This window comes from Nicotiana tabacum, chromosome 19 (genome assembly GCF_000715075.1).
Source record: "Nicotiana tabacum cultivar K326 chromosome 19, ASM71507v2, whole genome shotgun sequence".
NCBI lineage: Eukaryota > Viridiplantae > Streptophyta > Magnoliopsida > Solanales > Solanaceae > Nicotiana > Nicotiana tabacum.
In genome coordinates, this window is record NC_134098.1 from 38,508,443 (window position 1) to 38,578,271 (window position 69,829).

The 69,829-nt window shown below is 38.4% G+C and overlaps 3 protein-coding genes across 5 annotated transcripts; 2 read left to right on the forward strand and 1 right to left on the reverse strand.

The window, feature by feature from the left end:
• Nucleotides 1-17,347: 17,347 nt before the first annotated feature.
• On the forward strand, nucleotides 17,348-22,202 carry LOC107775406 (poly(A)-specific ribonuclease PARN-like). Of its 2 annotated transcripts, none has more exons than XM_016595132.2 (8): nucleotides 17,348-17,804; nucleotides 18,822-18,952; nucleotides 19,165-19,353; nucleotides 19,432-19,544; nucleotides 19,797-19,910; nucleotides 19,993-20,107; nucleotides 20,199-20,414; nucleotides 20,935-22,202. In XM_016595132.2, the coding sequence occupies exons 1-8, from the start codon at nucleotides 17,470-17,472 to the stop codon at nucleotides 21,582-21,584; spliced, it is 1,863 nt and encodes a 620-aa protein (XP_016450618.1). In that variant the 5' UTR covers nucleotides 17,348-17,469; the 3' UTR covers nucleotides 21,585-22,202. The 2 variants fall into 2 exon arrangements, with proteins under 2 accessions (XP_016450618.1, XP_016450617.1); XM_016595131.2 differs by having other exon boundaries at nucleotides 17,349-17,804; nucleotides 20,932-22,202.
• Nucleotides 22,203-22,535: 333 nt separating this feature from the next.
• On the forward strand, nucleotides 22,536-30,914 carry LOC107775405 (uncharacterized). Of its 2 annotated transcripts, none has more exons than XM_016595130.2 (9): nucleotides 22,536-23,283; nucleotides 24,239-24,388; nucleotides 25,850-26,064; nucleotides 26,209-26,279; nucleotides 26,360-26,522; nucleotides 28,328-28,517; nucleotides 29,915-30,073; nucleotides 30,179-30,301; nucleotides 30,434-30,914. In XM_016595130.2, exons 1-9 carry the CDS (start codon nucleotides 22,932-22,934, stop codon nucleotides 30,448-30,450), a joined length of 1,440 nt encoding a protein of 479 aa, XP_016450616.1. In that variant the 5' UTR covers nucleotides 22,536-22,931; the 3' UTR covers nucleotides 30,451-30,914. The 2 variants fall into 2 exon arrangements, with proteins under 2 accessions (XP_016450616.1, XP_016450615.1); XM_016595129.2 differs by having other exon boundaries at nucleotides 30,179-30,267.
• Nucleotides 30,915-31,331: 417 nt separating this feature from the next.
• LOC107775404 (linoleate 9S-lipoxygenase 5-like) lies at nucleotides 31,332-40,330 on the reverse strand. The gene is made up of 9 exons (XM_016595128.2): nucleotides 40,028-40,330; nucleotides 39,657-39,943; nucleotides 39,345-39,579; nucleotides 38,919-39,248; nucleotides 38,749-38,834; nucleotides 33,840-33,929; nucleotides 33,385-33,683; nucleotides 33,045-33,308; nucleotides 31,332-32,277 (listed from the first exon to the last, which is right to left on the reverse strand). Exons 1-9 carry the CDS (start codon nucleotides 40,212-40,214, stop codon nucleotides 31,509-31,511), a joined length of 2,547 nt encoding a protein of 848 aa, XP_016450614.2. The 5' UTR covers nucleotides 40,215-40,330; the 3' UTR covers nucleotides 31,332-31,508.
• Nucleotides 40,331-69,829: the final 29,499 nt, after the last annotated feature.

Consider the following 69,829-nt stretch of genomic DNA (forward strand, 5'->3'; position numbering starts at 1 on the left):
TTTGGGCGGGTGTTTAAAAATCAACGAAAAATCAGAGATTAAATGTGAGTCGTTGATCAGATGGATCAACGGTTCAGATGCATGTGTGTTTGTTTTGTGAGTGATAAAGGAGGGTGACGTGGCACGATCTCATTGGTTCGCAAGGAGTGGTATGGATTGCCAACTTGGAATGAGATGGGGTATTTGGACTGGGTCAAATCCGAATTAGGCCTGGTATTGGGCTGGAATTGATTTAGGGAATAGCCACTTTCTATTTAATTGAAGAATTGCAAATGTAGCCCATTAATTAAATAATCTTAGCAATTTCAATAAAATGTGGTAAAATTATAATTATTATATATGTTACTAATTAATTATCTATAAATAATGCATATTTCGAATTATAGCACTAATTTCAAAATATTAGCATAGTAACCTAATTCACTAGAAATTAAGGAGTAAATTTGCCAAATTAATTATAAAACATATGTAATGTATATACAAAAATCATTTTAATAATCATAAGATGGTAAATACATTTGTAATTACATAATATTAATACTACGTCATTAATTTAAGACTAGTACTTAATTAATTTGTATAAAATAGATATTCTTTAATAGAATTTACTTTTAAAGTAGTTATTGTAAGTTATTAAGTATGAATAAATTAGTTTTAAAAGGGAGGGTAAAAATTGGCCGTCAACAGCTGCCCCTCTTTGACCGGAGATGATGAAAGAGTTTTCGGGCAAAGAAATTGAAACAAAGCCAATTTTTTCCCGACTTTAGGCAGGTATTGCAAGAAATGGAGATGGTGAATTTGAGTTGGAGAATTTAGCTGAGGAAGAATCTAGGAAAGATTTGGGGATATTTAACCGAATTCTGGCTTTGAATTGCTTACATACCTCGGGCTTAACGAGGATCAGGTCTCATGTAGTTCTGGAGTATGGATTTTGGGGAACCGACACTCGCAGGAATTGCCCCAGTATCGTATTGTGACGATACAGTGAGACGGAAGATTGGTCACTCATGGTATCTTGAATTTTGCGGCCTGATTCGAATGATTCTAAATTTAGAGGTCGTTAATCATCTTGAGATGGGATCATGGGCCTGTTACTGGGTTGGTTGTCCCCACAACGTTATAGTTCGGTCTGCTGCTAAGAAAAGGTTCCACGCTACGGTGTTTGTTCCTGTAAAACAAATGAAATACATGTATACCAATATATTATATTGCATGATATATTAAGATGCGATGTAAATGATGCAGGAAAGATAATGCATGGTTGTCGGTGATCCGTTATTTGGGATTGAAATGATGGGATACTTGATCCTGACTCGATTTGTTAGCCGGGCTGTGTACCGTTTCGCAGCTGTCGGAGCATTTGAAAATTATCCCCGCTTGTTGGGAGAGCTTGATTGTAAAAGTGCGTCTCCTCTTGTTGGGAGAGCTTTGCACTGAGAAATGTCTCCGCTTGTTGGGAGAGCTTGATTTATAAAGTGTGTCTCCGCTTGTTGGGAGAGCTTTGCACTGAAATGTAAAGTATTCTTCTTTCGTGAGTGATTGATTAAAATCGTAATCATGCCTAAAGCTGCACGAACAAAACATTAAAACATTCAAAGTAATAGCGAAATGAAATATAAGCATGCTCAAGAGGTACTCTTGACTGTGAAGCTAGGTGCAGCCATCGATTGGCCGGGCGTTAGTGACGAGGTTTACAATTGTCTATCCTGGTGTCCGTGGTTGATGGAGCGGTGTTGTGGATTGCTTTTTATTGGTGAAGTTTGCAGTTTGTTATGTACAAGGCTCTAGTTGGAGAAGCCGACGTTCGATTTGTACAAGGCGCTTTGTTTAATTGAGCACGCGGTTTGCTATATACAGGACTTCGATTGGGAAAGCCGATGTTGGATTTGTACGGGGTGCTCTGATTGATTGAGCAAGCGGTCTGCTATATGCAGGGCTTCGATTGGTGAAGCCGGCGTTCGTTTTGTACAAGATGCTCCGATTGATTGAGCCGGCGATTTTCTATTTACAAATTTCTGTATCAGGTGTCTGATTCCGAGGCACCTGCAGAGAATTCAAGAGTTAGTTTTAGTTGTGCTTGAAAATGTTAAGTAAAAGGGAGGAGAGATAATCTTAGGTAAGTGGCGGGTCTGTCATTTGCCCCAGTGTTGTCCCAGCGATTCTTTACTCCCTGTTGACTGTGCACTCAAAGAAAACTTCTTAGTAGGGGGGAGTTGGTTTGCATCGACCATGATATTGATTTTCCCCAGCCTTTGACATGATTGCGCCACGAAGTTCGGTAGATGGAAAAAATTACTTTATATATAATTTTTGAATTTTTTTGAAAATACTTGTTTCTTTTAAGGAAAACACCGTCGTCCCGGATTATGACATGTTACGAAAGGTTCCCCACATGCGAACGTATCCCTTCAAGAAATTTCGTCCCTTTGTTGTCGATCTTCCGTGACATCTTTGACAACGTGGTTACTTGATGTTGCGATTGCGTCCTATTTAAGGCTAATGCATTACAGAGGTTTCCAAAGGTTATGACTGAACCCTTTCAGGTTGCCTACGTATCCAAAATGAAATCAGGTCTGAACATAGTTCGTGGGATGATGATGAAATATGATGAAACAACCGAGCCTGACTCGGGCAGCCTACGTATCCAAAATGGAATCAAGTCGGAGCGTAGTTCAATTACAACAGATGCAAAATTATGATATTAAGAAATAAAAATGGTCGAGTCTGACTATGACAGCTTGCATATCCAAGTGGAATCAGGCTAGAACGTAGTTCAATTACAAAAGACGACTAAATCCGATGAGGATTGCCTACGTATTCCTTTCTGAGGAAATCAAGTCAGCGTAGTTCCCGAACAACATACAAAAATGATATCTGGTTTTTCTATTACAAGAGAAAGGGGGAGAGAAATCGAACCCTATATGGGTTGCCTACGTATCCCTCCGTGGGAAGTCAGGTTGAACGTAGTTCTATTACATCAAAAACCCTAACTCTACTTGTCTTTAGGCATAATATCTCTTGAATGCGTCCAAGTTGATTAACTTCATGCTCACTCTTCCATCTATTTCTGCTAAGATTAGAGCTCCACCGAACATTGCTTTGTGGACCACGTAAGGACCTTGACAGTTTGGTGCAAACTTCCCTTTAGCTTCTTCTTGATGGGGAAAGATTTTCTTTAAAACCAACTGCCCCGAATTAATTGGCGAGGCTTCACTCTTTTGTTAAATGCACTAGCCATCCTGTTCTGGTTAGCTGGCCATGACATACGACATCCATTCCTTTCTCATCAATGAGCATAAGTTATTCTTGCATAACCCGTATCCACTCTGCATTGTCCAATTTTGCTTCTTGAATAACTCTTAAAGACGGTATCTCGACCTCTGCGCGTATCACTGCTTCGGTGCCGTATACCAACATGTATGATGTTTCCCCGGTAGATGTTCTCATGGTGGTTCGATAACCTAATAAAGTGAAAAGTAACTTCTCGTGCCATTGTCTGTGATTGTCCACTATCTTTCGTAGAATCCTCTTGATATTCTTGTTAGCTGCCTCGACTGCCCTATTAATTTGTGGTCTGTAGGTTGTGGAATTTCATCTAACATGATCATGTTAGCTCCCTGATTTCAATGATTTGGCAATGGGTTGTGATTCACATTAGGTAGTGTCGGAGTGCACTGAATGGATTCACTCTTGATCAGGGTTTCGATTTCATTTTTCAACTTGAAACAGTCTCCAGTTTCATGCCCCGGTATATTAGAATGATACACGCATATCTTAGTGGCATCAAAATATTGGAGGGATGTTCAGGAACCCTTCCCTCGATTAGGTTTATCAATCATACTCTTCTTAACCTTTCAAACAATTGGGCCAGAGGCTTGGCAATCGGGGTATAAGTTTCGGGACCCCTTTCTTCAAAGTTGGGACGAGGGCGTGGTGCAAACATAGGTCGGTTTTGGTGAGTAGTGGTTTGGACAGGAGCATATGGTCATTGTGGGTTTTGAATGTTGTTGGCTTGAGAAGGGTTGTATTGTGGTTGAGGCTGGTAGTATGGTTGTGTATTATAGACTGGAGGTAGGTGAGTGGTAGTGAGTGGTTGTTCGAGGAATAAGAGGTGCTTCCATGAGATGGGTTAGTTTGATAGTAGGGGACGACTGCTGAGACTTCTTCTTTATTTTTCTTTCTGCTACCGATCAATCCTGACCAGATAGCCTTGCTGGCCGCTTGCAGTGCTACCATAGATTGCACCTTACCATATTTTATGCCCTCTTATAATAAATCTCCCATCTTAACCAGCTCGGGGAACTTTTGACCCATCATTCCCATCATCTTTCAAAGTATATTCCCTCCTGGGCTCGGATGAAGTACTTGGTTAGTTCGGTGTCGTCCAGCGGCAGTTGGGCCCTGGCAGCTTCCATCCTCCATCATCGTGCATATTCTTGAAATAACTCAGATGGTTATTTCTGCAGGTTCACCAGCGCGAATCAATCAGGAGTGATCTCTGTATTGAATCGAAAATGGTTCATGAAGTCCTCTGACATATCTTGTCAAGTTCTCCAATTTCACGGGTCCTGTCGGGTATACCAGGTATGTGCTTCTCCTGTTAGACTCCTTATAAACAACTTCATCCTTAGTTTCTCATTCCTTCCTACTCCGACCAACTTGTCACAATAAGCCCTTAAATGTGCGTGAGGGTCCCCTGTCCCATCAAAGACATCGAACTTTGGCGATTTGTACCCTACTGGCATATACACATCTGGGTGAATACACAGGTCCTCATAGTCCAGGATTTCACTTTCTCGGGCAACTTGGAGACTCTTCATTTACCTTCTCAACATTTGCATCTGCTCAAATACCGACTCTTCTTCCTTACGCCTGGCCTCGAGCTCCAGCTCGGCGTACTGATCAATCTCATATGGCACCCTAACCATGACAGGTATTGTAAAGGTAGGTTCGGTAATGGCATAAATAGAGGGAATGTACCGCTCGTGAATAGCGGCATGTGCCACAGGTATGTGTTGGTTGGTGGTGAAAGTGACTCCGTCACAAGGAGGGTTTGTCGCATTAGTGGTAAGAGGCGGGTTCTATGATGTCTGAGGGTATTGTGGTACATTGGGAGTGTGAATAAGGGGATTTGGTGGGTTAGCGTGGGTTACTGGAGGTATGACTTGAGTGGTGGGGTTGAGGTTGGAGTTTGTTGTTTTGGCACGATGTTGAAGGAAAATAATCTGGAAGTGAATCCAAAGAAGGGAATCTGGGTGGTTAAGGAAGTGTTGTCACGGCCAGGTGCGCCAATTCTCTGATATGTTGTACCTCCTCTCTTAAGGACTCCATTTCCTGGGCCATCCTGGCCACGCGTTCATCATTCCTAGTTCTTTCCTTTTCCCCCGATCGCCCCAGGATGTCGGCTATGACCAGAGCATGTTCAGTTGGGTCTTCTGCAGCTGATATCTTTCCCGTAGACCTTAGATTGTATGGTGGATCTGCCAGTTTTAGTCGATGCAAACCAACTTTATTTTCTTTTTGGGGGGTAATAATAAAGCAAAAGAAAATAAGAAGAAAGAAAATAAAAAGAGCAAGAGTCAGTCTATTCATTTTTATACGGGCAGAAAAATCACATAAAGCAGGCAATTCGTGCATTACAAACTAGCGTGTTCCTAAAATTCGTAGGGACCTCTCATTGCCGGAGGCCTAATTCGTGGATGTTTGACGGACATTTAGACTTGACACATTTAGATCCGAAACAATTTTGTTTTCATCGATAATTTGGACTAATACAAGTGGGAACAAGGATTACATCATAGAGTTGCATGGGCTTAGACAATTTGCCCTTTTTGGAAAGTAAAGAAGAAAACTAAGGGCAAAAGCACAAAATAGGGAAAGGAGGGGAAATCAACCAATTCTAATAACCATCCCCTGAGTCGCTTCTTGCACCCTTCTCTTCTTCTGGCTTCTCTTCTGGATCCTCCTCTGGGTCTTCCTCAAACTCTTCCTCATCATCATTGAATTCAGACTCTTCCTCTGGATCTTCTTCTGGTTCTATGCTTGACTCTATCTGGATGCATTCCACTACCCGATCATCCTCTTCAGCCGGTGGCAACATATGGTCAATGGATCCCGGGACCACTTGACAATGCATTAATGTGGTCACAAGATAATGTAGCATGATATCATGGTAAATCTACAAAGCAACCACCAAGTCCTCTAACCAGGATATACCCTCTATGCTTGGGCGGGCTAGTTCTTCTTCTTTGTTAATCCAGACGTAGTACTCGGGGGTGCACCATGAATTTTGACCCATATGCATTGTTAACAGGTCATTCCACTCTTCTTGCAGTTTCCTTATCCCGGGGATTGGAATTTGGTCATTGTAGTCATCCTCGTATAGCGTCGTCCTTGTCCACAGAGGCACATCTTGGATCATCCCAAATTGTCTTAGGACCTGCAGAGGTGAGTATGCTTGAATGCCTTCTAATCCGATCAACTTAATGAAGTACTTTTGGGAGTCCTCAAGATTGCCCTTCTACCTAACCAAGAGAGTTTCCAGTTGATCCATTCTCCTGTCAGATTGGTTGGTGTTTCCCTCCATTCTTCTTGCCTATGTGGGGAGATCTAGTGTCTCATCCTTTCATTATAGTTGCGGATCATATTGTCGACACCCACGAAGTAGCCGATAGTGGCCTCCTGCTGGAAGAAGTGTTTGGTAGCCCAAATCCGAAGCAGCAAGTTGCATCCTTTAAAGAAATCGTATCCTCATACACAAGCGGATAAAGCTCTCAATATCTCGATTAACACCATCGACACCAAAGTAGCTTGAAGATTGCCGCAGAAGGTTGTTAGGACCACTGGTAATAGGTTGATGTTGATAGGGTCCCTTCGTTTTGGGAAGACCAATAATCCCAACAGTGCCATTGCAAAAGTGATAGGCCTGAGGCCCTCCAACATTGCCTGGTCACATTGAAACTCCCCTGTATAACATTCGTAGCTTTCACAGTGCCCAAACCTGTCGAACATCTGGTCGAGGCTCACACATCCGTCCTCGATACTTCTGAGACTTCTGCTAATTGTAAGACTTAGAGCATCCAAGAACCGATAACCAGGCATAGTAACTGGCAGCACTGGCTTTCTTCCATTGAATGTCAGCTCCATAAAACTTGTGACTTCTTCCAATGTCGGTACCAGCTCACAGTCAGCAAATTTTAACACCATTTTAGCTGGATCCCAAAATTTTATCAACAGGAGAGTGAGCACCGTGTTTGCTCGAATGTTCATCAATGCAATTAATGCCTCTAGGTGCGTCCAAAATTCATCTCAATGTTCCCAACGAATATTCTTCCACCACTATTTCGGCTTATGCGGTGCTCCCATTACCATGCTAATTTCAGGGATGTTCTGGTTGATTTCCATTTTCTGAGGTGGGTAGAAGAAAAATATTTGGTTAAGTGTTTGCTTCAGATCCGTAAGTGTCTTGTCATGTTTGTTTGTCTTTCCACAGAAATTATGCGTTGGGTACATGACTCGTTGACATCAGGGCGGCTTTCGTAATTGTGTCTTGGTGCCAAGGACCAACTCACCTAAGGTTTATGCAGTATGACCTATTTTACTAGAGTAGAGTGTTTCCTACTTTTGAATTGGACTGAGAACTTCGAGAAGTTATGTCAGTTGACCTGACAAAGCCATTCTCTGAAACTAGAGAGTTTTGGAAAGAAGGTTCAGAGAGGTATAAAAGACAACCCTCGCGTGCCATTGTGTGTGATAGTGTACGGCCAAGACTTGATTGGAAGAGATGTGTTGATAGTGTATATAAAGCAGTAACAAACAAGGGTGTAGCAGCAATAAGCAAGGTGATCATAGAGAGCAGATAATTGTCAAGAGCAAATAAGGCATGTAAGCATGTAATTGCAATTTCGATTATAATCAAAGCGAAGTACAAACAAATCCAGAAGCCAAATTAGTCTAAATCTGCTAAGGTCAAAACCTAAGTGTGTATCCCGAGCAGAGTCGCCATGTTGTTGCACCCTATTTTGCACTAGTCAAGACATGATTCAACATGTGGGTTCTCTGTTGTTGATGAAAGAGAGTCACCACCTAATATTTAAAGGTATACTAGGGTACCTATTTAATTACTAAGCCATGTTATTTATTGGTCTGCTAACCGGTGAGATTATGGGTAAGGGTTCTTGTTATTTTAAGGGGAAGGTGTTAGGCACCCCTTAAAATCTACCTGAGGTAGCTCTATAGGACTTAGACTAAGTTTGGGATCAATTGTTTATAAAATGCTTTGATTAGTAGTACTGCTTACTGTATACCTAAGGGGAGAGTATGATATTGATAAAAGTAATGTGAGACCCTAAAGGGATATGAGTTTATGAAGAAGTTCAAAAGATATATTGAGAGAATTTTGAAATTGGTATATGAGTGGTCTAGATTTTACAAGCTTATAAAAGAGATTGAATTATGAAAATACTTTGATTTGGGGGATGATTATTTATATAATTCTAAAGGGTGTTTTGTAAGAAATAGAGCCTAAAATTACCTTAGATTCTAAGGGTTTTCAAAGAAGAGGTTATTTGCCGAAAATTCCTTAAGGGCGATAGTACTTGAAGTTCTTATTTTCCTTTTGAAAATGAAGCTGAGATCTCACTTCCCTTTTGAAATAGAGCTATTGTTTTACTAAGGTCTATTGTTTTAGAAAATCTTTAAAGGAAAAGAAAGGTGAGCGAAAACATAATAAGTTGTGAGCAAATTATAATTAGCGAATTAAGGATCTACTACTAACTAATTTTCGTTTTAAATCCTATATTGTTTAAGGCTTGCCTAAGTTTATATGATATTAAAACATAAAAGAAAAGCATGTGATCTAATATATGAGTGTTATATACATGAGAGACGAAACAACAACAAAGGCATAACAAATGCAACCAACAATTAACTAAACTAGTAGAAGCAGTAAACTAAATTAACAAGACAGTAAATAATAATAAAGAAGTTGAGGGAAAGAGGACTGGACTCTGGTGATTGAACCTCAAGAAGGTAGGCCCAGCAGTAAAGAGACACGAGTACGGCTAATTTTGGGCTCCTCGACGAAATGCAACAAGGCTGGAACTGGGCCTGAGTTCAGCAGGAACTCGGCGGCCCAAACAGATGTACATGTCAAAAGAATAAGAAAGTCATTAGATACATATTCAACATATACTCAGCATACTCTAACAACATATCACACTCTGATGCATATGACAGGTACACAAACAGATAATTGAAACAAGAATAAAATTAATACTATAAGGGAAAATTATATATTAATGTGGTGGTTTTACTTAGCTTCATATTGGAAATCTTTCGTTGTAATTAAACATTAAACCCTTAAAGAACCGAATGTGTCAATGAATTAAGAGCTAAGGAGGGAACCCCACTCGAGGTCGATGCTCCCTTTGGATCCCCCGACACTTCAAAATTCCCAAGGGACTCAAGTGTAACACCCCAGAAAATTTCGAAGTACTTAAGTGGTAAGCCCTGTAAATTTTGCAAAGAAAATAATATTTCATGGTGTCGAACTAGGCTTATATGTTTGAGGATTGTAGAAATTCTTCGCGGCGAACTTGCGAGCCGCGGTTCAGACTTTTTGGGTTGAACAATGCATCGGAAAGTAAAGAAAAAATTTTGGCAGAAAAATGCATTTCTGCGGTCCATTATGCGACCGCAGAATAACTCTGCAGACCGTATAATGGCCGCAGAGTGAGGTAGTTAATTGGGCCAATTGGAAGAAATTATGCGGTCGACTATGCGACCACATAATTGTTATGCGGTGTATTATGCGACCGCATAATAGTTATACGGACCGCATAGTGACCACATACACAGACAGTTCTTTTGGCTATTTTGTAACCAACTATGCGACCGATATGCGGTCCGCATATCGGTTATGTGATCGCATATGGGATCGCATACCTTGTTCCGGAGCTCTATTTTTGGGTTTTTAAAACCCGACCCTATTTCGTTAAATACACTCTTTAGGTCATTTTTGAGCTATTATCTGACATTTTAGAGGGAGAGAGGGTGTCCTAGAGTGAGAAGGTATTCTCCAATATTTGTTCTTCAATTCTTGCTCAAGTTTTGGAAGATTAAGAAGGCAAGCTCACTAGATCTTCATCCTAGAGGTAAGATTCTACACCCTAAACCCTAATTTCGAAATCATCTGAACATGGGTAATTAGCAAGACAATGTTTGGGCATGAGAGTTGATTATTTTACATGCATGTGATATCAAGGGGTGTAGGAAGATTGTTGAACTAAGCATGGTAAAGATTGGGTTGTGGGATGATGGAATCCTCCATAAAAGGGACCTTGAAACCTTATGCACACCTTGTGTTTGATAAAATGCTCAAATGAGCTAGAAACATGATCATCTTCCTAATTGTGGTTCAATTTATTATATTTATAAAATAGATTGAAGTTGCTAAGAATTCTGGAATGTTTTAGTGTTTAAGGAAGCTCAATTGATGTATATTGGTTAAACTCTTCTTTAAGAGTTGGAATTCTCATTATTCTTGTAAGTTCTGAGATGTTGATTATAAACCGAGTATTCCGATAAGTTTTGTGATAAAGATATATGTTCAATTCGTATTTCAATGCTCTTATCATAATGCATTATAAATTGAGGATGTGTCCCAAACTATGGATTATGTATCCACATGTTATAATTTCTAGTCATGCTTTATGTAAAAGGTATTATGCCAAGTTGTGTAGAGATTGTGATTGTTATATGGTATAGAGATTGTGATTGTGATACACCTCCACCCGCATATATATATTGGGGTGAGGCGGCATGACCGCTTTGTGTAGGGATTATGATATTGTGGGACTGCACCTCCACCCGCTTACATTGGGGTGAGGCGGTACGACCGCTTTGTATATGGTTTTGGTATTGTTGTGGCACCACCACCCGTATACATTGGGGTGAGGCGGCATAGCCGCTTTGTGTTGGTATTAGTATCGTTGATGCATTTCCACCCGCATACATTGGGGTGAGGCGGCATAGCCGCTTTGTGTAGGTTCTTGGTACTGTGGTTATACATCCACCCGCATACATTAAGGTGAGGCAGCAGGGCCGCTTGATTAGAGTTGTGGTATTGTACGTACACCTCCACCTGCATACATCGGGTGAGGCGGCGGGGCCGCTTTGTGTGAAGATGGTTATATAAGATCTCATCTTAAATCCTATAAATGTTGTTGATAGCTTTTAATAAGATTGCTATGGTCGAGACAGTTATCTATATTCTCTTTATTCATGAATGAGTTTGGGTAAAAGAAATCTAATAGGCTTGCTCGGTCGGGTTCACTCGGTTGAGCGCCGGTCGCGCTCCACGATTTTGGGGCGTGACATCAAGGCCCAAGGAAATACTTGTGCCAAAGAGGGTAGCCCAACCTAGAGTCGAACTTCGCTCCCAAATACCCTTAAACACAAACAACATGTTTTCCCTATGAGTTTAAGTGCCAATGAGGCCCTTCCAATGTAAACTAAATACTAAAGTATTACTTACCACAAAATATATACTTTTCCTCTTAATAGAATAATATAGATTACTTTGATACTAAATAAGAAACACATATCAAGTAAACCTAAGAGGGGGTGACTTTAGAACACAGATAGATGAAAAATAGAAGTTTCATATCATACTGTTGCAGGAGTAAGTCATTAAGGAACAACATATTAAAACATGTATTAATAACACAACTTAACACCTTAAAAATCATCAATGCAGATTCAAACAAACAGTCATGGTAAACCACTATTACAGAGAGGTTATCAAGGTCATCAGGAATGGGATTAAACTCTCATCATGACTACAAATTCACAGATTCAAACATGGGATCCCTAAGGTCTCAACATGGTCATGCTTCTAACAGTATTAACAAGTCATCATGTTCAGATAAAATCAGTAAAAGACTTCATAAGGCTTGAGAGTAAGGTTCAGTTTTAGATTAATAATAAAGAGAAGAACTGGACATAATTTAAAACAAAAACATGGTGATGTAGAGTCAAACAGTGATACTTGCAATATTTAATCAACTACACATAGGCATGGTAAGTAAGGTAGTGACCTCATATAAGCAGGGGAACTTTGCACATTATAGAACCAATTACAGAATCAAATCAACATGTTAGTGAAGAGAGGAAATGGAAACATTGTATCAAAAACAAATTCAACTCAAACATAAGCTTAACTTAGTATATAAGTATGAAGTGATCATGTTTCAGCTCCTAAATTAATTATAATAGAATGTCTGAGTCCTACTTTCATGAAAGATAAGTTGATGATAGATGCATGCAAGCTTTACAAAATCAACAGTGGCTCAAAGAGATTGAGAACAAAGATGTACTGCACAAGTTTTGAATTACACATGTATATGAAGATCTCAACTAATCATGGGACAAACAAATATAGTTATGCAATAATTACCAGTTGGCTTTATCCTAACAAGATCATGACTTACACTATGAAGAGGAAGATAGCTTAACCTCAACAGAATATATACAACAAAAGTTCATGAAAAGAAGATAGTTTAACTCAAGCAAGATAGTTTCCTACAAATGTATACAACAGTCGAGTATGATCATGAGAAGGTTATAGTGATAGCTCAGAGATCACCCTCAGAGTTAGTAGATACAGATGCAGAGAAGGAAAGTATCTAATCACTTAGATTCTTTCACCTTAGTTTAGTGATATGGACACATTGAACTTTCAGATATATCTCAACTAGGATCATCAAATAATGAACTCAACAATAAGGCAAATAAGATGCAAAGAACAATATGAAGATCACAACAGAATCATTAGTGGAGGGAAAAACATGAAGTTTAGGTACGCATGATTGGTTTAACAATAGTGGCTAAACAAAGTAAAAGACTGTAGTAGTAACTCAGAAAAACAGTTAGACAAATGCAAGCAGAGACACTTCAAGTTTAGGCTCAAGGTTAAAGGCAAGGGGATATAAGTCATCTTAGTTATATTATCAGGTATTAAACTCAATTTCAAAGCTCACAAAAAATTACAGAGGTGTAACAAGACAGAGATGAGCTTACTGCAAGTTAATGAGAATTATGAAGTTCATATTGAACATAAACACATAAGAACTTAGGCATGTAGACTGTAGGAAAGCTCGGAACAAAGATTAATAATTATCAATGACTTAATCGATTATCACTTAAAGAATCATAACAGAACAAGCTGACCACAAAAGGTCAACAAACTAACAAAGCATAAATATCAAACATGTCAAACACATATAGAATAATTATAATCTATAGAACCTATCTCAGTATACTCTTGTCATTCAAGGAGACGAACAAATGAGAAAAGTGAGAGAGAGAGAGAGGTGCTGACCTTTTCGAGGGAAGCAGACCAAACGAACTCTCTTTGTTGCTCAAAATTCCCAGAACCTCGAGGTTAAACCAGCGATAGAACTCAGCAAAAGAGAGAGAAAACAGTAAGAAATCTAAGAAGGGAAACCCTAAATAACTCAGTGTCTTTGTGTGCTTATTGCGTGTTCGTATCTGTGTGTTAGGTGAGAGCATTGAAGACCCCTTTTATAGTGTCATTTAAGGCTTTAGGGTTTCAAATTTCAAACTAATATAGTGGAGAGCGATGATGAATTGATGATGTAAGCATAGTCGGGTAAAATCATAAAGAATAGAGGGGAAATCAGTGTCGATTTTACCTGAGTATGAGAGATATGAGAGACTGAACGTTGAAGCATAAGAGGCCATCGGTCAGAACCCTAATACCCATAGGTCATTGCATTTGACCTCTAGGTGTTGAATATAAATTATGAAGCCAGCTAACATCTCATGCTTGCTTCGATTTGAAAGGACGAAAGAAGAAATCCGGCGAGTTGAAGTTTCATCTTTTTTGTCTGACTTCTTCGATTAGGGCTTTTGAAATCGAATGGTGAAAATTGAAAAAATGATGAGATCAGGAGTACAGGAACAAAATGAATGACCATGCATGCCATGGATTTGAAAGGTCAATGGCGATTTGAGGTTTCATCTCTGGGGGTTAGGGTTCGGATTTGGGGGAATTTGAATTTTGATGGTAAAACAGGAAAAGATTCAGCGAGAATCGTGGATATGAGAGACGAATGAGATGATTTGAAGTTAATTTTAAGACATTGCACTAATTTGTGCAAGGTCTGTTGATTGATGGAGCTGGGGCAGAAGAGAGATGAAGGGGAAAGAAGGGCGGCTGGGCAGGTGACAAATGATTTAGGGTTTTTGGGGTATTAGGGGGCCATCTCTAAGGTTAAAGATAGGAGATAGGATCTGGTCCGTTGGATCTGGTGATCAACGGCCCTGAAATTTCAAGCATTTAAGGGTTTTTAAAAATGAATTTTAATGGCCATTGGATCATAATATTTGGACGGTGGAGATGGGATCTTTGGGCGGATGTTTAAAAATTAAAGGAAAATTAGAGATTAAATGTGAGTCGTTGATTAGATGGATCAACGGGTTAGATGCATGTGTGTTTGTTTTGTGTGTGATAAATGAGGGTGACGTGGCACGATCTCATTGGTTCAATGAGAATGACATGGATTGCCAAGTTGAAAGGGGATGGGGTATTTGGACTGGGTCAATTCCGAATTGGGCCTGGTATTGAGCTGGAATTGATTTAGGGAATAGCCACTTTGTATTTAATTGAAGAATTGCAAATGTAGCCTTTTAGTTTTTAACCCTTTTAAAATTAATTTAAATAAGCTTAACAATTACAATAAAATGTGATAAAATTATAATTATTATATATGTTACTAATTAATTATCTATAAATAACGCATATTTCGAATTATAGCACTAATTTCAAAATATTAACATAGTAACCTAATTCACTAGAAATTAAGGAGTAAATTTGTCAAATTAATTATAAAACCTATGTAATGTATATACAAAAATTATTTTAATAATCTTAAGATAGTAAATACATTTGTAATTATATAATATTAATACTACGTGATTAATTTAAGACTAGTACTTAATTAATTTGTAAAAAATAGATATTCATTAATAGAAAATACTTTTAAAGTGTTCATTGTAAATTATTAAGTTTGAATAAATTAGTTTTAAAAGGGAGGGTTAAAATTGGCTGTCAACACGACCCAACCCAAGCCTACACTGACTTCGCAAAATGCGAATGGGGAAGTCGCATTTGCGACATCTGACCTCCCCTGCCCACTTCGGAATTGCGAGGCTGGTGCTAGTAATTGCGACATCAGAGCACCAGCACACTAGCAAATCTTGTTTTTAGTCCAAACCATTCCGAGACGCGTCAGAAACTCATCCGAGCCCTCGGGGCTCCAAACCAAACAACCACACTAGTCTAAAAACATCATACGAACTCGCTCGCGCTATCAAAACACAAAAATAACATCTAGAACTATGAATCGGAAATCAAAACGAATGAATTTCAAAGAAAAGTTCAAGAACCTCTAGAATTGCAACCAAGCGTTCGAATCCTATCAAATCAACTCCAAACGACACCAAATTTTGTAGATAAGTTCTAAATAGCATAACGGACCTATTCCAAGTCCCAAAATCAAATTTCGAACCCGATAACCAAAAGTCAACCTATGGTCAAACTTGGAAAAAATCTTCTAAAACTCAAATTTCCATCTTTCTGCAAAACAACACAAATCAATCTACGGACCTCCGAATTCGATTTCGGGCATACGCCCAATTTCAAAATCACGATACGAACCTATCGGAGCCATCAAAATACCGTTCCGGGGTCGCTTTTACAAAAGTCAAAGTTTGGTCAACACTTTCAACTTAGACTTCTTAGTCATGAACCAAAGGGTCCAAATCAACCAGAAACCTTCCCGTAACGAGACTAACCAACCTCGCAAGTCATAAAACCACAAATGCACATGTGTGAAGCATCAAAAGGAAAAACGGGGTGCAAATACATAAAACGACATGTCGGATCGTTGCAGGGGAGGGGCTTAGGAATTAGAGCTATCATACCTTCTAATTAGTTATTGCAAAATTTGAGGAATCTCATTGTTGCTACTGTTTTTGTGCTATTGCAGACGACTATGAAGCCAAGTCTAGAATAGCCATGGTTACAAGAGCCATGCATTCAAATCACTAGAATACGATTAACCACTAAGTTCAACTTTAAACCCACAATCAACGTGCAATATTTCTAGGTTTATTTACATTTTCTCAATGAAAAGAAGAGTATCGTTATTGGGGCAAATATTAAATGCACCATATCGCTTTCCAAATTCCAATTAACTTATTGGGCGTGGCAATTCACTTGTTTATTCAGTAAAATCAAAAATTGTATGAAAACATCATTCACATCCAGTAATAATCGACAACTTAAAAAACTGGATGGAAGGACATTGTAGTGTAAAAAATAATATTAATCTAACTTAAAAAGAAGATAATTTTGAACAAAATAAACTTGGATTTTATTTGGCAAACACATATTTGACCATAGATTTTACCTACATTTTGGCAAAATCCCAAATTCCAATGGCCAAAATATCACTATTATATTTTTAAAAAATTGCCCCAAACTTTTTTATTTTATAAAAGAGCCCACAATTTATTATTTTGTAACGATGTTGCTTCGTCTTCTCGGTCATCTGATAGTGTATCATGTAGTTCATTATAAAAATAATAATTTTGTATCAAATTTATTTATGTTCAGGACTATAGTTTGCAATAATACAATGAATGTTATTGATAATAGTACTGTTGGGTATTTGTGATAGTTTTTAGAACTTGTGGGTATAAGTCATATTTCAAGTTTTTCCAAACCAAACTTCACCCAAAACAGATGTCCAAACACATTTTCATCTTTAAACTAAACTTTACACAAATCAGATTTTTCAGAATAAATTTGGGAATCTATGGCCAAACGCTAGCTAACTCGTTGCTACCGGGAAGCATTGAATTTTTATTTTATATGTATGGGTAGTTAAGTTTTTAAGAAGGGTATATTAGTAATTTAATTTTTAAGTTAAAGATAATATATATATATATATATCATGATTACCCAAACAGAGCCTAAAAGTTGGATATAATATGTCGATTTTGTTGACGGTCTTATAAGTAATAACTAACATTTAAACAAAATCTAAAAGGTGATTCCCTGAATATAAGAGGACTAATTGTTGTTTTCTAAACTTAAGAGCAAGTTTTAGCATAAGACTTCCATTCCCAAGGCCTATCACTATCAGCCAATCGGGTGCGTACATTACCAAAATTTCAAACCTCAAGGATCTATTTGTAACTTTTCCAAACTTCAGGTGCTCCAAATGAATATAATCACTTTATAAGAACAAGACTATAACTAGCTCTGGTGGTGCTCAACTGTCGTATCCGTCGCGCCGTTCCCGGAAAGGTAATCGGAGTACATCAGAACGATAAACACTGGACAGCGAAAAGTAGAAACTAAGGCTTTTTCGTCTTTCAATGTTACAGAGGCGCTTGTTTTGCACGAGGATTTCGAAAACCATTTTCCAATCAAACCCCGGACATAACCAGAGCAAATGGAGTGTAAAGCAAGTTTCAAAGTCCAATTTCTCAGCGGCATTAGAAGAGATAAGTACTTTCATCTCCGACTCTGATTTCATCGCCGTCTCATTGAAGAATACTGGGGCCTACTCTGCACCCTGGCAGCGTATTCTGCCAATTGACACCGCACACACCGCCTATCTCAAAGCCAAATACGCCGCTGAACGGTTTCAGGTCCTTCAGTTCGCCGTTTGCCCTTTCTCCATTAGAGGTTCCAAGCTCATCGTTCACCCGTGCGTTACTTTTAACTCACTCATCTCTCTCTCTCTCTCTCTCTCTCTCTCTCTCTCTCTCTCTCTCTCTCTCTCTCTCTCTCTCTGTTTTAATTTTTAAATTTCAAATCGCAAGATTGTGCTTTTAATTAATTTTCTGTTCAATCAGTAGTAATGTGTCTTTAATTAATTTTCGCTTGCGTGTGTGAATTATCTACTGAAGAGGTTACAGTTAAATGTTGGGGCACATTGGAAGAAGCATGTTTTTTTCGCATGTGCCAGCTGGTCGTGCATAGAAAAAGAAGATGAGGAAAGGGTATTGTGTAGATGCAGTAGTATATGCAGTTTTCTTCATCAGATTTGCATCATTATTTTGAACTTTCAAACCCCAGAAAATCTCACATTTGCTATTGATTCCGGGGATTTAAAAGGAGAAAGAAATGTGGCTGAAGGTATCTTACCGGAAGAAATAGGATAAATGGTACTTTTTGGTTTAGAACTACAGATGGTATAGTGCTGAGATTTCGTAATGTTGCTTTCTTTGTAGCCTAATAAACACCATTGGTACTTCTCATTGCTTGAGAACATAATTTTGAGTGTTAATAGTCTTTGTCTGCTCTTTACAGTTTGGATTTCTTTTTCCCAAACCCTTCAAAATCTTTTTGGCAATTTTGATGGTGGCACAGTGATATATCTACATAGGCATCAGATGTCCGTGATGGTGGCATCAGTAGTTGTTTTATGGTGGCTCATAGAAACAACTTCACCCAGTTTTATGAATGTTTTTCTTCTTCTTTCCTTTCATTTTAACTCTGGTTGACGATTATGCTCAACTTTTTTTCAACAAAAAAAAAAATGATAATGAAGAAAATGTTGTGTTCGCTCTTTCTTGTGTTAGTTAGGTGCTGGTGTAATTGAACTATTTTAGATGAAAGATTAGTGGCTACACTTATAATTTCTAAGTTGAAGAATGATGATTTTGTCTGGAAAAAAAAAACATGAAACGTGAATAACAAATGTTTTGTGCTTTTGGTGCAGATACAACTTTCATTTGTTCCCTCGTGATGAGTTAAAAATAGGGATGCCTTCTTATAGTTTCTCTTGTCAATCATCATATTTGACCTCTATGGCTCGAGAAGGTTTTGATTTCAATGCCTGCATATATGATGGTAAGCTGAGCTAGACCGGTTTGAAATGTAATGCATCACTGACATGTTTCCGTTAAGTATTCATTTTGACTTTGAATCTTAATTGCTTTCATTGTACTCTTTTTTAATAATAGTTGTTACTGTTTTCTCCTGCATACCTTTTGCTGCCAGAGTAGCTTTTGACTGAAAGCTGGAATTAACCTTCCTGTCCCCTACCTTTCTTGATCTGACAGGCATATCATATTTATCCAGATCGCAAGAATCAGCTGCAATAGATAGAATTGGAAATGCATCACATATTACCTGTACAGTGCAATCTCCATCAGGGCATACAGTTGCTGATTCCGTATTTGCAGAGAGGATCAAATCTCGACTTAAGCGTTGGATAAGTGCTTGCAGAGACACCAACAAGAAGCCTGAAGGTGAGCAAAATGGTATTGATTATTTTTGTCAATCCAACTCTTCTCTGCTCTCTCATTTATACTCGTGACATCTTCCAGATGCTTTAATCAGTTCCTTGAGAAAAATTGTCTCGGGAGATGAAGTATATGGATCCAGACCATGCTTGAGCATAGATGTATGCAGTGAACGTCAAGTGCACCTTGTGTTGGAGGTTTCTATCTTGTCTCTTTTACCTTTTGAATTATTCTCTTGAATTTTGAACCCCCCCCCCCCCCAAAAAAAAAAGAAGCTAGAGATGCTGTTTATGGTAGGTTACAATAATCCAAATTTGATTATGTCTGAACAAGGATGTTTTATTCTTTCAATTGTTGTCAATCTTGAAGGTCCTGCATATTCCATTATATTGAATCAAAAATCACTTGAAGTTTAAACTGATATTTGTTGAACTTTTATATTGGGTCAGACACTGAAGGATTTTGTTGATGTCATACCTTTACTAACCCCAGCAAAGGGAGGGACGACAATGTCTGTTCGAGTTGTTTTGACAAGTTCAGAAGAAGACAAGATTCTTTTACAGGTAATTAACTAGCTTACAGTCTTTGTTTGTAATGCTTGTTAATGACTCATTTCCTCCTCTGGATATTGCTTTATACTCACAGAAGGAACTTCAAAATGAGGAGAAGGAGCATAATAAGCGCATTCGTGGCTTTCGAGAGGTGATCGATTTGATTTCCGCTTCTCAGAAACCCGTTGTTGCCCACAACTCTCTTAATGGTCAATCTCTAAGTGGAAAATTTTGCTCATGTTAGAATTTGTGGCTCCCATACCTTTGTGATATTTACACATGTTGTATTTTCTTCGGCAGATTTTACCTTTGTCCATTCCAAGTTCTTAGCTCCATTGCCATCAACGCTGGATGAATTCAAAAGTTCATTATGTGAGGTCCTCCCAAATGTACTTGATGTCAACCATCTTATGAAGGAAATCAGCCCTCTGAAAAAAGTGAACAATTTGCCTGCAAGTATCTCATATTTGAAACAAAGATTTTTTGCCCCTATTGATATGGAGATATCTAACCAAGGCAAGTACCCCCAACATCATGAGTCGCGAGTTAGAACAATCGTATTTCCACCTTTCTTTATAACAGGGAGATCGGTTTTATGGCCCATTACAAGTGTTATTTGAGTTATATAGCCCTTTTCACGGGAGATCGATAGAAATTAATACAGGAGATTAGTAAATAAAATATATGTAGGATCATTTTTCTGCAATTCAAATTGTAACTGGTTATAGGAGATCATTTCCTCCTTTATAACGTGGTTATGCTTATAAACACTTGCAGCATGTAGCCAGCGGGAAATGGCAATATTCCTGTGAAGGAAGTTTTCCTTCTTGCTAATTTATTACAACATTTTTATGTTTAAAAACCTACCTATTCTAGATTCTCTCTCATCTCCCTCCACCCCTTCCCCAAATTTTTCTCTTTTAGTTATGTTGCTAATTGGACTCCACTATTTCTGGTTTTGCATGTAAAATTGCCATTTGGTTTCTTTTTCAACTGTTTAGTTCAATTCTAATCAATGTTAAATTACTTACAGCAGCTGAGGCCACGGAAGTGAAGACTCTTGGACATGATGTTTTGAAGATAAGCGAATTGTTTGCGAAGCTGTACTCCATACTAAGAATTGCACCAAAAGCTCCTGAAGCTGCTGAGGGCCATTTGCCTGATGCAATTGAATGCTACTTAAACTTGTTCAACCCTTGCTTTGCCAGTTCTCATGGTCTTGCTGATGAAGGTGTTAGTGTGTGGACTGATAGTACTAGAAAAATTAGTATTAAGAATCTAGTTTTCCTATGGGGATTCAGGGGTGGGACATCTGCAGGACAGCTGAAAAGCCTCCTACATGGTTCACATGAAGTTCTCCATAATGAATTTGATGTTAGGCTAGTGGATAAAAGTTGTGCTGTAGTTGTTTTTGGGAACCCTGGCTTTTCGGAAGTCCTGTTGCAGCTAATGGATTCTGGAGGTATCTGTACTAGTATCCTGAAGGAGATGCTGGCAGACGGCCTGACAGCCGCAGGTTATGAGGCGTACCAAAAAGTCTGTGAGTTAGGTCTATGGGAAGCAGATTTGGCCAGTTCATTCGAAAGGGCTTTGGAAGAAAATGATAGCTTCTCAGAAGCTCACTCACAGGAGCTTCCAGGGATATGTTGGAATAATGATGAAATGATTAACCTGGATGACCTTTAAGACAGCTCCTTAAATCTGATTCATATCTAACATTACAAGAGCCAAGAGAGGCTGCTTTCTGGTCAGTGGCGAGTTGATATACTATGATCCTATAGATTTTGTTGGTGGCCTTTTATTGCCATTGGAGATGTATGCAGGAATCAAATTGATAATTGATGCATCAAATGGAGTGAGTAGCTGCTGACATGGAACATTCAGCCATTGAATTTAAGTAAACAGGTATCCTAAGATTGATGGCATTTGCTTCTTTCAGGGTGGTCATGTATTTTTTGGACGATGAGATCTTAGGATAGCTGAATGTTGGAGGATAATTCAGTAGAGTGGCATTATTTGGTGTAGCAAAGAATCTGTTTATTGGGTCGTCGTTTTCCTTTTCCCCCTTGAAGTTCTTGCCAAGTTTCTAATCAGGTGGTGTATGTTTGAAGTTTTAGAGTTTGCAAACATTGAGTGTTTGCATGTGAAGCAAAAGTGTAATGAGATTACTTCCATAATGTCTTTTTCTCAGTTGATGTCTAAAAGCCTATCCAACGCTCTTTTTGAGCATTAGACCATTGTTAAACAAAACATAAATAATTCAAGCTATCAAATATATGAAACTATGCTGATTATGATACTTTTTATCCTTTGTGTCTCTGTGCTTTAATGTTCAATTATACTTCCAGGGATGCCTACGCTACTTTTTTACGCATGAAAAGCCAGATGGGATTTTTAGTTTCAGTTCTCAAATATCAAACTAATCAAAAAATGTTCTCCAAATATGGAATGCAAGTGCATTCTACATACTGCCATAGTTTTTCTTGAAACTCTTCATAAGATATACACCTCTCTTTATCTTGATATCTAGTTTCCAAACTTAGTGAAGTCCCCATACCCGGTAACCCAGCCTCAATTTTTCAATTTATGAGCATTGTACACTTATATTTATCTTGAAATAAAGCAAAAACAGAAGACGGATAAGACGAACATATTGATAAGCAGATTAAAGGTGTCCTCACATCGCATACACACTTAAGAGATAAATTTACACCAATTTTTACTTTTAGGGGGATGATTTTGATTATTTTATTAGGTAATCTTCTTTAACGTTGAGACCTGAAAATTGCAAATCTGGAAGACGGATTATGTTCAAATTTTAATACTCCATTAGACTTTATGGCACGTTTTACAATATTTTATTGCAAGTTGAATCCAGAAATGCCAGAAGTGGAAGCAGATCTCGCAGCAAACAGCTAGCTTTGCTGCACCTGCTCTTCTTAGTTAGCTAAAGCTAAAACTGTTGAACATTTGCACGCTGACACGAAAAGCAAACTCAAAAAAGAGTAGCTCTGCAGCAGAAAATCGAAAAAAATGGCAGCGATGGCCTTGAAAATTACAATAAACTCTAATCCCAATACCAACGGTGTACTTGCGCCTCCTCCGAACAAGCTACAGGCTCATCTTTTACCCTCAAATCAAAAGATTTTTGGCCGAAGAGTCCTCGGGAGTACACCTCTCTCATTGAAACGAAGTAAAAGGAATTGGCATGTGCCACTTCGAGTTTCGAGTTCGAGTCAATCTTCCGCGTCAAACCCCTTTGATGTTGTCATAATTGGTGCCGGAATCATTGGGTTGACCATCGCCCGCCACTTGCTCCTTTCCTCTGATCTCTCCGTCGCCCTAGTTGATGCTGCTGTTCCTTGCTCGGGCGCAACTGGAGCAGGTAAAAATTTATCGATACTTTGACGACCAGACCCCAAATTATTGGATATTGGAATGAAATGAGTCCAAATAGAGCGGAATGGATAGTGAGGATTTATATGCCGACCCAACTAGCTTGGAATGGAGTAGTAGTAGTAGTTATTGTTGTTGTATAGTTGACCCCAACTAGTTAGGAATCAATGTCTAGTAGTAGTTTTGTTGTTATGGTTGTATTATATTCTTATCAGAGGCGGACTACTCAGGATTTGAACTTTATTAGTTCCACTTCAAAATCGTACCGTAGTTCATTTAATTTACTGCGTTCCAAATCTATCATTTATACTAAGTGGGATTTTTAACACATACAGGATCTGAGCTTTCGGATGAACCCATATCTGTTCGCCCCCGATTCTTATGCGTGCCGTCTTGGCTAAATGCTGTATATATCTTTAGTTGCACATGCCTCTAATCACGAAACTGATATGATCTAATATGCACAATGTACAGTTTTCCACAAAGGGTACAATATCAGAGTGGGTGAATCAAGTTTAAAGTCTTTGACTCTTTTAATCCACATGCTTAATACAACGAGAATTAACTCAAGTTTATTCAAATTCACGAGCTATGCCAGTGTATTGATTGTAGTTAGATTACCCACAAATATCAACTGAATAAGTATGGCAATGGTAAGTCTTTACACCTCTTACATTAGAAGAAGTTAATTTGTTTTTTATAATAACTATTTAAAGTGTTAACATTTAGCGTTTCAAATTTCTTCATAAACTTCTCTAAGGTAGTTGAACACGTTATAAGCTCTTATTCTCTCACCCTAGAAATTTGGAGAACATCATCTGCTGGCATGTCATTTTAAGGAGGAACTTATCGAATGATATTCTATTCCTACTGTTTCCGGTGTCTTGACTGATTAATTGTGGATTTTTCTTTACATTTTCGTTGGCATTTGAGCCTGGTTCTAGGTCAAGGATACATATGGAAGGCACACAAATTGCCAGGTACTGATAAGTGGAAATTAATGATGAGAAGCCATCAATTATGGGAGAGCCTAGCCAAGAGCATTCAACTTCAAAGCATGGATCCTTTAGAGGTACTTGGCTGGAAGAAGACAGGTGACTTAATATCCTCTATGTATCTGCCTTTCAGTTATTCTACTTGCCGCTGTTTAGTCAAGGGGCTTTAAGCGCAAAACGCAACTAAAGTGTGGGCTTAAATAAAAAAGGCACATTGAACTGAAAAAATAAAAAAATATATTTAATTTGGGAAAAAAGTAACAAATTCATTCATAATATTTTCCTTAACAGCTAATATACCTATTATATTTGTTGTTTAGTGCCGGTTGATTAAAGACAGAACTCATAGGCAACAAGGTGCACGCCTTAGTGTCTTGTCTCATATTGAAGTGCAACTTAAGCAAGGTGAAGTGGCCTCCTTGAGCTTTTCTCAGCTTCGGGGCTTAAGCGGCCTTAAATGAGCCTTTGACAACACAGAGTCAACTTACATTAACTCTGTACTATTTAAGACTTTAGCAATGAATCTGGAAATTTATCATGTTATATGTCTTGCTATTCTGACCAATGTGTTTCTGAGTGCTACTTAAGCAGCCCAAGGGGTTAGAATATGATCGAAGAATCGTGAAATATCACATCATTTTCCTGTCTTTTAGAAGACATTTTCAGTACTGAGGAGGTCTGTTCCTCCTTAATGGTACACATGCTCAATTGTAATTCTTTTTCCTTTTTCTAGAACGCTCATTTACAAATGACAAAAGGTGGTATATTCTAGGACATCAGTCTGGAAGATTTTTCAGGTCTGAGACAATTCTGGTAAATGCAAAAGTTAAAGTCACTTCATATTTGTCTAGTCCTTCTCTGTTTAATAGACTTTCTGCAACAGAGAGCCCAACATTCTTTCAGTCTGTTCAAAATTGCTAGATTGGCGCTCATTCTTTGCAACTCCGCACCTCGTGAGCTAACTTTTGGGGTTGAGTTAGCCCAAGGTCCACTTTCTTAACATGATATCACAGCCACATCCATTTTGTTCTTGGTTTACCCAATATTAGACCCCCATGTCATGTCATTCATGCTCCAATTGGCAGGGTTGGTGTGCAAGGGGGGAGGGTGTTAGATTGTCCCATATTGGTTGAGGGAACATGTTGTTGTCTCCTTGTATGGTCTTGGGCAATCCTCATGACTCGAGTTGAGTTAGGCCTAAGGACCATTTTCTTAACAAATATAATGTGGATTTTGCTTTATACTGTTCATTTGAAGGCATGCTGACCAATTTATTTGGGACTGAGGCGTAGTTGTTGTTCATTTGAAGGCATCTTTCACCTTTTTTTTTCCTCCAGTATACATCCTTTTTTTGTAAACACAATTTAGAAAGCAATTCTAGTTGATATCTCATGTAAAGGGATGGTATGGAGTTTGCTCTTCTCCTGCCCTTCCCTTATACCTATCTCACGTGCACAGGCTAAACAAAACCTTTCTTCTGTAATAACCGTTACTATCTCAGTCCTATCATATTAAAGAGTGTAGGGGAAACCACTGAGTGAAGTTCTTATTATCTGGCAGGAAGCCTTTTAGTTAGTAAAACAGCAGATGAGTCAGCAATGTTAAGAAGGAGGGTAGAGGAGCTATCACAGGAGGGGCTGAGAGCAGAGTTCTTGTCCACCAATGACTTGCTATCAGAAGAACCAGAACTTGTGCTTGAGAAGGAAGGTGGAGCAGCTTTTTTCCCTGATGACTGCCAATTGGACGCTCACCGTACTGTTGCATTTATTGAGAAGGTCTGTTCCCTTGCCTTCTTTCTCTCATTCTTCCTTCTCTTCCACTTTGGTTCCTTCTTCAGGAATAATCTTTAGTGTTCTTCTCTCCGGGTTATCTTACAATTCTTATATATGAAATTATTTAAGTCGTTGATCATTGTCCAGGGTAACAGGCGTTTTGCTGTTGAAGGGAGATATGCTGAATTTTATCATGACCCAGCTATTGGATTAGTTAGGTTTGGCAGTTTCCATTTTTATTGATGTTTGAACTATTACTTGTCCATGTAATCACTATATTAATAAATTTCAAATTCAGACCTGAAAATAGCTGCGAGGTTGGAGCTGTTCAAACTTCCAAGACTACATTGCATAGTAAGAAGGCTGTTGTAATTGCAGCAGGTTGTTGGACTGGGTCTTTGATGCATGACCTGATTAAGCAACCAGATATCGAGCTCGATCTTCCAATAAAGCCTCGAAAGGTTTTGGATAAGATGTAACATGCCCATTGCGTTGTTTTTTTTGTCCCATTTGTTTTTTCGTCTTATTATCTTTCTTTTTTTTTTGTTTGTTTGCTAACGCACCCGTAGTGGGTGTGTTTGTCATCTTATTGAAGAAAGAATAAAGGAGTAAAAGAAAAAGAGATTTAAATATTTGGTTTAAGAGAAACCATTATTTGTTGATCTTTTGTGGATCAACAAATAGACCCTTGTGGTCCGGCCTTTCCCCTGACCCCGCGCATAGCGGGAGTTCAGTGCACCGGGCTGGCCTTTTTTTTTTTGTGGATGCACAATTTTTAGTCATCTGTCTCATTGCTACAACCAAATGGCACATAAAGTGGAAGAAGGGGATGCATGGAAGTGACTACACTCATTCACATGCCGATGCTCATATACCAGCTCGGACCAGACCATTACTGATATCTCTTATTTCACTCTCGTGGCTCCATTTGCCATTGTTTACATCATTGTCACTATATTATAAACTTCATTTTCTTCTCCTTGGGGGGGGGGGAGGTTCAATTGGGAGAGTTATATCTGATTCATGGTTCTTCACATGCATATGCTAGTTTGTAAGCCACCATTTCTTACCCTTGCCCTCTCTGTTAGTTCAGAGCATTTCTTTAAATTCAGCTGATTCCTTGTTTTGCCTTAATAAGTTTTCAGAGCCTGCAATGTAAGCAACATAAATCCATACAATACTTTAAAGTAAACATGTGATGTTTTGTGGATATGTAACTCGATGCTCACCTGATAATAGTACGAACTATACTTTCGTTTGATCCCCTGCCTCCCCCCTCGAGTGAACCGCTTTATTGTTAATTCATATTTCCGTTACTTCTATGGAGGGATTGCTAGATAACCCAATTGGGAGAGTTATATCTGATTCATGGTTCTTCACATGCATATGCTAGTTTGTAAGCCACCATTTCTTAACCTTGCCCTCTCTGTGAGTTCAGAGCATTTCTTTAAGTTCAGCTGATTCCTTGTTTTGCCTTAATAAGTTTTCAGATCCTGCAATGTAAGCAACATAAATCCATACAATACTTTAAAGTAAACATGTGATGTTTTGTGGATATGTAACTCGATGCTCACCTGATAATAGTACGAACTATACTTTCGTTTGATCCCCTGCCTCCCCCCTCGAGTGGACCGCTTTATTGTTAATTCATATTTCCGTTACTTCTATGGAGGGATTGCTAGATAACCCAAGTTACAAGCTTATTCGGAAAAAAGAGAGAGAGCATAAAACGAGAAAGAAGAGAAATGAAATCAAAAGTTGCTCCATGACTTCTTATATCAGCATATGGCATCTGTATTGATCCACTTCCTTTATCGCTTTAACTGGTTATTAACTTTAAATAAGATATCGTTTTACAAGCTCAAGCTACAAACTCTCAGAAGTTAGAAGAATTCGAATCTCATAATGGGCTGTCTGTGCGTCATTCTAAATCGGGCCTTAAACGAATCCAAGATTGTCAATGAGTGTCCTTACAGTACTGTCTATAGTTCCTAAGCCTATCCAGCTCAAATAGGGAGATCAGTAAGTGAATATCAATATAAAAAAAGGTGAAGACAGTGGACATAGAGAGAAGTATGTAATGTGTAATGGCAATTCCATTACACATTCTATATATGGATCTACCTCCTTTTTTTTGGATCAGTAGGATCTTCCTCCTAGTCATAAGTTTTTCTCATGAGACCTTGTTCCTACTTGTCAATAGACTCAACCTTTAAATATTTTATATTCATATATTTGTGAAGCTAAATTTTGCCTCTATAAGCAGGGTCACCTGCTTGTGATAGAGAATTTCAAGTCGTTCAAGCTGAATCATGGAATTATGGAGGCAGGGTATGTCAACCATCAGTCAGCAACTCTCAAAGCTACTGCATCTGATTTAGGACCTGTCTATAATGCACAAGATTTGTCTGTTTCAATGACAGCAACCATGGATGCATCAGGCAGTCTTGTCCTTGGTAAACTATATCCCATTGTTGAATTGTTTGTCCCTCCTTTCTTTCACCCACAACCAATATGTCTAACGCAATTAAGCTAGATATGGATAGCTCCAAGCTCCATTGCACCCCCTTCTTCCGTTTATAATGCAAAGGATTAATTGCTTCTTGTTTCTAGTTTTTCTCTCTCTAAGGGGTCGTTTGGTTGGGAAACAAGTTATCCAGGATTAATTATCCCGGGATTGTTATCTCACCCTCCCATAGGGATAAAAATAACACTACAATCCCGGGATTAGTAGGGATTGTTATACCGCGATTTTATCCCAATCAAACGTGGGATAAACTCATCTCAAATTTTATCCCTGGATTAATTATCCTTTATCCCTCGTACCAAATGAGCCCTAAGTTCATTAATTATTCACTGCAATTAAAGTTTTTCTTTAAATTAGTAATTAAGCTTATTTCCCTATCGATAAAAGACTGTTGATAGCCAGATCGATGCACTATCTTTTAGGAAGCTGGTCAGCATGCAGGAAAGAATGTCTACCTACTGCAGATGCTCCTTATGTAGAAGTCTCTTGTTTAAATTGCCTCATCTTAATTTTTAAAATTTAAACTATTAAATAGGGGACACTATCTTTTTTTGGGCCAAGCATGTGGAAATATGCTATTACAGAGTGATACTGAGAATTGAAATTAAGATCAGTTAAATTGTATAAAACTGTATTATCTAAAAGCTTAAGTTGCTAAAGAGGTGACACTTTTAGTTATTTATATAGGTCTACCACATGTTATGTAACATAGAGCTTTGCCTAATTTCTGATGTACTTCTTTGAAAGTATGGACAATCCAGCTAGGATATATCATTCGCTTTATGTCTTTTCTAACTTTGCTATTTCATGATATCTAGAGCCGTTTGGACAACTTCTGGAAAAAGTTGTTCCAAAACATATTTTGGTGAAAAAGTTAGTGCAAGAAAAATGTGTTTGAATTGTCGTAGTTCTTTGAAGATTTGTGGTCTTTGTTGAGTGGAAGAAAGAGCTTTTAAATTGAAAAACACCCTCAAAGCTTCTCCCAATTGAAAAAGCTTTTCTGTAATAACTTTTCGCAAAATCTCCTTTTAAAAGTCAACAAATATATTTTTCAAAAAAGTTTCAGAAATTTCAGAAACGATCAACGTCTCATGCTGTGTAACTATGATAGCTGGAGGCACTTGTCCCATCTTTATGGTATCTGGTAGTCCAATTATATTGAATAAAATCGTAATGGAAGAAGGAAATATCCATTTTGTGCTATCTTTTATGTCATCTTATTATCTTTCTGTCCATCTTTTTTGTCTTATAATCCAAACCCTTTAAGGTAAGTGTGGTTTCTATAAATGTGCACTCATGGCTATTCACCAAGATCTTTTCTTACAGGGAGTAGCCGACAGCTTGTTGGGTTTAACACAGAGGTTGATGAATCTGTCATCAATCACATATGGCAGCGGGTTGGGGAGTTCTTACCTGCTTTAAGAAAAGAGTCGCTTGAGGATTTGCGTCAAAGCGGAGAAATTAGAGTAGGATTGAGACCTTACAGTAAGTGAAAACCAGAATCTTTTGACTTGTTACTTCATGACTGAACTACTAAAATAATGCCGAAGTTGTAAGCATGCTCATGGGCTTGGCTTTATTTTGATTTAGTTCCGGACGGAAAGCCTGTCATTGGGCTTGTTCCTGGATTTTCAAATGTGTTTCTTGCTGCCGGGCATGAAGGAGAAGGACTGTCGCTGGTACTTTTCTCTAATCTCTTTCTGAAGATGAACTGTAAGACATTTTTTATTAGAAACATACTAGTTTTCATTTTAATATGAGTCCGCTTTTCATACTGTCTTTTCGAGTTCTTATATGCTTCTAAGTTGAACTGTAATAATCATAGTCAATGCTTCTTCTTACCAGGCTCTAGGAACAGCTGAAATGATTGCTGATATGGTATTGACCAATCCTTGTAAAGTTGATCCAGCACCTTTTGCGCTGCTAGGCCGGTGCTTCCACTGAGCAGTGAGCCCAATGCAAAGGTTGAACACTTATGAAGCCTAAATTTAAAAGCTTAACAGTCTCAAGGTTATATCACATCCTTATGTAACTGCTCATGATGTTGCATTTTGATTATAGCTTTTTGTCTATCATTTCTGTGCAATAACTGAATAGTGAGAAATTACTACAGTTTTTACTGGATGTGGATTTCTCAAAAGATAATGTAGCAAGGATAAGTTGATGAGTTGTCTTTGGGATGCAGTTCTTAGGTTCTGAATGAACTGATGATGTAGCTTCTATTGATAGAGACATGCTGGAACCATCCCAGCAGAAGACTCATCTTCCCGGCTCTCCAATCCTATGGCTCTTATGTAAAAATAAAAAAGCAAAATGCTTTTGATGTGATTGATCTCCGTATGGATTTAGTGCTTGCAATGCTTCATCTCGAGCTCTATCTGTTATAGCTCATGCATTGTGCATTTAGGGTCATTTGTTCCAGCTAGGAGTATTTGGGGTTGGGCTAAAGTTGGGCAGTTTTGTTGGCCCAGATTAACCCAAGCTATTAGATGGGTTAATATGGGCACAAGGCCTGCTCAACCACCCATCAATGAATATGTTTTTAGCCCAACCGCTTAAGTCCAGGGGTTGAGCAGGTTACACTTTTTTGGGATAATTTTGTCCCTAGTTTTACCTAAAGTTCCTTTAACTCTATTCTGTATAAAGGAAATAGTAAAGTGTTCTTCACGTGGTTGTGCTTCTTATAGATAAAACGCTCTGAATGTCGTAATTTGAGTTATGATATGTTTTAGCTCTCCCTGTGTTTATTTGGAGTTGAATTTTCTTTTTCTCATTAATTTGTCCAAACCTGTGTGAGCTTTAAGTACTAGATACATGGTTAAGGCTTTTCCATCGGTCCTTTTCTTTAAGTAAGTATTTTACACTCACTGATACAAGAGACTTGATGAGACACACTTCGACAGATATTTTATAATTGTGATTACATGGATATGCTATTAGGTATCCCTGTTGCTGTGATACCCTGGCCTGATTTAACATTGGAGACTGTAGGGTCCAGAAGCTTGTACGGGATATTGGACGGCCCCTGTCTGTTCTTAAGTTTGGAATCTGCATTTCTCTCCACTATCCTTTTATGCACTTCGTTAAGTTCCTCGGCAAATTGCTCTAACCTTTGCTTTACCCATACGTCATCTATCCAGTTTGGAGATTGTCGTTGACCCAAGTATACTTCATCAGATGTATGCGCTGACAGTACCTCTAATAGCGCCAAATATAGGGTAATCTCAGACCTGTTGGGTAACATGTTGAGAAAGAACTTGTCTGGGTCATGGAGAAACTCTGCGTACTCTCTTGTCCCTTCCATCGCGATGAAATTCCGACATTTGGTTGGGCGATTTAGTGGATGACCCGCATATTCATATTGTCCCAAGTTAACTGAAGCATGAAGACCTGAGGAAATCCATATAAGGGTTGTGAGAGCCTCTACTAGGTCAGAGACGGTAGTCATTGAGCTCCACCATGTTTCGTTACACTTGTCTCCATGACCAATTTTCCTAATCTCTGACCACCATTCTTGGATCTCATGGTCAGATCTCAGGGAATTATCATCCTTGTAGAAATATCGACAAAAGTCTGTTACCCATCTCTTGGTTGCTACCCAGATTTCTAGTCCATCTGCACCATATGGATAGTCTTCAAAGAGAAGCTGAACCCCAGCCAGGCATTCTGGGTTCTGGAAAGCCAAACCTCTGCAAGTTTCGATTAATGTGTTATTTTGTGGTATTTAGTAGTTTTAGCTATAATGTACATCAGCAGATTTAGTGGTGATGGAGGAAAATGTTTTCAGATATTTACTTTATCTAAAATAAATGGTGGAAAATGTCTAAATGTTTTACTTCAGGAAATCATTCTGGGATCATTTTCCATGTTTGTTCTAATGTAAAATTAGGTGAAATATGGTAGTAATATACAAGGTGGAAGATAGCATATGAAAACAAATGGTGTTTTAGCGATAATATTTTAGTATGAAGATTTAGAGTCCGTTTGGATTGGCTTAAAAAAGGTGGCTTTTCAACCGAAATAGCTTTTAAGCCAAAAAGCGATAAGTTGGTGTTGCCCGGCTTATTGCTTTTAGCTTGTTTTAAGCAGTTTTTGACTTTGCCAAACACTGAAAAAAGCTAAAAAGAGTTTGAAAGCTGATTTCACCAGCTTAAAAGCCAATCCAAACACCCTCTTAGTAATAATGTCTAATTGTTGGTCTCAAGATATGGAGCAAGAATTGGGATATCTCTAAAAGTTGACGACTTCAATAAGAGTTTGGATATCATTAACACAATGGTTTTCACCAATAAGTGAAGAAAGTAGTTTTCTTTCTTTTGATGGAAAATATTTTTCTTGGAGAAGCATTTTCAACAATTCAAGATAACCGAACATTGAAAATAATTTCAACAAGAAAACATTTTCCGCATACCAAACACTCATTAGGGCACCAAGTTCATATGTCCCGCTAGCATACCTTTTCACCAAATCACCAGGGAGGCTTTGTTCATCAAATCTCCATTCCTTATAGAGTGAAGAAGATAGCTCCATCGAGGCTTCTCCAGAATAAAGGGTCTTCTCGAAGATTCCTCCAGCTTTTAAGACCGTAATCCGAGCCAATGCATTAGTATGCATAGTGTCCTTGAAATGAGGATCCAATAACCGGTGAATCGGGTGCATAACACTCAACTGCCTTCTGGTGGCAATAATGAATGGCTCTACAACTGCATGAGTTTTTAGCCTACAAATTCATAATGTCCATGAGTAATGTGGAAATTCAATGAATTGCTACTGCTACATGATTTTAGTAATATTACCAGTGGCTGATTAGCTGATGATAACCAGAGTCGTTTACTGCCACATGAACTTTAGCAAGCTGCCATAAGGCTGCCTCTGATCCATTGGTCCCTGGACGAAATACCCTGTGGATCTCAGTGCCAGATGACAGCCCTGGTAAACTTAGTTCTATTGCCAATGGCTTTAGCGTGGCATCGTCCTTTAAGAATAGCAAAGTTCTGGATGCATAGGCACATACACCATTTTTGTTTATTTTTCCTAAAAATGGCATGAGGTAGTCATGGTGGTCCAAGATGAAAATCCTCCATTGGTTCATTGCCTGCAGCGTTGAACTGAACTTATTAGGAATTTTGAATGTTTGTTTGTTCAAGCTCTTTCCAACTAAACATTTATGATTATTGCCTTTGGAGGATATTTCATGGGTATACTCTATGCTAAAGTATAAATGACGATGTAATTGGTCTAGAGTACGTACCTCTTGAAGAGTGAGGCCATCAAGGTTTTGTTCTATGTGTGATCTTCTTATTGAACTCCATATTCCATTCTTGCTTCTCGGTGGAAAAGCCTGTGATGTCAAAACCATAGCATCAAACAACATATGAAACTTATAACACGCTGTTACTGTACAAGCTTGCATGTAAGATGTGTTAGAACGTCAAGTGCTGGTGTGTTAGAATCTTGATTTAGTAGTGTTGGCTGTTAGTGCTAAGTTGGTCTCTCCTAGGTCAAATAGAAGATATGAATTGTATGTTACACCTACAAAATAAGTCTATTATATCTTACTAATGTCGAATTATTTATTTATTCTCTTACTTTCTCTTATTTTTCTTAGGAAAAAGGGTCAAATTTGTCCCTGTACTATTTCGTAATTGAGCAACTTTGCCCTCCGTTTAACTTTTGGTCTAATATTATCCCTACGAATTGGAGAAATCTCGTTTTTGCTCGACTCCTAAAGGAGCTCCAACCTAAGTGTAATTTTAAACCATAGTCAAAATTCGGACCTTTTTCCTCAAAGAATTTGGACACATGGATTTCCCCCATTTTATGTTGGAGCTCTATTAATAACGGGCAAATACGTTGCTAACGGAAAGGACATGGACGGTCCAAAAATATAACGGAGTACAAAATTGAGAAAATTCAAATAGTACAAGGGCAAATTTGGATCTTTTCCCTTTTTCTTATATGTTATCAAAGGCTCTGTGATATTGGTAAGACTTAAGTAACTTCTTCTTACTGGTAACTTGCCAAATTTTCTTTCTTTTGCGCAATTTTACTAGCGACAGCATACTTATTTCTGGTGATCAAGGTACTATGCCTTTTTCCTGTTGACCATATCGGCTACACTATGCCTCTTCCTACTGATTGCTCAGTCGGCACTACCTCTTTCCGACCTCTTCTGTTCACTATTCTAGTCATCGACCCAGCAGCAACTTTTCAATAAAATTCTAGCAATCGGAATTTTTTCAACAAAATTGCAAAAAAGAAAGTTGTCTCGAAAGACCTACAATCTCTTGGAATTCACGTTGACCTAACCAAAAATAGGGCACAATGGAAGAAAAAGATCTATATGGGCAATACTTATTAGTTGGGACTATGTTTTAGCCACGTTATTACATTTACTTTAGGTCTTATATTTTGTAGGAGTCTTTTAGTTATATATGAGATATAAATCAGAAGAAAATATAGAGAACTATTATTGTTGTTATAATTATTATATGGGTTTAAGATACGCTTAAATGGATCGGCATGATCAGCGAGAGAATTCATATAACCGACCCCAATTTACTTGAGATTGAGGTGTTGTTGTTGTTTGATAAGAAATAGACCATGGGTTCAACTCAACCCCAATAAGCTAGCTCATGAGGTGAGTACTGTCCGAGATCATATAAAGAGACACAACTATTTCCTCCACCAATATGGAACGCTTAACACTCCCCGCACGCCCAGAGCTGGATATCTGGAGTGTGGACAATATAACATGGGGGGCCAACACTGGGTAAACCAACAACAATAACAACAACAAACCCAGTGGGGTATGGACAGTGTTTTAAAAGGCGTTTTCGGGGCGAGGCGCCCCCAAGGTGATGGTGTGGGGCGAAAATCTCAAGAGGCATACGCCCAGCAATTCGGGGCGTACGCGCGTTTGAGGCGTGTTTTTTAGTGAGGCGTAAGCCTCGGAGACTTTTTCAAATTAAAACACAATTTGTTAAATAAGTCCTTCATATAATACCCAAATTCTCAAAAGTCAGCTTGGTAATTACTCAAAATTTTTTAAAAGGGACTTAAATGTATTAAATTTAAAAGTCAAAACCTTTTTTATTGATTGAAGCCTAATTTATTCCCAATTCTTTATCTTGTCCGCTAGTCTGTTAATATCTCCCAAAGGCAACGAATATTCAATTTTTTTTTTTACAAATACAAAGAAAACTTCATTCTTCTTCATAGCAGCAAGTTCAAAGTTCAAATTGCAGGTTAGTCATCCTTTTTATTCCTCCACGTAGAAAACTTTATTCTTTTCGACTCAAGTTATTTGTGCTTGTAAGTAGCGTATAATAGATTGTTTTGACTAGTTTTTTGTGGGGTTGAAGCACATCTCTCTCTCTCTCTCTCTCTCTCTCTCTCTCTCTCTCTATATATATATATATATATATATATATATATATATATATATATATATATATATATATATATATATATATATATTTATAGTTTTCTTCAATTTTTATGCAATTTTACCTGTTTATAAATATTTACTGTAATTATATTATTTTATAAAATATTAAAAATTAAATATCTATGGGGCTTACGCCCCGTGCCTCGGGGCTTACGCCTCACTAGGGCATATGTAAAACGCCTCGCCTTACGCTCACGCCTTTTAAAACATTGCTTAAAAATAGTAATTTAATATATACATTACCCCTACCTTGAGGGTAGAGAGGTTGTTTTCGATAGACCCTCGGCTCAAGGAAAGATGAAAAGAAAGCAGTAGCAACAAATAGTAATAACAGCAAGATAATAAGAAAACAGGCGGAATGATCAACATGTAGTAATAGAGATCTACCAATAATAGAATACAAAGCTAACTACTAATATTGCTGGTATGGGGAAGACACACACTCGACTACCTACTAATATTCTATCCTAATTCTCGACCTGCACACCTTCCTATCAAGGGTGATGTCCTCAGTGAGCTGAAGCAATACCAAATCATGCCTAATCAGCTCTCCCCAGTACTTCTTTGGCCTACCTCTACCTCTACCTCTCTTCAGACCCAGCGAGGCCAACCTCTCACACCTCCTTACTAGGCATCTGTGCTACTCCTCTTCACATGCCCAAGCCATCTAAGTCTCGCTTCCTACATCTTATCCTCCACCGAGGCTACTCCCACTCAGTCCCGAATATCTTCATTTCTAATATTAGCAATCCTGGTATGCCCGCACATCCATCTCAACATCCTCATTTTTGCTACTTTCTTCTTCTGGACATAGGAGTTCTTGATTGGCCAACGCTCTGCTCCATACAACATGGTTGGTCTAACAACAACTCTGTAAAACTTACCCTTAAGTTTAGGTGGCACATTCTTATCACATATAACACTGGATGCGAGTCTCCATTTCACCCACCCGCTCTAATATGGTGTGTAATATCATCATCAATCTCTTCATTTCCTTGGATAATAGACCCAAAGTACTTGAAACTATCTTTCTTAGGGATGACTTGTGTATCAAGCCTTACGTTCACGTCCGCTCCATCCGTCTCGTCACTGAACTTGCACTCCAAGTACTCAATCTTGGTCCTACTCAACTTAAAACCTTTAAACTCCGGAGTGTCTCCAAACCTTCAGTCTCGCGTTAACACCGCCTCGTGTTTCGTCAATCAGTACAATATCATCCGCAAAATAACATACACCATCACCTCCCGTTGAATGTGGTGCGTCGGTGTGTCCAACGCCAAGGCAAGTAAAAATGGGCTAGGAGCTGACCCCTGGTGCAACCCCAACACAACTTGAAAGTGGTCTGAATCCACCCTACTGTCCTCACCCATGTTTTAGCTTTATCATACATGTCCTTAATCACCCTAGTGTAAACAACAAGAACACCCCTAGCCTCCAAACATCTCCATAGAATATCCCTCGGGACTTTGTCATATGCTTTCTCTAGATCAATGACTATCATATGTAAGTCTCTCTTCCTCTCCCTATATTGCTCCACCAACCTCCTTACAAGGTGAATGGCTTCCGTAGTCGAACATGAACCCGAACTGCTTTTCGAAAATAGACACGCTCCTCCTCACCCTCGCTTCCACCACCCGCTCCCAAACTTTCATAGTGTGGCTCAGCAGCTTGATACCCCTATAGTTGTTGCAATTTTGGATATCATCGGAATCATCGTACTTCACTTCCATTCCTAAGGCATTTACTCTGTCCTAAAGATGATGCTAAACAACCCAGTGATCCATTCCAAGCTTGCTCTACCCACGCTCTTCCAAAAGTCTACCGGAATTTCATCTGGCCCGGTCGTTCTTCCTCTGCTCATCTTACGCATAGCCCCCTCGAACTCCCCAATTTTAATACGCCTTCAAAAACCAAAATCGCGACGACTCTCAGCGTGCTCCAAATCATCCAACACAATACCCCTGTCCTCCTCTTCATTTTTGAGTTTATGAAAGTATGTCTGCCATCTACGTCTAATATGCGCCGCTTCCATCAGTACCCTGCCATCCTCGTCTTTGACGCACTTCACTTGATCCAGGTCACAGGCCTTCCTTTCTCTCGCTGGGTAAACGAAGAATAGGAATGAACTTGGCTCTTATACTATGATAAAGAAATACCTCTAACTCAATCCCAAAAGCTGGATCATGAGGTGAGAGTTGCACATGACCATATAAAGAGAATATTTCATTTCCTCTACCACTGTGAGGCACTTAACATATTGGAATTCTCTGGCGAGATTCCAGCGACCAAGTACTTTTGAACAAGATTCTGGGGGTCAAAACTTTTCCTTTTGCGGATTTCCAGCAAGTTTCCTGTCAACTATTTAATTTTCTTTGCATCCAAGACAAACAAATTCAAATTGGCTTCCATACTCAAAATTTGAGGAAGCGTGTTAGAATGTAAGAGTTAGTGTTGTACGTGTTAATTTAGTCCCTAATTGGTTAATATAAGACACGGACCTATAAATAGGCATGTTTTGTATTCCGTTATAATTATCCATTTAATTCGCTTTCCTTCTTTTATTTCTCATAAAATGCATTCACTGTCATCACGAGAAAGCACTTATTTTTAGTACTGGATTTATTTTTGCATTCCCCTGTAAGAAAATTATGAAGTTTCTGGTTACGCTTATTGTAATTCGCTTTAGGAAGCAAAAGCATATTAAGCTTACCTGCAAACACTGAATTAGAGTTGCATTAATTCCTGCAAGCATCTGACGCCCAAACTCCTTATCATCCTTCCATGCAAGTTCGTTCCCTGTGCATGAATAATCCAGACATGAAACAAAACTTGTCTTGGAAAAGAAAGATTCAATAACCTTCTATTCAAAACCAGCATCACCTGTAAATAACTGAGGCATTGGAAACTTTGCTGTGTAACCTTTGATCCCACGTTCAGTCTCCTTGAAAATCTCTTTTGGTAGATGAGTTTCCAGTTTCCTTATCATCCATTCTTCCACCCCTTGGCTTTTCTTTCCCGAAAATAGCTCTTTGATTTCATTGAATGACTTGAATTGGTTGGTTTCTTCTCTTAACATCGATCCCCCCTGAGAAACAACATAGTGCAAAGAGGCCTGGATAACTTTCTTCGCAATCTCTGATAGTTTCTCGGGGCTAAATCTTTCATCTGGAGGGATACAGCTGTCTATCTTGAACATCCCCTTCTCTTTTTCTGTTCAAAGAGTAATAGTTTAGGAAGAAGAATATCATAGTCCATGTTATTTCTGTGACTAGAAAGTTATACTAGAGCGGGAGAGAGATTTCTTGCCTGAATGAATATGTGGTTCACCATTTTTTCCTCTCCTTGGATATGGATAAGAAACTGAACCTCCTAAAACAGGCCTTTCCCCTCTCTGAGGATCACCGAGATCATTATAGAAATCGTAGTCATAAACTCGATGCCATTCTCTAATGCTCCCTGCAGTTCCATCTCCTCTCAAGGTATCAAGTTCTTGTTTCCTCAGTTGCAGGAGACTATTTGGTGTTTGGCTTGGAAGATAACACTAAGCATCATAAGATGATCAAAGGCACTACATATCTTTTTGTTGAAAGATCTACATGAGAAATGTTTTATACTCACAGTGTTTGAGAAAAAAATCCTTGCTGTTTGAATTAAATGATTGGGATAAATCCAAGAATTGCATTCAAAATGAACCATCTGTCTGAATATAACTTGGAGAGATATTGATTGAAGAAAAAACTTGTGTTTGTGCTGGTTCCAGATGACAAAAGCTCCTGGAAATCCAAAATCTCTGTCAACCTCGAATGTCAATTCATACTGAAAACCTCTGTTACCATTAGGCTTGTTGTGGATACGTTTCCCATGATTGGGGTGCACTTCTTGACTCAGCTTCCCTTTCCCCGTACCTATCCAAATAGAGGAGCAAATCTATTGTAAATTATGAAAGAAAAACTAGTAATCATAGTGTCCATCTATCAAAGTTGGCTTACTTGGGTCAATTTTAGAGAGACTGTATAGTTGAATACGAATAGCTTTTCCAAGGCTTGATTTTGCAGGGCAATGTTGAATGATGATTTCTCCTTTAATGGACTCTGTATGTTTCTTGCTTTTGGCCAGTTGAGCCTTCACACTTCCTTGAAAACCATTCAGACAATCAATTATCCTTGAATGTTCCATCGTTTTCGTTAATTGATATTTGGGGTCAAAATGTTGTCGTTGCACTATCAGAATTTTCTAATATTTCCCCTTTGTAAATGATATATGAGAGAACAACATCTTACTAGGCGAAGAAAGTTAGTTATAGCTTGAAATTTTAGCATTGCATCAGATTCATTGCCTTGCTTTGAGGTTTCCTTTCAGGTGCTCTAGCAGACTAGTATATACTTTAGCAGTAAAGCTTATTGTCTAATCTAGATGCTTATAAACACGAGCACTTAATATGACAGTTTTTGAAAAATCATGGGATCATATAGAATGGGTACAATAGGATAAAATAAACTTATTTCATTTGAAGTATTGGAAGGTTGTTTATTTTCCCACCATTTTATCACAAAGTACAAGATGTGTTATCAAGTTTTACTGTTAACTTTGAATAGGCAACCAGCTTATTTTCGGAAAAAATAATTATCTTTTTCATTCCATGTGCTATATATCTAACCATTGTCTCTTGCAGAAGATTAAAATTTTGAAATCTATAGATTTTGGATCAAGCCAGACGAATCAAGAATGCTTATTTGGATCACAAAAGTTCACCAATATGATCACATGTCTAGGGGTGTCAAACGGGCGGGGCGGGTCGGATATGAGCGGATCGAAATAGGTAGTTTTTAAAAACGGATAAATTATCCGACCCGACCCATATTTGAGACGGATAAAAAATGGGTTATCCGGCGGATAATATGGATATCCATATTATCCATGGCTTCTTGAATATGATCACTTTTGGGAGAATTTCTAGTCTCCCAAACTTGAGGAACCCCCGAGACTTTACAAATATAAATGTTAAACACATTAGTTATTCATTGGTTATTCATTTGTTTAACTATTTTCTAAGTGGTTCTTATTCATATTAGACCGTTTTTAAAAAGTTCATTATTCAACCCATTTTTTAATGGATAATATGGATGGATAACTGTTTTCTTTTAACCATTTTGCCACCTCACAACAATCAAAATGAAGTTTTGGAATAATGTATCAGCAACCTCTCATTCGATACACCGTCAAATCCTAAACCATAAGAAAAGCACTGTACATGGAAGTAGTAGCTTTATAACCCGTTTGGCCAAGCTGGAAAAATCAGCTTATTTTGAGAAGTACTTTTTTCAAAAGTACTTTTGGTGAGAAGCAATTTGTGTTTGGCTAATTAATTTAAAAAGTACTTCTAAGCAGCAATTAGTGTTTGGCCAAGCTTTTAAAAAATGCTTCTAAGTGTATTTTTCTCAAAAGTGCTTCTAAAAAAAGTGTTTCTGGGAAGAAGCTACTTTTTTCTGTTTCTCCTCAGAATCACTTTTTTTTTTCTCCTAAAAGTTTGGCCAAACACTTCAAATTTGAAAAAAACACACTTTTTTGGAGAAACTTGGCCAAACAGGCTATTAGGATTATCTTTTCCAAATAACGTAGCATTGCATATTTATAAGTTTCTCATCAAGAAGGAACATATTTAGTTGCCATTTGTTTCATCCGAGTGAATAGTTGTGCTTCCTTCTTACTTTCCCAGATGTATCAAAATTTTACTTACTTTCTTTAGAAAATGAAGGAAATAAAATTATTTAGTTAAAGAAAATTAGAAAACTAGGCTGAAGGAAAAGATCAACCCTTCAAAAAAAAACATGCATCCAGTATGCAATTGAGGAGTATTTTCTCTAACTTAATGATGTTACGTAAAAAATTATTCTAAAAAACGACTAACTTAACGATGTTAGGTAAAAGATTATGCTTAAAAAATAGACATTATCAAAACTACTTGACACCGGTCTAACTGGCTTTTAATTAAACATGCTTATTTTTCACTTTTACATTATTTGTTATTATCATTGTTTAAATTAAGATAAAACGCTGAGTTGAAGTGTGGGAAAAAGAAAAACTGAGTTGAAGGAAATGTCCAGACCTTCAAAATAAATATTAGATAAGTGACATGCTTTGTGGAGTATTGGATGCTATTGCTAGTATAATGGGAGCAAAGTTGATCCAAGGTACGGACTAAGTGTATCTCTTATATTATGGTGAGGAAGGGAAGAAATTCCACATGAATCAACTGCTGAAAGAAATTCTAAAACTTATCATCTATTTTCATTCCACGAGTTACGTTGGAAACCCATTTAATTTTTTACCTTATTAACATAATTTTAACAATTTTAGTCTCCCCGACTGGAAACTCCTTCTGAGAGGCGGCTCAAAGAAAGGCTCAAATAAAGTGGTGGCCTAACGCCAAACCTTAATAAGAGGCCTTAAATTTATTTACTAATTTTTATTTTATTTTTTGTTTTGTTTTTATAACGATTGCGTACGGATCCTTTTGTATGTATTTTGATCATTTACTCGGTTAGTTGCTAACTCTTACCACCGGAGATACTTCGTAACTCAACCTCACTAAGGCTTATATAATATTCTATAAGAAAATTGATGGTTAAGATAGTTTTTTATAAATTCTTATAATATAGTAATAATCTCATTTTGTACCACTAAGTAGATTAAAATAACCTCATACGAGAAGGGGGTTGCTCAAATGGTCAATACCCTCCAGCTACAACCTCAAGGTTGTGGGTTCGAGTCACCAAAGTAGCAATAGTTCTACAAAAGGGATCAAAGGAGAGGAAAATTAAAAAAAAATATAAATAAAAAAGAAATAAGTTCACGCCCCAAACCCGGGGAGGCGTGACCGGCGGTGCCATACTCGGCCCGAGCGTACCACTCTGCAACTGTGAACTCTGGAGGGGTAGCCCTCAACTTAGGCCGACGAGGCCTACCTGCAAACTGACAATACCAATCAAGGTCGACGGGGCCATAGTCTCAATCATCTAAAAATAACGTCTCTCTCATCTGAGGGGTAAACATACTCAAAAGCTCATATATACAATTGTGCAGGCCGACGAGGCCGCCATGAACATCTACTGATATACAAAATATACAGAACTCGTCTACAAGCCTCCAGAGATAACAGAACTGTATCATGGTCGGGACAGGGCCTCGACCTACCCATCATACTAGGAAGGTCTATCCGCTTGTTTATCATGACATGTAGGCATGAAATGCAGCATTCCCGGCAAAAGGCATGTCAGTACGAAATAATGTACCGAGTATGTAAGGCAATAGAATAACAGAAAGCTGAAACTGAATTGATAACATAATAAATGAAAGTAACTAGGAGTCAAAGATGATTTGAAGATATGCTTACCTGCTAATACTGACTCAGGTCTCTCAATATAGTAAGTAAAATAGTTGTCCGGCTCTATAAGGCTCGGTACGAGTAACTGCTCTACCATAGTAGGCTCACTCATAGGCGTTCGGCCACAGTAGGCTCGATATATAACTTATCATCTGATTAAAGGTTGCCCAATAGGGGCCTGCCCACTGATTATAGCTCGGTGGTGGTGAAAATATTGTAATACTGAATTTATATATAGATCATCTACTCTCTTAAATGAAAGAACACAATACTTAACTGAATATAATGTCATGATAATGGAAAATACTGTAACTTATGAGACTAGGATAATGTACATAAATTCAGGGATACGAACTTCTCTTTATGTCTCGTTATCAAACGCATGTAGTTACGGGATCATGCCAAAATGAAGGAAAGATTTAGCCTTAACATACCTTAGCAATCTTCTCTCTAATCGTCAACCAAGCATAATATGATCTTCTTATGCCTACAATGAGTAAATCGACTTCGTCGTCATCATATAAGCGTTGTAACTCTCATATTTCAAAATCAATATTCTATAAGAAAACGGACAGCACCTCCCATGTTTGTACTATATCCCATAAGTTACTAAAAGTTACCAAACAACCCAAACAACAACAATATAATTCACAATAAGTTCTCTAATTACTTCAACAACCATTTTGAGCGGCAAGCTCGATTTACGATCAACAAAATATATTTTGAATTCAATTCCTTTTTCATGAATCTGCCTACAATATCTATAACATCATACTTATACTTACCATATCATTTTCAGCCCAAAATATCATAAGAATAATCTTAAAAATTTGTCCACGCGTCTAGCACTTTAACCTTTATCGTCAACCTCTTACTTATCATGTTATCTTCTTCAATCAACTTAATTAGTACATAGATAATCTTAACAACAACAGCCATAACATAATAAAACTATTTATAATAATTTTCAGCCACAACAAACTATATATATAGCCTCAACACATCCCACAAAAAGAGATGACGATTCCTTATGCCATGTCAATTACTATCTTGTAGATTTCGACTCAGACAACTCAACCAACACATGATTAACCTTAATCACAACCAATAACATGATTTAATTACCTTAGGTAGTAGATAAAACTTGAAATCCCCAGCGTGTGTAGCTCACAACAACCCCCAATCACACCACAACACTATAGGAGTTGTATTCTTTTCTTGGATCAACTTTTGTGTTCAAGTTGGTGCGTAAACACTTGTATTTTGCCTTGAAACTCTAATATATATAAAGGAGGGACTGATTATTACCTTAATAAATAAGAAAAACACAAAATCTGAGGTTACTTCACTTCACTTGAAGAATCCTCCAAAACAGCCACAAGATGAAAGACTGCGATCTAGCAAGCACCACGAGATTTCTAGCGTCGGATTCATGTTTTTATCTTTGGTTTTCACTATAGAATCATATAGACTCCTTTGAGAGTGTTTTGGGAGATTATAGGGTCTGGTTGGGTCGAAAATATGAACTCAAATGAGCCTTGCCCCGATTTTTGAAGGTTGGAGAATCATCTACCGCCTAAGTGAGCCCCATAGGGGCTGCCTGCGCAGTTTTGTGAAAACGTGAATATCTTTCTATTCCGATGTTGCATTGATGAACGGTTTAATGATATTGCGAGAAAAGCTCTACTACATTTGACCTAATTTTCAGCACATTTATGAATGTAACTTGTGATGACCTTTGCCAACTTTTATTCCATAACTCGCTTGACTTCAAAATATAACACACGACTATCATACGACTAGAATAACTCATAACATAACATCATTATCATTTTAAGTACCCTAGTCTCACCCCAAAAGTACATGTTATAACATTTTCAACTTGTTGACTTTCAACGAAATTTAATTTCTTCAATTCGTTTAGCTTCTAAGCCTTCCAACCCTCTTGGTACTTGTTATTCATGATCTTAAATATTGTAACCTCTATGGTAACATGATTAACTTACTTTATATACTTTCAAAGATGATATCATTTCTGAGCTTACATCAATTGACTTACGACATACTTTTACGTACGAAAACATGAGGTGTAACATCATTCCCCCCTTTGAAACATTCGTCCTCGAATGTTGACTGATGTGCTTATCAGCCTCATAACCTATAACTCTTATGAATATTTTAATATTGTCCTTGCCATCTAGGCAAATGTTCTCTGAATAAATCCAAAGTCCAGGGCATTCCCCCCTTTAGGCCTCTTTCTCACACCGCGACTTGTGGTCGGAATTCTTCCGATCTCGTAACCGTTGCTACCTTCTGTCATGCAGCATGTACGACTATGTCCTCGTATGTGCGCCTATGCGACTCTTCTCTCCTTTTTCCTCAGCTTTTAGCCAATCTCTAGGCCTCAGTTTGGGAACATATATAGAACTATGACAAGCTGTCCCTCTAGGCATCTATAGGTGTACTAAAGTTCTTCGCTTGGTACTTTTTTGAACTTACGACTATTACTATATCTTATTTCATAGACTCGATTATCTATCCTTATGTTTTTACTACTTCTAGGTAGGTCATACCATACCATAACTCTTACTTTGGTTTATTATTACTAAGGTCTGCTACCCAAATCCAGGTTACTCTCTCGTTGTTTATCCTATATGTATAAATCTAAGTCATTTAATACTTTCTTATTATTGTTCATCTAAAAAATGGCATCCTAATCTCCTCTCATACTTTGAAACTTTTATCCATATATTGTTAATTCACCTTAATGTTGATCTATAATCTACCATTGATAACTTGAAACCTCTTACGTAATACATTGTCGCTAGGACTCACGTCTTATTGAGGAATATCTGAAGTGATTTGCTTGATCCACCTAGGGACGATACTATACTTCAATAACCGTATTTTATAGTATCCCAACGTGAATCATCTTATGGGGGTATTCCAATCCCGTGCAATTCATGAAACCCCTATTTTTTAAATCATTACTCAATCAAAGGCCTAAACGTCATCCTCTTATCTATCACAATTACACCCTTATTATACTATTAGGGAAGCGTTCTATCTCTTCTAAATGCTCCTAGTCTTAGGCTCCTCCGAGTTCATTTAGGATATAATGAGCTTTCTATAACTTACGGAAACCTTCAGCCCTCTTGTTTTGATGGGCTAAATCCCGAGGCCTTACCTATTCTCGTCAACTTCTCACCCACCTTTCCTTGTCATTACTCCTATCTACCTAAAATTTTGTCACTCTTCCATACTTTAGCTTGTGACCTACACATATCTATTTATATTACTCGCAACCTTCCTTTAACTTGCTAGTACCATATATTTCCTTTTGTGCCTTCGCAGTTTTCTTTAAATGTAAGCAATTAATTTTCCTGATCGTTCTGCCACTTGTTGCATGAATTCTTGGCTTATCTTATTGCCCACGAATACTGGAATTTTCTGTAACTCATATGATCTCAAATATAACTTTTGAACTTTTTTTTTTACTTCTAGTTCATTAGCCACGATAGGTGCCACTTTCTTATGGAGTGCATACAATGTTGTAGTGAGATTGTTGTTACAAGACCATTTCTTCTTCAAGTTACTATGCTTAGGTTGAAGCCTTCTTCCTTATTTTCTCAGCTAGTCTTTCGTTGTAGTACTTAGGGGAGACCCTCTGATTCCTGTAAAGCTGCGATTTTATTACATCGTATACCCGAAGGAATATTTAATATTCTTACTCGCCTATAATTATCCTTAGTTACTTACCTCCGCGCCCTTGTGCTCGAAGGGTTGCTTCTGAACTGAAATTTTGATTGTCCCCCAGTGGCACTCTATTTTATTTACATAATACTTATATGGTACCTTTAACTACCCCAGCTCCTGAATATTTCTCAAGGATTACAATGCCATATCTGCGAGACTGAATTCACTATGTTGGGGTTCACTACGTTTATCTTGCACGATCTGTTGATTTGTCTATATCCTTTTGTCCAACCATAACTAGGCTCTTCCTGAATCAACTACTAACTACTCATTGGTCCATTCTCACCTCTATATTCCGTGTAATCTCTTTTAGGTTATACATTTGTCTTAACTTACATTTCGCACTAGCTCCTTATGTATCAAGTGTTCATTCGCACTTATTTATCAATAGCATCCTGTGCGCGAACCCTTACTGACTCTCCCCGACTTCGTACTTGCATAATGTTCTAGAGTCATAATATATCTGTAGGATATGAATAAATGCAATCACATTCCTTTCGCCTTTTTACCACATTCTTCCTTTACTATTTCGTAGTTACCTGAACCATATAACTCCGACTTAATACTATATCACACCGTTTTCCCCCCTTTAGGGAAGTACTAATATTTAATTCTATGAAGATTTACCTATAAATGTTTTACCTTTTCATCTTTGGCGTCTTTTCACAACTTCGCTGACTCTTACTCGCCTTGGGATAACCCTTCTATACCAAGGATAACTGAATTTATTACGCACGAGGGTAACACCTAGTGTAACTGACACACTTAGTCCCTTAAACTTAACTTTGCTCATAGTACTTGCTTTAGGGAAGTGACTCCATGAATGACCTTTAAAGGTTATTCTATTGTTGTCCATTCTATTATTGTCAGAACGTGATCTATGAAATTCTCACGATGCCGACTATTATCAAATCCTTCAGTCCCTAATTCATGTTCAATTTATCTTGTTCACTAGCCCATACTGATTTCTATTACTACAGGGGTCTAACTTTTCCTTCTGGTAATCACGTTGGAGTCATCAACTCATTTCTCGAAATGAGGATATGACTTTATGGCTTATACTCTTTTATTGTCTCAACGCCTGTCACCTCTTATCTTTTCCTTCACTTGACTATAGACTCTGTCATCCTGTCATATTTTGATTTACCGTTATCACTCATTTATTATATCTTACTTATAATTCTTCATTTACTCTTTTCTTAATCTCCTGCTAATATTTCTGTCCATCACTTTATTCTGAAAACTTCAACAAAATATTCTTTCGCTTTTAGCTCCCTACGCTCCATCTCCTGGCTCTTCGGGTCGCCTAACATTCTCTCTTTACTAGGGACGGGGCCATACTAAGGTAAATATTTATCCCTTCTAGGATTCCAGTGCCTATCTTCTGAATTTTCTGAACATTCTAGTATTCATATCTAACTGTACTATTATGGAGTGCACTATCTGGGTATCTCACAAGGAGAACTATTACCACATTTACAAAATCCTTCGAAAATGCCATCTAACGCTAACAATCCATCCACCTTTTTCGTTTACTCTAACCCAGCTTGATCCCGATATCTCATCTTTCTCTTAAGCTATATTTGTTAGCTTCCATATGGCATAAATGAGATGGGTGTGGTCAATTGTACATACCTCTGTTACTATTGAAGGTAACTCAAAATGCTTATATTTCTCTGCCTGAATTGTAAATACTAATAATCTTCACTAACTAGGTACCCCGTACCCTCCTTCATCTTGCTTATGTTACTTGTTAAAACTTATACTTTTACCTTTTGATACTTCCATGGCCTACTATTCACGGGGTTTGTTTGATATTCCCATCTAAGGGTCATAAGCAGGAAATTTGCACATCTGGTATGCATGATCTGATAGGGCCTCAATCTAGGCCACGAATGAATGAAATGCAGTGTTCCCTGCAAAAAAGATGTCAATACGAAATAATATACCGAGTATGTAAAGCAACAAAATAACTAAAAGCTGAAACCGAATTGATAACATAATAGCAGAAAGTAACTGGGAGTTAAAGATGATTTGAAGATATGCTTACATGTTCATACTGACTCAACTCTCTCAATATAATAAATAAAATAGCTGCCCGGCCCTATAAAGCTCGGTACGTGTAACTACTCTACCGTAGTAGGCTCGCTCATAGGCCTTCGGCCATACTAGGTTCGGTATCTCGGCCATTTTGGGCTCGCTCATAAATGCTCGGCCACAGTAGGTTCGATATAACTTACCAACTGATCAGAGTTGCCCAATAGGGGCTTGCCCACCGATTATAGCTCGGTGGTGGTGAAAATATTATAATACTATATATATATACACACACCCTCTGCTCCATTGAATGAAAGAACACAATACATAATTAAATATAATATCCTGATAAGGGAGAATACTGTAACTTATGAGACTAGGATAATATACATAAATTCAGGGATACGGACTTCTCTTTTATGTCTCATTATTAAACGCATGTAGTTATAGGATCATGCCAAAATGAAAGAAAGGTTTAGCCTTAACATGCCTTTGCAATCTTCTCTCCAATCATCAACCAAGCTCAATATGATCTTCTTATGCCTACAATGAGTAAACCGACTTCGTCGTCATCATATAAGCGTTGTAACCCTCATATTTCGAAACCAATATTCTACAAGAAATCTGACAGCACCTCCCCTATTTGTTCTACATTCCATAAGTTACTAAAAGTCACCAAACATCCCAACAACAACAATATAATTCACAATAAGCTCTTCGATTATTTCAACAACCATTTTGAGTGACAAGCTCGATTTACGATTAGCAAAATATAATTTAAATTCAATTCCTTTTCCATGAATCTGCCTACAACATATACAACATCATACTTATGCTTACCATATCATTTTTAGCCCAAACCATCATAAGAATAATCTTCAAAAATAGTCCACACGCCTAGCACCTTAGTTTATCGTCAACCTCTTATTTTCATGTTATCTTCTTCAATCAACTTAATTTGCACATAGATAATCTTAACAACAATAGCTATAACATAATCAAACTATTTATAATCATTTCCAGCCACAATAAACTATATATATAGCCTCAACACATCCCACAAAAAGAGATAACGATTCTTTATACCATGTCAATTACTATCTTGTAGATTTCGACTCAAACAACTCAACCAACACATGATTAGCCTTAAGCACAACCAATAACATGATTTACTTACGTTAGACAGTAGATACAACTTAAAATCCCCAGCTGGTATAGCTCACAACAACCCTCAATCACACCACAACACTATAAGAGTTGTATTCTCTTCTTGAATCAACTTTTGTGTTCAAGTTGGTGTGTAAACACTTGTATTTCGCCTTGAAACTCTAATATATATGAAGGAGGGACTAATTATTACCTTAATAAACAAGAAAAATACGAAATATGAGGTTACTTCACTTGAAGAATCCTTCAAAATAGCCACAAGATGAAGGACTACGATCTAGCGAGCACCACGGGGTTTCTAGCATTGGATTCATATTTTTATCTTTGATTTGCGCTCTAGAATCATGGAGACTGCTTTGAGAGTGTTTTGGGAGAGTATAGGGTCTGGTTGGGTCGAAAAAATGAACCCAAATGAGCCTTGCCCCAGTCTTGCAAAAATGTGAATATCTCTCTATTTCGATATCGTAACGATGAACGATTTAATGTGTTGGAAACTAGACTCGTAGACCTTCAATTTCATTGGTGGATCACTCTGTAATTCTTATTATATTGAGAGAAAATTTTTGCTACATTTGACCTAATTTTCAGCATATTTATGAATATAACTTGTGATGACCTTTGCCAACTTTTGTTCCACAACTCACTTAACTTCAAAACATAACACACGACTATCATACGACTAAAATAACTCATAACATAACCTCCTTATCATGTTAAGTACCCTAGTATCATCTAAAAGTACATGTTATAACATATCCGACTTGTTGACTTTCGACGAAACTTATTTTCTTGTATTCGTTTAGCTTCTAAGCCTTCCAACCCTCTTGGTACTTGTTATTCATGATCTTAAATATTTTACCTCCACGGTAACATGATTAACTTACTTTATGTACTTTTAAAGATGATCTCATTTCTGAGCTTACATCAGTTGACTTACGACATACTTTTACGTACGAAAACATGTGGTATAACATAAGCAGTCCCATACAAATTTAAAAAAAATAAAAAATAACCTCATACATTTAGAATAATTCAAGTCTATTTTAAAGTGAAAAAATAATTTTATTTACTCTTTATAAGAAATAACTATCTCCAAAAGATATTTCATTTTTTTAAATTATCAAAGTCGTCATCAAGTTATTCATTTTCATGTATTGCATGTTTCTTATAAATTTTAGCTATTTAGCTGAATACTTTCTATCACATTCCATAAAATAAAGTATAAAATCTAATCTCTTTATTAATTTATAACATATAAATAATACATAAAAATAAATAATTTTGGGGCCTTCAACTTGGTGTGTGTGTGTGGGGGGGGGGAGCAGTTAAAGCAATTTGTGTGTGTGTGTGGGAGGGGGGGAGGGGGGTTTAAAGCAATTTGTGTGTGTGTGGGGGGGGGGGGGGGGGGCTAAAGCAATTGCTTTAGTGGCCTCCCCATTGATTTGGCACTGCTCCTTCTTCCTCCTTCTCCATCTTTTCCTTCGCCCTCTTTCTTCTTCTTCTTCTTCTAATAAATTATGAGAATGCAATTAAAATTGAAAAATAATGAAATATATGCTGTAAAAAATTGAAGACTCTTTGCTAATTTGTAGTTGGAATAGAGTGGTGATATTCCATTAATCTTATATTATATATCCTTAGTGATGTAGATTGATTTGATTGGAGAAAATTGAAGAACACCATGTTGGATTTTATTGAGCTTGAAAAAGAATTATTGAAGAAGACAAAGTTAGTCTATTATTTATGAAGATTTACTATAAATCTAACAATTTAAAATTATTGGTATTGATATTAGAAGGTTATTATCAACACTGGAGTTGATGTGGACCAATTTTGAAGCAAAAATGTGTCGATTAAATATTTATACAACAAGTTATGGTGATATGTCAGAATTTTTCAGCCAATTCTGATGGTTTTCAGGATTTATGGTCAACACTTCTGGCAACCCATCAAGATCTGACCACAAATCCTGGTTGAATTGTTAGATTTTTCGCCAAAGATCCTGGCGGTTTTTGTACAGAGGTAAGTTTTGCCCATCACTTTAAAATCCTAGCGATTCGTCATGAGTTAGCTAACTAATATTGGCCGCAAATCTATTATTGCAAAGCTTTTCTTAATGAAGTCAAAACTTAATTGGCGACATTAAAAGATCCTATTTGTGCAAATTTCCCCTTTCATTAAGTTAGGCTAAACAAACTTCAATTCACCATATAATTTTCCATGACGATCATCAACTTGGGTTGCTGATTGTATGAACATATAAAGCGGTAACTGCATAGATAGCCGCTTTTGGACTATCAATTAAACTATAACCGTAAATTTATAGGATTTTACAATTTTCGTTTACTTCGGAACCAACTTCAGGCATATACGACGGAAGTTGTAAAAATTCATGTATGAAATTCGCAGCAAACTTTCGATATTTTCTCCTGAAATTTGGCTTGCCAAGGTCAAATTAACGACATTTTTGGCTGATCTTTAGGAATTTATGCATGAAGTTCAAGCATATAAGCATTATTAAGTTCAGGTGAAACTATTTTTGCCCAGAAACAATAACTTATTTTTCGAATTTTCACAATCTAATACACGATTCAACACATAAATTTACTCCAGATGAGCTCAAAGGTGAAACTTAAGTTACAAACTCATAAAGAATAAACCTCAATCATCAATTTATCTAATCAAAAATAAAACTAATAAATATATTTTATCATCTTCAAGCTTTTTAAAAAAAATCTTCAATGGTGAAATTTTTTTAAATTGCCACTCATTGCCTAGTTCCTTTATATAGTGAGCTACAACACATTGTTGCCACTACTTAAAAAGTTTTGATAGTTCACTTAATTTATGCTCATTTTTTATATTTAAAATTCAAGATTCACTTCTTCAAGCTTGCAACAATAATGACTTTGCTACTGATAATCGTTAACCGGCTACAAATGGAAATAATTTAAGAAAATGATTTTGTCTTAAATGGTGTTGTGCAAATATGTTGCCCATCGAAAATTCTTCACATATAAACGGGAGATTGACAGGAATGGCCCTGCAACGGGCTGGTCTTAGCCTAATGTCCCTAAAAATGACGATATTTAAAAATAGCCTTCGAACAGTTACATAGCTCTTCAGGAGTTTCTGTACCTGATTAAATTGTTCATCTAAGTTCACACGATTGTCATACTTTTGGTCTTAAAAATTTCTCTACTAAATTGGTAGAGTTGATGTTATTATAACTTTACCTATCTGTTAAGTTGTTTATCGAAGTCTATCCGATTGTTATACTTTTGTTCTTCACGGATTTTTATACTAGGCTAGTAGAGTTGATGCTATATTTACTCTACATATCTCTTAAGTCGTTCATCGAAATCTTCTGATTCACATATTTTTTGGGGTTATTTTAACAAAGTGTTTTTCGAATTTGTAATTTTAATTTCGATCAAACCACCCCAAATCTATCCCAAATAATCTCAAATTTGAAAGAAAGCTTCCAAATACCAGCGCGAATAATTCCCAATCACCAATTTAATGAAATAATACTAAATCAAAATGACACATTTTGTCTTCTTCAATACTTTCTAATGTCCAATATTGTAGTTTTGAGACTTTTACAGTAAATCACCAAAAATTGTGTTTGAACTAAAAATTTAAGCATAAATTATCAACATTCAAACGATTTTAACAATAATCAATTATCAACTTCTATTTTTTTTTACCACCAAACAAGAATTTCAAGCTTTAAAATTTGAAAAACTATGACGTTCAAGTCAAAAGCGAGGATCATATTTTTTGGCCTAATACATCGACAACCTCTTAAGAGTTGTCCCCACTTTTCACTTAGACACTCCATCTTAAGCCTGTTCCAACTTGAATACTTTAACTAGATATTAATTGTGTTATTTAGACACAAAATTGATAAGCAACTAAACACAAAAAATACGTGTAATTCACACGCCAGGATAACAAATAAGATGGAGCCACATAGATTTAACTTAAATAAATAAATAAAAGTTTTGAAAAAAGAAAAAATTAAAAGGAAAACAAGATCCCCAACCCCCTTTTGTTATCTTCCTCGTGACTCCCCCTCTCTTCCGTCTTCTTATGCCAAAAAGGAAAAGAACGAAGGCAGCCCATGTTGTCTTCTTCACAAACTCACTCTTGTCATCATTCTTCTTCCTCCTAATCTCTACCCCCAACCCTCTACAATACTAAGAACAAGCATAGAACCTAGAAATTAACTAGTAACAATTTTTCTATCATGGAATATTAACCCCAAATTGCTGAAAAATAAATCCACCAATAATGAACATCAGTGGTTTAATTTATTTTCAATGCCCAAATTAGACCTTTCAGAGATGCCCATGTCGCTCAGATTGGATCTGCAATGAAGATTTAGTGATGCCCCAAAGTAAAAGCACTAATCCAACAAGCTCGCCAGTGTCGGAACCTACGTGTTTCAAATCCGAAGAAAATGTTCAAAAAGATTAACGGTATCTGAAAAGAGAAAGGTCAAAATTGTGTGAAAATCACGAACGACCTGCAAATTGAATTTGAGTTGAGAAAAGAGGAGAGAAACGAAGAAGAACAAATGTGTGAAATTTTTCCGGCAAACTTATTCCGGCAATGAAAAATAAAGCATATCATGGTGTGTGAAAGAAAAGGAGGAAAAAGAAAGAGAAAAAAAATTTAAAAAGAAAAATAGATCTCCCACGTTCTTAAAAAATAGTGTAATACACGCATTATGCCACATCATCAAATTGTATTTAAACGACACAGTTAATATTTAGTTAAAGTGTTCAAATGGAACGGACTTAAAATGGAGTTTCTAAGTGAAAAGTGAGGACAAATTTAATAGGTTGTCGATGTATTCTGCCTATTTTTTTTTTTTTTAAGACGAGTCAAAACAGGAACATTCCACCACTACCATCCCATTTGGGGTATACGTAAGAGTGGCATGTGGGCCGGTCCAGGCCCGGGACCGCAGACCATGTGGGCTTCTGGGTTTAAACGGTCCTTAACCGGTTAGAACCGGGACAGTGGAGGTGGACCGGTCTTCTGGGCCGGTCCTTCACAAAAAGACCGCAAGACTGGGATCGTTTGAGACCGGGACTGGGCCGGTCCTTAGCGGGCCTAAACGGTCCCAACGATCAGATTTAAAAAAAAAAATTCTTCCCGTTTGGGCATTTAAAAATTAGCCGTTTGGTCTGCCGAAATAACCGTTGCCTATTTGCAAAATAGCCATTTAACCCACCCAAACTTTATTTTAACCCCAAACTTTTTATAATTACACTTTTCCCTATTTTCAACTATAAATACCCCCTCATTCTTTCATTTTTCTCACAAAATCATCAATCTCTCTCTAATTTTCTTCTATAATTGCTACTATTGCTTACTTTATTGTTACAATTTGTGAAAAAATTATGAAGTTGGTGAATTGAAATCTTCAAGTCTTCAACGATAATCAATTTTTAACAAGTTGTTCGTCATTTCGGTAAACTCGTTCCAACTCTTAATTTTTAATACTATAGTTTTGTTTGTTTTATTTATTTTCTATTATTTGATCAATTAAGATGATTTTCTTAAAAAAATATTTTGGTAAAAATAAGGGATAATCCAAGAGTGGCGAATCTAGTGGCCAATATGTTCCTTCTCCACTTCCCCCGGCTCCCCGACCCAAACCTCATACACGTCCTACACCTGCTATTCTTGATAGTGATAATAGTTTATTACAATTTACTTAGAGTCAATTTTGCCATAATGTTGGAGTTGGTGAACAATTAGACCATGAATTAATGAATGCTCTTTATTCTAATCCAACTATTGATGAAAATGATGAGGAGAAAATAGATTTTGATGAAACGTAACCGGATGATGATACACCCACTAGTCCTGCTCCTGACGTTAACCCAACTAATGATAATCCAAATAATGCCCCGTCTGACCCTCATGTTACTACCCCTACTTTTTCTAGACAACGTACCAAACGGACAGAAACATCTATTATTTGGCCATTTTTTACTTAACTAATTCCACAAAATAAGGCTAAGTATAAAACTTATGGCAAGGAGAAATATTTCGGAGGTCGCGGGGAGGAGGGGAGGGGGGAGGGGGGAGTTTTGGCTAGACACATATTGATACACCCTCAAGATAAAGTCAATTATCTTCGTATGAAAGCCTTGGCCGAGGGGACAAGCAAGACTTCAACTCGGTGATTATAGAGCGTCTATGAGGGAGAGGTTGGAAAAATCAGTACTTTTCAGAGATTGGATTCGTTCGGAAAGAAGAAATTTTGGACTTGCTGAATCACAACCAGAGGTAGACGAAACTTACGAAGAAATGCTAGCTGAACTTGCGGAGGATTCTGCTTCGCCCAGAAGCGGTGATGACCAAGCTTCTTTTCCGCCACCACCAATGAAAATTCCTCCGGACCTTAATGGATTTATCAAGTTTGTAAGAGATATCATGTAACTTGTATGAACAAAAATTAGTATGTATTATGTAACTTGTATTTTGACACATCTTGATTAGTTTCGTTTTTTTCTCAATGGTGGTATTAACACCTTGTTGTGCTCATTCCATAGGGGGAGGAAGACTAAGAAAGATATTGCCATATTTTTTTAATACTATAATAAAATTATAATGCATTGCTTTGAATATCTCTTTACAATATTTTTGTCTTGGGACCGTTTAGGTCCGGGACCATTAATTCGTGACCCCGATCCCGGACCGATTCCTACAAAAAGACCACCAAAACCGGGACCGCAAAAACCGATTAAATTGGGACCGGCCCACTTACGCCCGGGACCGGCCCACGTGCCACCTTTACAAGCCGTGCAACTTTTTGCTTATAAATGAGAACGGCCCGCAAGACCGTTGGAGCAGCCCATCCATCTCGAGAAGGAAATTGGGCCGATATCGAAAACCAAAACAAACCCTAGCTTCAAGAAACTTCTCTCATTTATAAGCCTCCTCTCCCTCTTCCTCTGTAAACAAACGCTCGACTGCTAATTGCATTACTAATTTTCTCTCGGTAGTCTTTTTATTCTTCCTTTTTCTCTTTGGTATTGTTTTGGATTCGGGAAAAAAGCAGGTCAGCTTCTTGGCTGGAATCGAACCTTAACGATCCAGTCAATATAATTACAAAAACTTGCGAAAAAGAAATAGCCCAGTATCACTCGCCTGACTCTGATTCTTCCCCTTGATTTTTCAGGCCCTTATCCTACTGGCACATATCATCCCGATTGCCCAATACAATTATGTTTTCGTTTTCTTTTGTTTTACTTTTACATCATTCATTTCTTATGATTTTTTTATGAATTATGCTTTAGTTTTTGATAATGAATGGTTGGTTTTCAGAAATATTGAAAGCATAAAAACAAGCAAACGCACTCTGTCCCAGAACCATAATTAATGTTTTGTGGCAATTTCTTCGTTTGCAAAAGTAATGCTATTTCAGCTTCCAATTTACTCGTCCTCTAGATCTCTTTCTAATGATCTTATTGGACACATGGTTGGATTACATTCTTTTTACTTTGTACTATTTCCAGTTATTGATTGTTTTCCAATACTACTTTCGCACGAAACTATTTCGTATGCTGCTTTGGTTTTTTAAGAATATTAGCAATGATGTTGATATCAGGGTTGATTATTTGAACATTCTTCTAGGGCTAATCCATTGACTTGGAAAAAATCATAATCAGAGTTTACATTATATTAATCCTTCCACGTCTCTAGTAGAATGCCTTGGACGGTTCTACTGGATTAAATTAGTTTTGTATCTGGGTTTGATACAACTTCGTTTTGAAATTTATACTAAAATTGGATCATTTAAAGATTCTAAGCAACCCGAGAAACGTGGGTGGGTGTTAGAAAATTTAGCTTTTCAAATCTTTCAAACACTTAGTGAAGTAGGAGGTGGTGACAACTACAAAATTAATGCAATTCTGGTATTTTGGAAGGGCTGGAAAAATGAATACAATCTAGTGGATCATATAGAAAGATATGAACACGAGAATTTTTTAGAGCAAAAAGGATTCTGTTATTAGCATTATGTACACAAGTTTAATATAAGACATGCGTTCAATCTACTACTAGTATATGGTATATTATTTTATAGTTATTAAACATAATTACTATAATTTAAACATGAAATAACTTTTTGAAATATCTTAAATAAGGAATAACTTTATTCGAAGAATATCAATTACTATGACAATGGTTGAATATTTTTAGAGTTGAACTAATATTGTGATTTGGACCTGTCTTTTACAGACAATCCTTTTGATACAAATTGCCATAAGCATGATTATGACTGGAGTCAACAACAATAACGTAACTACTGGAAATTATTATTAGGTTTTGATACTACTAAACTCATTGCATCTAAATCATAGCTTAAGTTTTTATTTACTACACTGCTTATAAATAAGTTTTAAATATATAATTTGCTTTATTTTAGGTTCATACATACATATAGACTTCACGTGGTCAAAATTTGAATTGATCTTTAAAGAAAATTATTTGAAGTTAAAAAAAGCTTATGAAAGTTAATTTAATAAATTATTTTACAACAAATTGGGAGTTCTACAAATTATATATTTTCTTTATATCTCAATCTTATTACTACATTGATATGTTAAGTAACCATTCCAAAACAAAAAGTTAATTTAATAAATCATTTTACAACAAATTCGGAGTAGTTTCTTTATATCTCAATCTTATTACTACATTGATACGCTAACTCACCAATCCAATTCAAAAAGTCTCTTGACAGAAATTAATCTCATTGTATATATAAATCCGTAGTCATATTTTTTTATGGGTAGGTGCAAAATATGTTGTTCATATTATATGTGGCAATTATTTTCAAAAATGTTTTTGGTATTATACCACATTTAGTAAAATGAAACGTATTACACATTTAAACCAAATTAATAGCCTGTTTGACCAAGCCTCTAAAATTAGCTAATTTGTGAGAAATATTTTGTGTTTGGAGTGCCTTTTAGTAGCAATTAATATTTGTCCAAGATTTTAAAATGTGTCTCGAAGTATTTTTTTTTTTTTAAAAGTGCTTTTAAAAAAAGACTAATTTTTCTATTTGTCAAAAACTGTTTCTGCTTTTAGTAAAAAGTACAGTTTTTTCCCTTCCAAAAGCTTGGTCAACCAAACAAATACTTTTGGCTTAAAGAAAATAAAAAGGTTAAGTTAATGATGGATAATTTGATAAATATAAATTTATCCTAAGATAATTTTATCTGGTAAAAGTTAAGTTTCTATTTATGATTCTATTTTTTCTGCAATTATTAAAACATATTTTTTAGTATTGTCCAAACATCTCAAATCCTAAAAAATTGATTTTGTCCTTCCAAAAGCTTGATCAATATTTTTTGATTAGTTGTTGAAGAAACTTATCATTTATCAGTTTGAACGGTTAAGATTAGTTGGCAAGAACAAATATTTCTCAATATTTAACTCAAGTAAACCTATCATACCGTAGATCTTACAGCAAAGCAGTCATTGTTAAGTTCGGTGGAGACATATTTGGGCCATTGCTCACTTTTCTGCCTTTGTATCCGTCAAGAATTGCATAACATCTGCCCCCAACGACGGCAGTAAAATCCCAACAAGACATGCATATGTCAAAATCTTTCCTAAAATATTTAGACGTAATGTAGCAATAAGGAAAGAATCAGTCAAGATCGGCCAGGGAGCAGCGTAATTTGTGGTCGAGATGTCAACAATGACTGAGGTCGAGCATCGTTGATAGAACAATAACGACTAGTTTTTGAAAGAGGATATTAAAGAAATTATTCTCTGCACTTGTTAGAGTTATGTCTCTAATAAATAAAGAAAAAAGATAAGGAAGAAAGGCATGTAATATTCACTTGACAAGAACACTTTTCAGAAGAAGATTCTCTATCTCTCTAGCAAAGATACAAATATTACTTTTTTATCAACATTCTTGCTCATATTGTTCCAAGTTTTTCCATCAGATCCGAGAATAGTTCGAACATTCTCGGAGTTATCTGTCATACTTCATTGTCACGAGGAACAATCATCTAACTCATTCATTATTGAGTGAATCATTCCTTCTATTTACTTAAATGTCATTTATTATTATTTATTGCTAGTTACTCCTCCATTATTGTTCATACTTTTGGAGTATTTAATGCACGATATTATTAATCCCCCACTGGATCAGCCCCATATTACCGTAATTTCAAGATCCACGTTTAGGAATATTATTATTAACTAGGTTTAACCCATCATTACATAAAAATAAAGGTTTAACCGTAAGTCATACTTTTTGGTCAAACAATTTGGCATCGTCTGTGGAGATTTTCTAGTTAAACTTTTAGTTTCTTCTAGATCTACAACTAATGCGGATTGCTAACGTAAAAAAAAAAAAACAAGAACAAGATTCCCTTTCTTTGTATACACAGATCTAATATGACAGGTAGCAGAGAAGAAAGAGTGAGAATAATGAGCGACCTCCCAACCAGCCTCATGAGCATCATCAATGAGAGTTCTGAAGTAGTGGATGAGGACACAACGCCCAATGCCTCCCCCAGGTGAGGCGGGTCACCCCTCCTCACTGTAGCATCACGAAATCTCTTTGTAAGGGAGCCTCCACATCCGTGATGGAAGAGACGCCACCGGTAGTAAAAAAGCTCCTTGAGACTTGGCTAACTGATACGCTAACCAACGTCCTCCATAAGCCCGTTCGGGACGCGGCTACAGAAAACGCAAGGACTTGCATTATACCACCAACAAAAGAGCAACATGATCAACTTCCTCCTCCGCCTGCAACGACATGTATTACTCACAATGTTGTTAACAATGCAGGTGACGACGCTCTCGCGACCATTATGAAAAGGATGGAGGAAATGAAAAATGAGAACAAGGTACTTCGGGACCAAATGAGAGAACACCAAGAAAGGGTCGATAAAATACCGGGCACTCTTAAGCTCTTGCAGAAGAGAGATACCGGTCGGTTCGTAGAGCAGCCGTACAACGATGATGCCGCCCCACATGTCATACCAAAGACCTTCAAAATGCCGCCCTACCTGAAGATATATGATGGTACGACCGACCCCGAAGACCATGTGACCCACTACGTCACCGCCGTAAAAGGCAATGACCTCGCCAAGAACAAGTATCCTCAATTTTGTTGAAAAAGTTTGGCGAGACCCTCATTGGATGAGCATTAACATGGTATTCATAGCTGCCCGCGCGTTCCTTTGAAACATTCAAAAAAATGGTCGACAAGTTCGTAACGGCCCATGCTGGGGCCAAGAAGGCAGAGGCGAGAGTAAACGACATATTCGCTATCAAACAGTCGCTGGGAGAGGGGGTAAGGGACTTCCTTGCCCGATTCAACCGAGTAAGAATGACCTTACCGAATGTATCGGAAGGGATGGCTATCGCAGCTTTCCAAAATGGGCTGAGCAGAAATGGTTCAAGGGCAACAAGAAAATTATTAAGTCGGCTTATAGAGTACCCCCAATGACTTGAGACGAAATACATAACGTATATTGCGCCGAAGTCCGAGCAGACGAGGACGGCCTCAATGGGCTGACCCATCGACTGACCTCGGTGCAAGCAGAATCCAGGAAAAATCGAAGAAATAATATCAGAAGAGATCTCGCGGACTCGCGACCTAAATGGGAATGACATCTCCCATATGTCAGAACCACCCCTGCGTCCTCATCCCACCATGAAGAGGGCCCACCCCGATCAAGAACAAGGACTCACCTGAATGAGAGAGGTATGCCCCTTTATTATCCGCTCACAATTTTTGTGTGTTGCCTACAGAGATAGTCCACACCTTGGAGAAGCTCGGACCGAAGGTGAAGTGGCCACAGAAGATGAGATCAGACCTGAATACTAGAAAATCAGACGCCCTCTGCGAGTTCCATCAAGAACGAGGAAACAAAACAGAAGATTGCATCGCGGTATGACAGGAGGTCGTAAACATGCTACGACAGGGTCACCTCAAAGAATTGCTGAGCGATCGGGGAAGGACCATCTTTTCTAGAGGACGTGAACAATATCAAGGGCCACCGAAACCGCCCTCGCCGACCCGCACCATCCACATGATCATCGGTGGCAGGAGACGACGCCTCCATCAACAGTGTGAAGTTCACCACAACCTACAAGCTCAAACGGTCGATCACCCATGAACGGTATGATGAACTCGAAGAAAGTAACATCTTTGATAAGTCGGATACCAACAGTTTGGCCTTCCCTCACTATGATTCTCTTGTTATCACTTTACGAATTTTAGATACCGATGTGAGACGGATTATGGTAGACGATGGGAAAGGCGCGTGCATTATCCAATCCCGAGTACTTGCACAAATGAAACTCATTGAGCGAACATCCAACGAGATTACACTCCCCGTCCTAGTAGGTGGCGTCACTCTGGAAACCACATTCCATATCATGGACCAGGACACTGATACAACGCCATAACAAGGCGACCATGGATACACACCATGAGAGTCATCCCCTCCAGCTTGTACCAAGTCATCAAATTCCCAACTCCATGGGAAATATTCAGTATACGAGGGGAACAACGCACGTCCCAGGAATGCTACCGCATCGCCTTAGACTGTACAACCACCCAACAAACCAAGGATAAAGAAAAAGAGGAATTCAGCAATCAACAAGGTCGAGGTTGATGTGCGATGACAACGAGGACGTCATCAAAGACCCCGATATGGTCGAGGCCGCAGGCAGGATCTACTATAGAGAACCTCGACCCCGTTCAGTTAGACAGCAACGACCACAACAAGAAAGGTTACATCGGCAACAAACTTCAGGAACCAGGTAAGTTTCGTGAATTTTTAACTGCTAACGCGGACTTGTTTGCTTTTAGACATGCATATATGCCAGGTATCCCAAAGGAGATCGTCACTCACAAATTGAACGTCGATCCATTCCACCCCCGGTGAGGCAGGTTAGGCATAAGTTCAACTTCGCAATTAATGATGCAGTATGTAAAAAAGTGGAAAAATTGTTGGAAAATGGCTCCGTCAAGGAGTCGAAGTACCCCCAATGGGTCACCAATGTAGTCACGGTGAAAAAGAAGAACGGAAAATGGCGTATGTGCATAAATTTCACTAACCAAAGCTTACCCTAAGGATTCATTTCCATTACCCCATATCGACCAACTCATCAACCAACGGCTAGGCACGAACTGCTAAGCTTCTTGGATACCTACTCGGGCTATAATCAGATCCTTATGGAGGAAGAGGATTATGAAAAAATCACCTTCATCACCCACCAGGGGACGTACTGCTACAGGGTCATGCCCTTCGGGCTGAAAAATGCAGGGGTAACTTATCAAAGGTTGGTGACGAAGATGTTCGAAGATCAACTCGATAAAACGATGGAAGTCTACATGGATGACATGCTGGACAAATCCAAAAGGAAAGAAGATCACATTGACCACTTGTATTAGGGCATACCAAATGGAATTCAAGTAATACAGAAAGAAACTGAACCCCAAAAAATGTGCATTCGGCCTGACCTCAGGAAAAATTTTGGGTTTCCTAGTGTCACAACGAGGTATCGAGGTCAATCCCGACCAAATCAAGGCCATCGAAGGGATACCAGAGTACTTGACAACCAAAAAACAGGTTCAGAGTTTAGCTGGTCGTATCTCCGCCCTTTCAAGGTTCATTTTGCCATCCTCTGGTAGGTGCCATAAGTTCTTCGGCGTACTAAAAAAGGATAACGACCTCCAATAGACCCCTAAGTGCGTCCAAGCCCTGAATGAGTTAAAGGTGTACTTGTCATTGCCACCATTGCTTTCGAAACCAGAACCGGGACAACCCCTCCTCGTCTATCTTACCGTGTTCGAAGTAGCTGTGAGCGTGGTCCTGGTCCGAGAAAATAAAGGTACGCAATCTCCCATCTATTACATTAGCAAAACACTAGTCGACTCCGAGACAAAATACCCCCATCTCAAAAACCTGGCTCTAGCCTTAGTCGTAGCTTCACGAAAGCTTAGACTATATTTCCAATGCCACCCCATATCAGTCGTCACGACTTTCCCCTTAAAAAGCATTTTGCATAAACCTGAGTTGTTGGGCAGGTTGGCCAAATGGGCCATCAAATTGAGCGAGCACGATATCACATATCGGCCGCGAACGATGATAAAGTCGCAGGTCCTCGCCAACTTCAGTGCCAAAATAATGCCCGAAGTCGAAAAGAATCCGTCCACTCTTCTCCCCAAACACAAGACCTCCGGGTCCTGTACACTGATGGCGCGTCTAATATGTCAGGGTCTGGGCTGGGACTCATACTCGAAGTCCCAACAGGCGAAGTGATTCGCCAGTCCATAAAATGCCCCGACATGACTAACAACGAGGCCGAGTATGAGGCCGTAACTGCAGGATTAAGACTAGCACTCAAATATGGGGCGAAGCGACTAAGATTGCGTTATGATTCTCGACTCTTGGTCAACCAAGTGACAGGGACTTTCCAAATCAAGGAACAAAGGTTACAAAAGTACCAGACCGAAATCTGCAGACTGCTACCTGAGTTCGACGAATGTCAACTTGACCAGATCCCCCGAGCACAGAATACCGAGGCAGACAGTCTCGCCAAATTAGCCGCAGCCACCAAAAACATTATAACCGGAGAAAGAAATGTGGTCCACCTCCCCAACTCATCGATAGATCAAATCGAGGTAAGAACCATAAACTTGACTTAGGATTGGCGCAACCGTATTTTTACATATCTGCAGGATGGCGTACTCCCAGATGATAAAAAAAAGGCCAAGAAGTTCCGAATGTAAGCAACGAGATACAACATCATTCATAACGACCTATACAAGAGAACGTATGGCGGCCCTCTAGCGAAATGCTTAGGCCCAAATCAGATGCGGCGCGCCCTTGAAGAAGTATACGAAGGCCACTGTAGAGCTCACTCCGACAATCGAGCTTTGGTCAGATGCCTCATACGGGCAGGGTATTACTGGCCCACCATGATAAAGAAGACCGCATATTTAGTGAAAAAATGCGAGCAATGCCAGAAGTATGCCCCAATGATTCACCAAGCAGGCGAACACCTACACTCAGTGACTTCCTCTTGGCCATTCATCAAATGGGGAATGGACATCGTGGGCCCCCTTCCGGCGTGACGAGGTAACGTACAATTTCTTTTGGTTTTAACTGACTATTTCTCTAATTGGGCAGAAGCAGGAGAATTCGCCTAAATACGCGAACAGGAAATGATCGCCTTTATATGGAAAAATATCATATGCCATTTCGGTCTCCCCAAAGAGATCAGCTATGACAACGGACTCTAGTTTGCGAGAAAAAAGGTCATTGAGTTTTTAAAAAAAATGGCATATCAAAAGAATACTCTCAACGCCATACCATCTCGCGGGCAATGGGCTAGCAGAATCCTCCAATAAGTCGATATTGAACATCATGAAGAAGAAACTCGAAGACGCCAAAGGACGGTGGTCGAAAATATTACCAGAAGTACTCTGGGCCTACCGAACAATGCCAAAGACGAGCACAGGAGAGACGCCATACTCATTAGTCTATGGGAATGATGCAGTAATACCGGTCGAGGTCGGGGAGCCCATCCTAAGATACTCCCACCAGAGCAGACCCCGGAACGATGACAATAGAATGCAGGAGCTCGACAAAGTCGAGGAACGAAGAGATATGGCCTACGTAAGAATGGTCACCCAAAAGCAACAGGCATAACGCTATTATAACAAAAAGGCAAGGATCAGGCCACTCAAAGTCGGGGACTACATACTTAAAGCTAAAACAGAAGCAAGCAAAGACCCGCGGGAAGGCAAACTAGGAACAAATTGGGACGGCCCGTACAAAATCACGGCAACATCGTACAAAGGGTCATTCCAACTAGAAACAATGGAAGGAAAGCGACTACCAAACAACTGGAATATTACACACCTCAAGTACTTCAACTTTTAAAATATGGTGTCCCCAAAGTAGTACTCTTTTTTCCCTCACTTGAGTTTTGTCCCAATTGGGTGTTTTCGAGGAGGTTTTTAATGAGGCGATGAAGGGGATACTTCAGGATTGAAGTGCATACATACGAAGGCACTGGACGACTAGTTCATTGCTCGACCTCTCAATACTTTTCCAGGTCGACCAATAAAGGGACTAGATAGACTGGGACTGGGACTAAAATGCCAGCCAAAGCCCGGAAAATATGTAAATTTATCCAAGTGTATGAACAAAGCACAAATGCATGAAGTTTATTTCCATTTTCTCCAAATGTACAACCAAAGCAACGTTTGCCTTAAATTCATACCACCAACAAATGCCACACCTAATCGGTCGTCGGCCATAATCAAGCATAGGTTATATTCAACCTCGTTCGAATCAACACCTAATCAGCCCTTGGCCATAACTAAGCATAGGTTATATTCGACCTCGTTCGAATTAATACCTAATCGGCCCTCGGCCCTAACTATGTATAGGTTACATTCGACCTCATTCGAATCAATACCTAATCGGCCATCGGCTATAAATAAACATACGATATGCTCGACCTCGTTCGAACTAACATCTACTGGACCTCGACCATGATCAAACCTAAGTTATTTTTCGATCTCGTTCGACACTACTCGAGCTAAGTTATTACGACTAAGAAAACCAAGGCACCAAGCAACAAAATCAAAAAACATACAAACTCAAATATGAGAAGAAAGAACCAAGTACAAATAACAAAACTGGTATTTCATACTTAGAATATATTTTACAAAGGCTCGAGAAGACGCCCACAAAACAAAAAAAGGAAAAGAAAATCTACTAATCGCCGCCTGTCCCAGCAACGCCATCGGCCTGATCGCCTAGGCCATCCCTATCCGCCCCTTCACCATCACCATCGCCATCAGGATACTCATCCTCATACCAGGAATCCTCTTCAATCTGATCCACCCTCGCATCCTCCTCATCGTCACCGACCTCCAATGTAGCAGGATCGTAGCCACAATCGACCCGATCTCCATGTGCCTTAACACGAGAATCCTTGAGGACGGTTTTCGAAACGGTTCCCGCCCTCATCAGATCTCTGAATATATCCAGCTGTGCCTCGGCGTGAATCCACTCCTCGTATAAATCTCGAGGAATATTAGAAAAATTAGAAACACGGGAAGAAGATGGTCGAGCCAATAGTGGTGCCTTCTCGGCCTCCAGAGCACCGCCTCGATCACAAAGGCCAGAAGCCTCTTTCTCCAATTCTCCAATCCGTTCATCAAGCCGCTCTTCTTTGAGTCTGGCTGTCTCCAAGGCATTCTCTCAGTCAGAACGAAGAACACGAATTACAATCTCCAAAGCCTCCGCCTTCCTCATAGCCCCCGACCGAGCTAACTCTGCCTTCTCGAGATCTGCTACCTTCTCGGTGACCTCGCCACTTAAAGAATCAGCTTTAAATTCACAGTCCTCGACCTCGGCGCGCAACGCGACCACCTAGGCTTGGAGATCGCCGCACTGTGCTTCGACCCCCCTGCTAACCTCCAGCTCCTCTTCTTTGTCCCTTAGCTCCCCCGCAAGAACGCTATATTTTTTGATGACCTTCAGCAGCTCGTCATCCTTTTCCTTCAGCTCATCTCAGAGAGCTTGGAAATTGCCGCCCTTGCCAAACCACCTATAAATTTCGCGATACTTACCATGATACTCGCGGTATTTTTGCTCCATCTTCAGAAAAATAGCCTTACGCCTCTCTTCTCTTCGGGCGCTTTCAATTTCCAAAATCACAGTCTGAAAGAGAGAAAAAAAAAATGAAGAGTAAGAACGAAACAAACTTTGAACTCGACAAACAAAAATGAAAGAGGTCGGAAAGCTTACCCTGAGAGCGAGGCCGGCTATGCTCCTAGATAAGGTAACGTCATCCAGCTTTTCAAGGTTTTTACCTTCCACATCGGAATAGAGGGGACCAAGGGACGGGACCACGTTCTCCATGTTAACCAACAAATCTCGATCCATGAGGATCGCAATGGTCCACGTGGACCCCTCCAATCTTACTTCGAGTCAGGTAAATCCCTCCCCCATCATCCTCACCTCATCGACATCAACATCAGATCCCGTCTCATAACCATCCTCGGCTACGCACTTTCCTTTTATGTAGGCCAGCAAAGAGGGACCCTCAGTCGGTCGCAAGACTGATGGCTCATCTTGCCGCAAATTATCAGAGACTCTCGTCGATGGTCCTTCAGCTTCCATCATGGTTTCAGGAAGAGACATACCCTCTATGACTTCAGTCGATGGAAGAACCACAGGCGATAACTCGGTGTCATCTTCAAGCTCTATGGTCGCTATTTCACGGATGACAAAATCGCCCCTTACTGAATCCACCACCCGGGCAACCCCATCACCGACGTCCACCGATCTTCTCTTACGGGGAACAAAATTCCCATCACTCGGCGATGATTCCTCTTCCTCGTCCACTAGATGAAGCAAAGGGGAAGCCGGAAGCTCCGCTGTCGATATATCCACGGGCAGAGAAGAAGCCGGTAAGGAAGCAGCAGTAGGTGTGGCCGACGAACGAGTAGACCTGGCCGCGACAGAAGAACAAACAGAAGCATATGACCGAGCAGGCCTAGCCGCTGTCACAGCAGGAATAGACTCCGAAGAAAAAGCATTCTTCCTCTTACGAAACGCAGGAGGAGGAGCCATCGGCCTCCTCAAAGATCCTCGAACCAAAAAAGTGAGATCGAAGATTGTCACTACCGATAATAAACTATAGCGTGCAAGAGACCATGCAGTCAAAACAGAAAACAAACAAAAAAATAGATGAACTCACCGGCCAAGGAAGAAGCAGGCCCGAACTTCTTGAGAAAGCCCGGCCACTCATGAATCCCCATAGTATGAGGCAGAATCCGGCCAACCCAATCGAAAATGTTCCCAACCAAAGGAGGAGGCACAACCTTGTCTGCACGAGGAAGAGACAAAATGTTAGAGCCTACGACTAGAAATAGACAAATCAAATACCTTTCACAAAAAATGGATACTTACGAGCATGATTCCAAGTCTCAGGAAAACCGTCCGCGTTGGCTACCACGTCTTCGGTTCTGACAAAAAGTAGTTGAGCCAGAACTGATGATTTTCTTTGTCGTTCATCACCACCACCATGCATTTACTTGGTAAAGATGCAACATCGTTCCTCTATAAAAGCTAAGGGCGAAGAGATGCATCAGATGTCGGAGTGTGACCTCGACCCCGGCCAACTCGGCGAATTTTGAGAGCATCCTGATAAGCTTGTAAATATATGGAGAGAGTTGGGCCGAGCAGAAACCGTAATAACGGCAAAATTTCTCCGCCAATAGGAGACGGGGGAGAGTATAGTCGACCTGGAAAGGATATGCATAGAACGCGTAATATCCGGGGCGGTGGATTTGCACACATCGCGCCCTGCTCGGACTAGATTGATGTGGGCAGGAATGTTGAATTTTGCCCTA

Coding starts and splice junctions, on each gene's coding strand:
- LOC107775406 (XM_016595131.2), top strand. CDS start 17,470: ATGTTACAGAGGCGCTTGTTTTGCACGAGGATTTCGAAAACCATTTTC. Junction 17,805..18,821: donor TCCAAGCTCATCGTTCACCC/GTGCGTTACTTT, acceptor CTTTTGGTGCAG/ATACAACTTTCATTTGTTCC. Junction 20,108..20,198: donor TGCCCACAACTCTCTTAATG/GTCAATCTCTAA, acceptor TTTCTTCGGCAG/ATTTTACCTTTGTCCATTCC.
- LOC107775405 (XM_016595129.2), top strand. CDS start 22,932: ATGGCAGCGATGGCCTTGAAAATTACAATAAACTCTAATCCCAATACC. Junction 26,523..28,327: donor TTCCAATAAAGCCTCGAAAG/GTTTTGGATAAG, acceptor CTCTATAAGCAG/GGTCACCTGCTTGTGATAGA. Junction 30,074..30,178: donor AGTAGGATTGAGACCTTACA/GTAAGTGAAAAC, acceptor ATTTTGATTTAG/TTCCGGACGGAAAGCCTGTC.
- LOC107775404 (XM_016595128.2), bottom strand. CDS start 40,214: ATGGAACATTCAAGGATAATTGATTGTCTGAATGGTTTTCAAGGAAGT. Junction 33,930..38,748: donor CTCTAATTCAGTGTTTGCAG/GTAAGCTTAATA, acceptor TTGACATCACAG/GCTTTTCCACCGAGAAGCAA. Junction 32,278..33,044: donor CCTGGTGATTTGGTGAAAAG/GTATGCTAGCGG, acceptor CGAAACTTGCAG/AGGTTTGGCTTTCCAGAACC.